This window comes from Lagenorhynchus albirostris, chromosome 14 (genome assembly GCF_949774975.1).
Source record: "Lagenorhynchus albirostris chromosome 14, mLagAlb1.1, whole genome shotgun sequence".
Lineage (NCBI taxonomy): Eukaryota > Metazoa > Chordata > Mammalia > Artiodactyla > Delphinidae > Lagenorhynchus > Lagenorhynchus albirostris.
In genome coordinates, this window is record NC_083108.1 from 49,852,750 (window position 1) to 49,924,838 (window position 72,089).

At 45.1% G+C, this 72,089-nt stretch overlaps 1 protein-coding gene across 2 annotated transcripts; it reads right to left on the reverse strand.

Moving 5' to 3' along the window:
* Positions 1 to 27,589: 27,589 nt before the first annotated feature.
* GATA6 (GATA binding protein 6) lies at positions 27,590 to 57,873 on the reverse strand. Of its 2 annotated transcripts, XM_060170694.1 has the most exons (7): positions 57,678 to 57,873; positions 55,113 to 56,274; positions 50,664 to 50,830; positions 46,469 to 46,594; positions 45,254 to 45,341; positions 45,058 to 45,161; positions 27,590 to 28,977 (listed from the first exon to the last, which is right to left on the reverse strand). In XM_060170694.1, the coding sequence occupies exons 2-7, from the start codon at positions 56,236 to 56,238 to the stop codon at positions 28,810 to 28,812; spliced, it is 1,779 nt and encodes a 592-aa protein (XP_060026677.1). In that variant the 5' UTR covers positions 56,239 to 56,274; positions 57,678 to 57,873; the 3' UTR covers positions 27,590 to 28,809. The 2 variants fall into 2 exon arrangements, with proteins under 2 accessions (XP_060026677.1, XP_060026678.1); XM_060170695.1 differs by lacking the exon at positions 57,678 to 57,873 and having other exon boundaries at positions 55,113 to 57,039.
* Positions 57,874 to 72,089: the final 14,216 nt, after the last annotated feature.

The following is a 72,089-nucleotide window of genomic DNA, read 5'->3' on the forward strand; positions in this document are numbered from 1 at the left end:
ATTGCTTGCTGCTAATTGAAAACAACAAGAAAGGTAAATGTTATTTCAGATCCTCTTGCCAAGGTAGATGATTAAAGTGGTCATGGGGAACCCGCTCAATATTTTTAAATCGATGACACCTCCCCAAACAGTCTAAATGATTGAGCCACCCCCAGATTCCCAGGTTCCGCCCTTCATTCTTTCCAGGGACTGCTAATAGCCTTGACTTGCCTGTCTCTCTGACGATCTTTCCTGCAAGAATGGAAGCACGAAAGGCAGCCTTTTGGAGGCTTTGGCAAGTGGACCCAAAGGCAGGGCCATCTCAGAGGGCCTCCCTGCATCCACGGCTCTGGACGCCTTTGAGTCCATGGCCAGACTTCTTGAAAGAACAAAAAAGTTTGAAGCTCAGAACGTTCTCTCCTATCCACAGAAGCCATCCTGTAGATATGAAACATGTCACTTAACTGATCATTAATCACCAGGAACAGGTTTTGTGGGCAGTACAAACACCCACCTGCCATTAACTTGGATGGCAGATGTCGGTAGGTGAGAACGCTGGGCTCTGAGTACCAGGAATGCGTTTCTCCAGGACTGGAGGACGGTGAGGTGAAAAGAGAGATTAAGGCGATGCAAGCTCTTTCTCTCTTTTCTTTCTTCCTTGGATTTTTCTCTATCTTGGGTAAAGTTCGGTTTTTAGAAGATCAAGCCAGGTTGTAAACACAGTCTCTAAAACCTTTGCACTGCTTTACTGCAGAATTTATGACTTGTTTACATTTGAGGCGAGGAGAGGTAATCCTGGGGCCTTCGGGAGACTACTCAAAAGAAAAAAGGGAATGCAGGACACACGAATAAAAATACTTCCTTGTTCCATCCATGATTTGTAGGTGCAGAATTCTCCCAGAGAGAAAGGTCATGCCCTAAGGAAATTGACCCAACCAGCCCTTTGTAACCATTAGAATAAGCCCCTGAGTTCTTAACAGAAACTTCCAGAAAGCCACAGATTTCAGGATTTGGAAAGCGCACGTGAGAAAAAATGAGACAGGTGCCTCCAGTGTTCTCTTCTGGGAACTAAAGGACCCTCACCAGCTTGGCCTGGGATCCTCCCTAAGTGGAAACGCAGTGCAGTCGAGTCCAGGGCCACAGAGCAGACACTTGGAACAAGAACCTTCCAAACAGAAACCCAGGCATGAAGTAGCCTTTTGGTGAGGATTTTGCAAAAGTCAGAAGCCAAAGAGAGTGACTTAGCAGGAATCAAATAATCCAATTTATGTTTTTCAACATAAATCAAAGATTTAAATTCCTCCCTCAGAGTTACACAAGGGTTTGTCGTCTCAGTAACAGAAGGTTTAATATAAGTGAACAGACAAAGGAGAGGAATGAAAAGATCTGGGCTCTAGTGAGAGCTTGTACCTACTACCTACTCATACCTACTGGTTATGTGACCTCCAGCAAATGACATACTCAGCCCCAAGCCTCACCAGCAATATGGGAACACTAGCACCTGCCACTCAAAGGTATAATGAGGATAAGAGGGCATGTGAAAGTACGGGAAAATGTTAATCCTATAAAATGCAAAATATAATAATGGTGATAATGGCTATGATAAATACTTTAGAAATAAACTATCAGCCCCTACTCTAGAACGAACAGGTTTTAGAAAAAGAGAAATGTTCCTCTTTTCTTAACAGGCCAGCCAGGAGGACAGCTGCAGCTTCTGCTGGTCAGCCTCACCTGTATGGGTTCCCAGCTCAAGGTGAGTCTGAGACTTCTTTCTTCAGAGGGAGTGTTGAGGTCACGGCTGGGAGTGGGCATTGCCGTGAATCACTGGTGTCAGTCAGGAGAACTGGGTCCCATTCCTGGGTCGTCACTAACTATCTCTGAAACTTCAGGGAAGTTATTTGATCGCTTTGGACCTCCAGTGTTTAGGTCCGAGATAAACCATAGGTTTCCTAAGTCTTTTCCAGTTCTCAATTCCTGTGACTCTCTATCAGGTAAAAATAATAAATTGTTGACTTCAGGATATGTTTTTTTTCAGTATAAGTCCCGTGTTAAGTAACAGAAGGGATTAAGCTAAGATGGATTGTGAATTGACATCAAGCAAGAATTAACTTGGATTTTGTTGGAAAGATGTTTTTAGTTACTGTACAACTCATATCTACACTAGGCTTGTCAGCCATTCTTACTGTTTGAAAGACAAGATTAAAAATCTTTAATCATTGATTTAAGGAATTTCAGTAATACTGTTTGCCTTTTTCCCAAGCATCGTCAATGTTTAAGAGAGAATGTGTCAATATTTGGGTTAAACAAAAGCAAGATGCAAGAACATATGCACCCTGTTGGTTACTGAGATAGTCCCCATTTCAGAAACGAGGTAGATTTTGTGGCCAGCATAAAGCTGCCCTGGTGTCAAGCTGGAAGAAATAGAGCAGGGAACAATTTGAATTCATGCAGATTCCATACTCTTTAAGGCTTCTTTGAACCAAAATATGTTACCTAAAGTACATTGGATTACGTCACATAAGTATGGAGGGAGCCAGTTATTCAGAGGTTTAGATTGTACCATGTAATTCCACAACATAAAGAAGATAATGTGAGTGAGAAACTGTCAACAATAAAGCTATGTAATAACAGAGCACTCTCGGGACTTCCCTGGTGGCGCAGTGGTTAAGAATCTGCCTGCCAATGCAGGGGACTTGGGTTCGAGCCCTGGTTTGGGAAGATACCACATCCCGCGGAACAGCTAATCCCGTGCACCACAACTACTGACCCTGTGCTCTAGAGCCCACGGGCTGCAACTACTGAGCCCACATGTCACAACTACTGAAGCCCGTGCACCTAGGGCCCATGCTCTGCAACAAGAGAAGCCACCGCAATCAGAAGCCCGTGCACTGCAACAAAGAGGAGCCCCCTCTCGCAGCAACTAGAAAGCCTGCGCACAGCAACAAAGACCCAACGCAGCCAAAAATAAATAAATAAATAAGAAACAGAGCTTTCATTTAAAAACAGCAAATGGGGCTTCCCTGGTGACGCAGTGGTTGAGAGTCTGCCTGCCGATGCAGGGTACACGGGTTCGTGCCCCGGTCTGGGAAGATCCCACATGCCGCGGAGTGGCTAGGCCCGTGAGCCATGGCTGCTGAGCCTGCGCGTCCGGAGCCTGTGCTCTGCAACGGGAGAGGCCACAACAGTGAGAGGCCCGTGTACCACAAAAACAACAAAACAAAACAAAAAACAAAAAACTTCTCTCTTAGAACTAATTTTGCTCCATCCCATAGGTTTTACGTTGTCATGTTTTCATTGTCATTTGTTTCTAGGTATTTTTTGATTTCCTCTTTGATTTCTTCAGTGATCTATTGGTTATTTAGTAGTGTATTGTTTAGCCTCCATGTGTTTGTATTTTTTACATATTTTTTCCTGTAATTGATATCAAGCCTCATAGCGTTATGGTCAGAAAAGATACTTGATACGATTTCAATTTTCTTAAATTTACCAAGGCTTGATTTGTGACCCAAGATATGATCTATCCTGGAGGATGTTCCATAAGCACTTGAGAAGAAAGTGTATTCTGTTGTTTTTGGATGGAATGTCCTATAAATATCAATTAAGTCCATCTTGTTTAATGTGTCATTTAAAGCTTGTGTTTCCTTATTTATTTTCATTTTGGATGATCTGTCCATTGGTGAAAGTGGGGTGTTAAAGTCCCCTACTATGGCTGTCGATTTCCCCTTTTATGGCTATTAGCATTTGCCTTATGTATTGAGGTGCTCCTATGTTTGGTGCATAAATATTTACAACTGTTATATCTCCTCCTTGGATTCATCCCTTGATCATTATGTAGTGTCCTCCTTTGTCTCTTGTAATAGTCTTTATTTTTAAGTCTATTTTGTCTGATATGAGAATTGCTACTTCAGCTTTTTCTTTGATTTCCATTTGCATGGAATATCGTTTTCCATCCCCTCACTTTCAGTCTGCATGTGTCCCTAGGTCTGAAGTGGGTCTCTTGTAGACAGCATATACATGGGTCTCATTTTTGTATCCATTCAGCTAGTCTATATCTTTTGGTTGGAGCATTTAATCCATTTACATTTAAGGTAACTATTGATATGTATGTTCCTATTACCATTTTCTTAATTGTTTCGGGTTTGTTTTTGTAGGTCTTTTCCTTCTTTTGTGTTTCCTGCCTAGAAGGAAATGTATGTTTCCTGTGCAGCTAACATACACGCAGGACAAATGATGTGAATTTGAGGTAACACAACACGGAGAGATATTTTGACCCTAGGAGCCTCCGGAGATCCATCAAGTGGGTATTCACATGGTTTAAGCATTAAAAGCCAGCCTTAGACAAGCCACCCCACAAAAAGCAGAGCTTTAATAGGTGGCATTTGTAACAGGGCGAGAACAACAAGAATCACTTCCTATACATACTTCTTTTACTGTTTACAGAGCACTTCCACATAAATTGTCTTATTTTGATAAAGATGATACTGACACATGTACTTGTGTGAAACTAAAAGCTTACACCCAAGTGTCTCTTTAAACACGCCACTCATCATGTTATCACACAGGACAATGAAGCCATTTGTATTTTTGAAGGCGATTTTTATGAACTTAGGAAAACAACTATTTTTGTTTGTAGGTTCACTCTTCTACTTCCTCCAGGTAGGCAGGAAGGGACTTGAAGCCATTTTCATCTTCTTTTCTATTACATATCTCTGTAGTGTGACCATCTCCACACCTTGGAATATTCGTGGGCGGGAAGGAGAACCCATGTCTTCCTGCTAAGAAACCTAATAGCAAGGCAAGCAACGTGTCAGGAAACACTGTTCTTCAGCCAAGGAAGCAGTTACGACTTCTTGACCCTTAAATACGTAAAGGGAGATATCCTTCCTCATCCTCTCCCCCACATCCCCACCACCCTATCCACGGTGGGATGAGACAGGAGACTTCAGGGAGAGGGTGGAAGCTGGGGACCCCAGGAAATTGGGGGATGGATTTCCCAGGGCATCACCAGCATGTTAGACCCAACCCAAGACATGAGTTTCCAGCCAGGACCTCTGCACCTTCACACAAACGTAAACACCACAGGGGTATGCCTGCTGAACCTCCAGGTGGTGGAACAATTCTTGCTTCTACCCAAACACACATTCACAACTCCCGGATTCCAATTAGGAGTAGGAGGCAGAGAGTGGAAAGGCAGGTCAACCAGATACTTCAAGATGAAACATCCCAGGTGTGAGGCCAGAGGCCAGGTGGCTCTGCATGAAAGAAAGGTGGCAGTTTTTGTTTATCTAGAAAATGCAGGAGGGGAGGCCTGGCACACTCAGATACCCATGTCTCTATTCTCTTCATCCAAACTGAAAGTTGAGCACCACAGGTCACTGGGAGAAGAAGAGATGTCACAGCATCTTAGGATATAACAAAGTCTAGCTGCCGCTTTCCAAAAATCTTACTCTTCGAAAAATACCCAGATAGATATAAAGCCTAGTCAAGTTAGGTTTTATAGGAGAGGCACTAAAGCAAGTGCAAGAGTATTGCACACTTCACTTTTTAGTGTCTCTAAAACTCTGTTCCACAGAATACCTGGGTTTCCATAGTCAGACTCGACGGGGAAATGCTACGTATGATTCCCTGCTCATGAAAATTCCTAATGCCTGAGAGCATATGCAATGCTTTCTAGATGGATGGATGGACAGATGGATAGATGGCTAAATAAAAATCTTTATATCAAAAAGAAAAGAGATAACAATTGTTGGTGAGGGTGTGGAGAAAAGGGAACCCCTGTACACTGTTGGTAAGAATGTAAATTGGTGCAGTGGAAACGGCATGGAGGCTCCTGAAGAAATTTAAAATAGAACTTCCATATGACCTGGCAATAATTCCACTTCTGAGTATTTATTGGAAGGAAGTGAAATCACCATCTCAAAAGGTATCTGCACCCCTATGTTCATTGCAACATTATTTACAGTAAAGAAAATGTGACATATATGAGATGGAATATTACTCAGCCATAAAAAGGGAAAATCCTGCCATTTGTGACTACACAGATGAACCTTGAGGGCATTATGCTAAGTGAAATAAGAGAAAGACAAAAACTGTATGACCTCATTTGTATGTGGTATCTAAAAAAAACACACTCTGAGGGAAATAGGGAGAGGTTGGTAAAAGGGTACAAAAAAGTTGAATAAAATCTGAGGATCTGGGCTTCCCTGGTGGCGCAGTGGTTAAGAATCTGCCTGCCAATGCAGGAGACACGGGTTCGAGCCCTGGTCCGGGAAGGTCCCACATGCAAGTGGAGCCCTTGCTTAGTTAATTATAATAAATTTTAAAAACTTAGAAACCACACTTATAGAAAGGAAGAACAGATTGTTGGTTGCCAGGGGCAGGGGATAGAGATGGAGGAAATGGGTGAAGATGGTCAAAGGGTACAAACTTCCAGCTATAAGATGAATAGGTCCTGGGGATGTAATGTACAACACGGTGATTAGAGTTAACGATACTGTGTTGTATACTTAAAAGTTGCTAAGAGAGTAGATTTTAAAAGTCCTCAACATAAAAAAAATATTGTAACTACGTAAGGTGATGAATGTGTTAACCAATCTTACTGTGGCAATCATTTTAGGGTATACACACATATAAAATCAGTACATTGTTCACCTTAAAATGCACAATGTTATATGTCAATTATATCTCAATAAAGCTAGAAAAAATTAAACTAAAAACTCTAGCCCCTAGGTGATTGCATCTGGGTGTGCCCACCTGGACCCTTTAGTTTGCCAATAGTTCACTTTCTGAGCTCTAAGAAACTGCTAGAACAGCCACCTTGGAGACAGCTGATGCTCTTGGATGTTTAACAGTCTGCCAGCCTAGGATCTCTCACGTATATTAAAAAGCTTGTGTCTGTTTGACACCTGTAAACTAAACAGGTCCAGAAGAGTTAAATAACAAAGTTAACACTGGGGATAAAAGGCATTTGCCTGAAAAGTTACATTTTAGAAACTTCTTGCAATAAACCCTCTCTGAGGGAGACAAGATCCTTTTAAAAGGCAGAATTCCAGTGACCACTACAATTTCTAGCACATACTCAGAACACGTTTGTTGAAGGGATACATGGAAGAATAAATGCATTTCAAACCATCTCTCTGAGACTGAATTTGCAGACACATGTGCCAAGCATCAGATCAGTCACTTTTCCAGCTGTTCTCATGCTCACCAGCTACGGGATGATGGAACCAGCAACTTGAAGAAATAATCTGAGAGATAGGCGTTTTGGCTTCCCATTTTATGAAAGTCTGCTTGTTCCCACAACCTTATGATTTTCAGAAACTGACCTTCTAAACTTCTGGCCTGGTCAATTTCAAGGAATGCAGTAAAATCACTGAGTTCCACTCCAGGCTTAATCCAGATGCCCTGCAAGACCGGAGTCATGAACCTCTGATCGTGGAACATAGATCTTCTAAACGGTTCTCTCTGCTACTGATTTGCCAACCTTTCAAACAAATGATATCCGCAAAATGGATCTGAACCCAGGTTCAAAAAGTGATTGAGCAAAAGAAGCCAGTGAAATGAAGAAAAACAAAGTGGAGAGATGACACGACGTAAACGTCAGGCTCAGCCTCTCAGTGGCTCACAGAACTTCCAGACAACGGTCACCCAGCTCTCTGTGCAGGGCCCGATAACCTGCTGGCGCCTGCGCTGTACTATGCTCGGAAAGGCAGGCACAGAAGGGGCCAAGACCCTCACTCTGGATGCTGCACGTACAGCACCCACACCCATCCCTCCCCTGGTCCACTCCCCACTTAAAATAACCTGTTCTGTACTTAATGCCGCAGATCCATATGCTAAAAAATGGTTAAGATGGTAAATTTTATGTTACGTATATGTTACCACAATTTTTTTAAATGAAAAAAGAAATGTACTCATTACCAGTGGAAGAGCAAACCTAGCATTGATAATATGTGTGAGGACAAGTTAGCCTTTATAATAGCAATAATAGTTAACATTTATTGACTAGGGGACTAACTTAAACACAATCCATCCACCTAATAACCATATGTGGTAGAGACTAATATTACTGCCTTTTCATAAATGAGGAAACTGAGGCACAGAGAGGTGAAGTAACTTGCCCAAAGTCACACAGTAATGATATTGGATGTACCAAGAGACCCTAAGGACAAGATGAGCAATTTATGTAATTCAATTAAAATGCAATTTGAACACTTATGCTTCTCTATTAGCAGAGGGCAAAAATGTTCACTTCTGGTAGGGCCACAATTTACTGGAGATCAAATCAGCATTATCACGGCAGCTCTGCAGCATTTCTGGAGCAGTTACAGCATTCCAGAAACACCTTAGAAGTGACAACTCTCCTTCAACCCACACGTCAGAACATTTCTGTTTAAATGCCTCATGTGGGCTTCACATGGTGTCTAATGGGTTCTTCAGCTGACCGGGCTTTCCTTTCCTCCCCGCTTCCAATTCTGTTTCCTGAAAATACCTGAGGCTGTCATTTCTGGGCCTCCTGTTATTGACCATTTCACCAATACAAAGTCCAATGGGGTCTCTGGTATTTTAACAACACAAGAATGATACCCATGAGACAGACAGAAAGACTGTAAGAAGAGACAGTGGGAGCAAATCACGGAATACTCACAAAGACAAAAAAGGATGAGATTACACTAGAAGTTACCATCACTTTCCATGTCAGAGAGACAGCACACTAGACAAATACATAACACTGCGTTCAAACTCTGACTTAACAACTGAGCGCCTGAATCCCTTACCTTCTTCTGCCTCACCGTCCACTTCTATAAGTGGAAGCAGACCTATATCTACTTCACAAGTTGTTATAAGAATAAAGAGAAAATGTATATTAAAATGCTTGTTGAGCTATAGAACAATATGTAAATAGAAGTATAGGTACCCCTCCTATGCAAGTTATATAAACATAACAGCAAATTCATAACCACCAACACATTTCAAACACGAAAACAGATTCTGCATTAGAAAGAACCCTTTTGTAGAAGCATCCTACTCAGCTAAGTTGTTGTAAAACCTGAAGTGAAGGGCCCTTACCAGATAGGGTTTTTTTTTTTTTTCCCAGATAGGGTTTTGATTTCTCTCCTACTTGATGTAATTTCTGTTCAACTCATGAAGGACCTTAGCTAAAATTATCTAGAAAGGTTAAGTATATATCACTAATATCTTAGGATAAAGTCAAAAAGGATAACAGAGAATGGATGTCAACAGAGGATGGATGGTCCCGCTGGCTTGATCCAACAAGGGATTTTTATACCTGAAAAAATCCTCTCTCAAGTTCACCCTCCATTCTGAAACTTCGAGTATTAAAATATAGAAACTGTCAAGGAGTTCCAGTCCTACTGTTCAACGTCATTGAAGGATTATCCCAAAGCTATTTGCTTGTCATTCCCCTGAATTCAACTTGGCAGGACTCAACATGCTCCATGGAGCTATATCTGAGTGGCCAGCACCCCATCCAAGCACCTTCTCGAGTGGCAATATCCCCCGGTAGCAGAAGCCCCAGACATCGCATTTTCTGAAAACACAGATGACAGCTCAGAACTGCCCCCTTCCTGTGAAGCCTCTTCCCTTAGTGGTCCTCCCAGGAAGCCCCATTCATTTCTAGCACAGGTCCAACCTCCCTGAACATTTCTGCACATCTTCCGATCACTGACACCTTATAACGACAACATTGCCCGTTGGCCAGGTGCCAGCAGGGCTCTCTGTTCTCCATGGTGCATGTAGAGGCAAGGCCCTTGCCTTGAGGGCTCCTGATGTAAGTGGGATAAGAAATAATATTGAGCTAAGACATCAGATCCAGAGACTGATACAATTCAAATGCATGTAGTTCCCCTACCCTCTCCATCCCTCCGAGAACAGATCTTCAGAAAGGAGCCAGGAGCGAAAAGATGGATCGGTCAGACGAGACCCTTCCGGGGATGGGGAGACGGATGTTTGCGAGGAGTCCAAGAGGCAGATCTGGGTTGAGGAATGACAACGAGAGAGGGAGTAGGAGAGAATGAAGGCAGAAGCGTAAGTAGGAACCTAGGACAGATATTTTAAAGCAACTGAAAAAGCACTTCAAAGAGCAGTCTCGTTAGACGGTTTGAAAGCACTGAGCATCTCCCTCCAGTGTGGACAGAAGCAGAAGAGTGACGCCATCTGCCCAGCTGCCTTGCTTTCAGTTGTCACTGCCGGTATCTCCTTAAGAAAGAAGACAAAGAATCTACACACCAAAATGTTGCTGACCAGCTCAATAACAGAAAATCTAGAAAGAATCAAAATGTTCATCAAAGGAATTGGCTAGTACATTCAAAGTGTCAACGTGATAAATATGGCGCAGACACTGAAAATTATCATGATTAAGGCAACGCATATGTATGATATCATATTAAGAGAGAAAAGTACAGTACTAAATGGTTATGTTACAGTGAGGCTGTCACAATACCAAATGCCCCGTGTGGGCAAAGACTAAATGCTACAGTCACATTAGGATGGGAGTGTTATGAATGTTCTCATTTTTTCCAAACTTTCTTAGCATTCTTTTGACATCCATCTTTTCAGTTTTAAAAGTCTTGACTACTATGGTGGTTTCATTGGTGGAGGCATACTTCCATTGTTAATCCAAGTAGCTCAGAAGGGAAGAGAACAGGAGTCGGTCTTCTTTTTAAACACTCACCTATAACCTCCACTGCTGTAATTCGGTAGAGGGGTGCTAATTAGTAATTTCTCACATTTGCTAATGAATAAGCCACCTCCAGGAAAACTGGTCCGAGGTGTGGAACACAGGTCACCGGGGGGCCCAGCTGAGTGACTGGCTTGGAATGGAAGCTGTAAATTCGAAGACGCTAAACAGCCACCTGGACCATTTGCCTCAAATCCAGATAATCGGGCTTCCCTGAGGGCCTCGTGGTTTCACCCAGTTTCCTCTCTGTTCAGATGAGACCTTAGCTTGGCATCCCTGAGCCCCGCCTAAACATTTCACTCAGCCTTGTTTTCCCGGGTAGTTTGTATCTTAAAACTTAGCTCCGTGGATAAAAATGAGGCTTATTTAAGCGCTTGGCAAAAACAGCATAGCCAAATGAAAAAAAAAAAAAAGTCCTTTTAAAGAATTGCTTTGTTATATTGTTTTCCACCCTGATCCTAAATCTCTTTGAAAGTTCTGTCTTTGGAAAAATCCCGCAAACGCAAACACACACAGGGTTAATTTTCTCCCTCGATGGCTAACCAGTAAAGCGTCACCTATTTCGCTGACCTAGTTAGTTTTTAAGCAGCGTAAGTGAGACCCCAGGGCTTAGACCACAAACCTTGGGATGCCCGAGGAAGAGTCCTGGGAACGGTGGTTCATGTCGTCCACAGCACACACGTCACCCACGTTGCCCACGTCGCCCACGTCACACACGTCACACACGTCACGCACGTCACACACGTCACACACGTCGCCCACGTCACGCACGTCGCCCACGTCGCCCGCGTCACACACGTCACCCACGTCACGCACGTCGCCCACCGGCATGCAGCTGGGGCTAGTCATTTCCCTCGCAGGTTGCCTGCTTCTTCATTATCTGCAGGACAAGCAGCAGCCGCCCTGATGCTATCATTCACCCCTCCGTTTACCAGACACTGTCATGAGAATCAAATGAGATACAGGAATAAAACGTTTTATACATATGTTAGTAATATTATTAAATAAACCAAAAAACTGAGCAAAACTCATAAAAGGGCGTGTTTCAGGCATGCTAACTGCCCCAGGAATTGACGGTGAGGGCACAGCGTGGGAACTGGGCTGGAACGTCTATAAACTAAGGTCCGGGCTGCCTGGTGTTAGCAGAGCCCTTGAAAGAGCTACCACGGGTCACAACCATCCATTGAAGAACAAAGAGGAAACGCAGCCCAGAACAGTGGAGAGAAGCCGAGGCCAGCGCCCGGCACTTGCGGGCGGGCAGGAGCCCACGGCTAGAGTCCCAGGCCTCAGTACCGTCCGCATGGCCCCCTCCCACCAACTCCAAGCCTGGGCTGCTCACCGCCAGCGGTGCGGGCCCTGAGTCACCCACATGTCAACACCCTGGGTTTCCCTTGGATCCTCTCCCACTGGTGTTGCCAGATGATGAGATCATGGCACTTGACAAAATCCTCTCTTTCAAAAGCACCTTTTATCCAAATGGATAAAAAAAGAATTTAACAGGCTTTATCTTACTGGCTGCCCCATCTTTGGCAAAGCTCAGGGCTCACATATTCAATTGTAGTTGTTGTTTTTAACATATATCTTTAGAGCAGTTTTGGGCAAAACTGACTGGAAAGTACAGAAAGTTCCCATGTACCCTCGTCCCCATACACGCACAGCCCCCCACTGCAGACGTCTGCACCCGGGTGTCACAACAGTAACAACCCCTGAACCCCTTCATCACCACAGCCCAAAGTTGACATTAGGTTCACTCCTGGTGTCGTGCATTCTGTGACAGATTCCGTTTTCAAGGAAGGAAGCCTGCAGAAGGGGATAGGAAATTCACAAACCAGTCAGTAAGCAAGGACTCCGCTCTCCACAACCAGAACACCCTTCTGTCATTCTTAGTGTGATGCATTTCTTCTTCAAGCATCAAGCCAGGAAACACTTGATGTTTATTAACACGTGGGACGAGTTTTTTTGGTTTTTTTTTAAGTCATTTAAACCAGTTTCATGTGAATATGTATCCCCTGAGAATCTTATTAAATCCAGATTTTGCTTGAATAGGTCTCAGGGGAGCACCAAGATGCTCCTACAAGCCCCTAGGTGACACCCATTCTGCCAGACCACACCTTGAGAAGCAAAACTCTGGCTTCAAGCTGTGTTTGCAGGGCGGGGAGCTTTCCAGCTAAGTGGGTTTGGGTTAAAATCATAGCTCAGCTCTGAAGGGAGAGGAAGAGAAGGGAAGGGAAGGGAGAAAGAAAAAAGAAAGTGTAATTTGGGGTGTTATCGACTTCATACTTTATTGAGAAAGAACTGTTTTCTACAGTTACTATTCACGATTATCATTATCCCGTAAAAAGGAAAGAATATTTTAATGCCAAATAAAAAAATATATAGAACGGACATAATCCTAGAATAAAGGGCATTCTTAAAATTTTTAGGTTTATGAAAAACTCAATGGTATCTCCTTATTTTTCTCATTTTATTGCAAACCAGCAATCAGAAGTGATCACTGGTTCTTAATCTACGTTGAGTCACAAGTGCCTTTGAAAATCTGATGAATGCACCTTTCCCCAGAAAAATGCACATAACTATATTCATATAAAATTTCACATCACCTGCTCTTAGCTGACAATTTAGCCTCTACCTGACTCACTAATGACTTTATCCTCCGGTCATCACTAATGGCTCTGAGGTCCTCTGTAAGCTGTAGTAGTCTCAGGACAAGATCCCACACTCAGGCCCTGAGGCTGTCAGGACTAGCCTTCTGCACAGTGGCACATATTTTGATGAGAGGAATAACAAAGATGAAGCTTCTTATTCTGTTACCTGGACCCTGCCCATCAATGATACTGCCAAACCCAAAAAGATCTCCCCAGAAAAGCCCCAAGCCCAGAAGTTCATCTGAGCCCGGGACCAAAAAGCTCCACCTGGTAGTTTAAGGTCTTTGGAATCTGGGAGGTAGACCAGGGAGAGGGAGGGTCCCTCCAAAACAAGATCAAGGAACACAGATTTAGGTCCATCTGGGTCTCACATCCAGATCATTCTCAAAGTCCTATGGAAGAGGCAGCAAAACGTAAGAGAGCTAAAAGTCAGTCCAGATTCAGCCCGGCAGGCAAGGGTGTAGGAGTCGGGTGAGGGGCACCTAAAAATCCTAGAAACCATGTCTGGTGACATGGGAAATGAGGGATTGCCAGGTACACTCATAAAGAGATGTGTGTGGGTGACATCATCACTGCTCTTGAGTGATGAGCAATGGAAGATGCTTCTTGACCTTGAGTGGCAGGTAGACATCAATGCTGCTCAGAATGGCCTCTCAGCCACCTGTCTGAAGATGACCTAACCTACCTGCACCATCCAAACCCCCAGCTTGTAGTTCCCAAGGTCACCCATGCAGAATAGATGAAACCATTTACAACATCCCTCTGGAAAATGCCGGACAAGGAAGAAGAGAATGCTTGGTTGAGAGCCTCAATTCTGCATTTTAAAGAAAGGAAAATCGTATTTGCCACTTACCCTTCCATCCCTCTTCCTTGAAAGGCCTGAAAAGGTCAAGTCCCTCGTCTGTGCTGCCAAGGGGGTATTGCTGCTTCCTCCAGTCTGTAAGGGTTCCTTGCTCCAGCATCACAGAACTCAGGAAGGATCGGGTAGCTAAATGGATGTTATTCTTGGAAATAGGTCTCCCTATATGATCAACCCACTTTTTGGCAAACAGAAATTGGGGGAAATCCTTAATAGTGGCAGGGGTCAGAGAGAGGCTAATGAATAGGTTTGGGGAAGTAGGGAATCTTTCAAGCCACTAAAGCCATCTCTTACCTGGAGAATGTCAAAAGAGGTGATAATTTTACATATTTAAATGTAAATGTCTGGTGGATTCAGACATCTGGCTGTGGGTTAAGTTAGCCACAGGTAACTGAAAACTGCCCCTCTGCCCCACAAGGGGTTCAAAACTACTGGTAATGCTCTATTTCTTAAGCTGGGTGGTGGGTACCTGGGTATCTCATTATTTTTATAATTATTCTTTAAATAGATTATATGCAACATATATGCTCTTTTGATTGTATATTTCATTAAAGTAAAAAATTTCATCTGAACAGTCTTCTCTGTTTCCATTGTCCTCTCTACCTGAAGTTAGCTGAATGCCAATTACTAGACCAGATTTGAGAGAGTATCTTTTCTGTGTCTTTAGGTCTCTCCCTCTGTACTTCTTTCCTTTGTTTGGCTTCCTGTTTCCTGACCCTGCTGGAATGTGAGCAGTGAACCTTCAAGAATTTGTGAACAGGACTTGGGCCAGTCCCAGCCTTTGTGTGTTCAGGACAGAGGCTGGGCCACCGGGACCCCTGCCCTCCATGACCAAAGGGAGAGACAGACCAGGTGAGCAGAACGGAGGACTCCCTCCTGGGGGCCCGCCTACCGTGGCCTCCACCCAGGTGAGAGTCAAGAAGCTGTCGGACAGGTGACAAACTACATGGGGGGGTAACGTGGGGCAAGGGCTCTACAGAAACACCCACTCAAGGCCTCTTTAGCGCTCTTTTTCTCCCTTTTCTCACCATATAAATGCCAGCCATCCACTGTAGGGAAAGATCCAGAGTCTGGTGAAGGAGGAGCTTGCCTTTCCACTTCGGAAAAGAAGAGAAAGAACCCAAAACCCTTAGCCCTTGGTTACAATCAGCTCTGTTGGAAACGTCTTCATTTACTCCACGTAAAATTGGACTTGAGACTGGTGTTGGTTAGTAACCAACCTGAAGAAGATGTGCATCTAAGGGTACACGTGACACCAAGTCCCCACTGCAGCTATCTGTGGAGTGTCCATTACAATCACATTTAATGAGGTGACTTTTGGTTTTTTTTTTGGTCCTGCCGCGCGGCTTGTGGGATCTTAGTTCCCCAACCAGGGATCGAACCCAGGCCTCCTACAGTGGAAGCACAGGGTCCTAACCACAAGACCGTCAGGGAAGTCCCCATTACAATTACATGTAGGATGCAGTGATGGGACCCCCAGCCACAATCAAAGGAAAGAATAACTGAGAACCTATCTTCTCCGAAGAGCAGAAAGGTTGAAAGAAAGTGATTAATGGTAACTAACAATAATTTAGGGCTCGAATGAAACCAGGTGGAGAGAGAGAGTGAGCCCATCCTGGTCCAGCACAAATGATGCTGTAAAAAGGGTTGTAAGGGGGCTTCCCTGGTGGCGCAGTGGTTGGGAGTCCGCCTGTCGATGCAGGGGACGCGGGTTCGTGCCCCGGTCCAGGAAGATCCCACATGCCGCTGAGCGGCTGGGCCCGTGAGCCATGGCCGCTGAGCCTGTGCGTCTGGAGCCTGTGCTCCGCAGCGGGAGAGGCCACAACAGTGAGAGGCCCGCGTACCGAGAAAAAAAAAAAAAAAGGTTGTCAGCCCTTGTGCTCAGTCTGCCAGAGGGCGGTGTGGGCTGGCCTCAGGGCCCCAGCACCGTGGCACTTTCCAGGCAAGTCGGGGCTTTTCTCCAGTACCCAGAGTCCTGTTTCTAGTTAGTTAGTTAGAACACTATTTACCGTTATTTCTTTCACTGATGGTATTCTAAGTCTTTTGATGTAAAGTTGTATATATATATATTTTTTTCCCAGTGATTAGTTTTGTTTTCTTTTTAACTTTTTATTTTATATTGGAGTATAGCCGATTAACAATGTTGTGATAATTTCAGGTGCACAGCAAAGGGATTCAGCCGTACATATACATGTATCCATTCTCCCCCATAAAGTTGTATTTTAAGTAATTTTTTTTCTATATACGCACCTTTCGAGGCCTTGGGGAGAGAGTGACAGTGATTAAAAGCCAGGATTAACTAACTCAAAGATGTTGACTCCAACCCTGGGATGGCAATCTCCACTCTGATGCCTCCCAAAATTGTTCTCAACTGAAGGTTCTATTTTTAATTACTTACATTGATAAGGTACTTGAGAAAGAAAAAAGTATTTCTTGTAATGATTCATCACTTCTTCCTAGAATGGAAGAACGGCCAGTTCCTAGAAGACAGACCGTCTGTTGTAAAAGTAAAGCAACATGACTTAACCCTCCTTTTTCACATTTGACAAGCGCAGAAGGTGACCACATCCTGATGTGGGGTTCTTTTTTTTTTTAAGAGAAGGCAAACATTGACATCTCTGAAAGTGAGCGTCTTGCCTCAGACCTACTAGTGGCACTGCAGGGTTCCAGAACATCAGAAAAAATCCAAGGGAAGAGAAAGGAACGCACTTTTATTTCAAGTTTACCCTGTGCCAAGTGTTATGCTTGGCAGTTCACACACAGCATTTCATTTAATTTCATGACAACCCTGTCGTGACATCCCATTACTCCCATTTTATAGGTGAGTAAACTGAGGCTCAGGGAAGTTAAATTCTATGACCAAGTTCACACAGGTGGTAAGTGGAAAAGCTTAGGTTTAAGTCCAGTTCAGTCTTCTTCCAAAGCCTTGGTTCTTTCCAATATACTTTACATATTGCTAAACTTCAAGAAAATGAATGCAAAGGGTGTGTCTACCTATAATTACCCTGGAGTCTACCTATCCCTTACCCTGGAGCTTCCACTATGAACATGTCTTTTTTTTTTTTTTTTTTTTTTTGCAGTACGCAGGCCTCTCACCGCTGTGGCCCCCCCCCCCGTCGCGGAGCACAGGCTCCGGACGCGCAGGCTCAGCGGCCATGGCTCACGGGCCCAGCCGCTCCGCGGCACGTGGGATCCTCCCGGACCGGGGCACGAACCCGTGTCCCCTGCATCGGCAGGCGGACTCTCAACCACTGCGCCACCAGGGAAGCCCGAACATGTCTTTTTAATGAGACATACTTTTTAAAATATTTTTAATCGAAAAAATACCTATGGGGACTTCCCTGGTGGCTCAGTGCTTAAGAATCCACCTGCCAATGCAGGGGACACAGGTTCGAGCCCTGGTCCAGGAAGATCCCACATGCCGCGGAGCAACTAAGCCCGTGTGCCATAACTACTGAGCCTGCGCTCTAGAGCCCGCGAGCCACAACTACCGAGCCCCTGTGCCACAACTACTGAAGTCCACGTACCTAGAGCTCCGCAACAAGAAAAGCCACTGCAATGAGAAGCCTGCGCACCACAACGAAGAGTAGCCTCCACTCGCCACAACTAGAGAAAGCCTGTGCACAGCAACGAAGACCTAATGCAGCCAAAATAAATACATAAAATAAGTAAATTTATTTTTAAAAATTGCCTTAAAAAAAGAAAACAAACTTATCGTTACCAAAGGGGAAAGGAGAGGGAGAGATTAAGAGTTTGGGATTAACAGATACACACTACTATATATAAAATAGATAAACAAGGACCTACTGTATAGGACAGGGAATTGTATTCAGTATCTTTTTTTTTAATTGTCATTTATTTGCAAATAATATAATTGTCACCATAGAAAATACAAGACAACCTAAGGATTTTTTTTTTTTTTTCTGGCTGTGTAGCATGTGGGATCTTAGTTCCCCAACCAGGGATCAAACCCATGCCCCCTGCATTGGAAGCACAACATCTTAACCACTGGACCGCCAGGGAAGTCCCTCAATATCTTGTAATAACCTATAGTGGAAAAGAATCTGAAAAAGTATATATATAGGTTATAAATATACGTATATATATGTATGTTTTATATATATATATATATAACTGAATCACTTTGCTGTACACCTGAAACTAATACAATACTGTAAATAGACTATACTTTAATAAAAAAAAAGAATGCAACATAGTTATCTTGCCTGAGTTTCTAGCAATAATTCAGACTCAAGGCTCCAACATCAACTCAACCTTCAGACTCGGCAGCCCCCAAAATAATCGAGTGAGCCAATTTTTTTAAAATAAATATCTTTAGATAAGAAGAAAGGAAAGAGAGAAAAAAAGAAAGAGAGAGATATCCACACACAGAGAAAGAGACGCATATGTATATATATATATATATAAACGTACACATATGGTTATGTTTCTCTGGAGAATCCTGAAAGATGGAGAATGAATGAATGATGTTGTTCTAGGCTGCACACAGGAAGCAGAAAGCAATGAGTGTCTGTCTTGTGAAGGCACCACGCTAGCGCCATGCCTGGAGTTGCAAACGTTGCTCCTCCCCTCACAAAGCTGAAGTTGAGTGAGGCTTCAAGGCTGATGCCATCAGCCTTGCCATCAGGTGGTAACATTGCTCATCCTGAAGTAAGGATACTGAAGCCTGGAGTGGTTAAGTAACCAGGTCAAGCCACAGAGCTGGTATGTAGAGCCAGGATCTTAACCCAGGTTTTCACGGCTCCAAAGTCCACAGTGTCCCCATTTCATCAAGCCTCTGATTTATCTATAACATCATGAAAGTCAAAAGGGGAGGCTTCGGGAAGAACAGAGTGGGCCACAATGTCAAATGCTTGAAAGAGGTCAAGGAAGGAAGGCTGAACCGGGAGTAGCTCCTTCCACAGCCCCGATCCAAGATATAACCAGCAACCAAAGGCTTCCTACCGTCAGTTCCAAAATAAAAGAATCTCTCGCCCATTTGTAAATGAGGGGAGGCACCTTTGGGAATTTCTCTTAGAAGGACCCAACTGGAAAGTCCATCACTGAATCTAGTTGTATCAAAGAGCCAGAAATGTTCATTGTAGACTCAAGTCATTAACAAAATGTAAATGGAAGAATAGAATTTTTTTTTTTAAAAAAAGGAAGTCCTGGTAAAAGTACAAAGAATAATAAATGCGTAAGAAAGAGTAAATAGGATAAGAGTTATAGAAATGTTAAATATCGTGTAATCTAGCAGTGTGTTCCACAGGGACCAGTTAGTATTTGGCTTTATAAGTGATGGGAAATATACAGGAGGCGCTCCCAGCATGATTTTCCATGAAAAAGATGCCTTTTGTTCTCAAAATACAGGGTGCTCTGAATTAAGTAGAGTGGGTTTACAAAGTTCATTCAACTGGAGTCATCTCTCTCTCCCAGCCAGCCCAGCTACTGGTCATTGCCCAGCTGATTGGAGCCAGAGATCTCCCCTCTGCCAGATTCAACACGAGGGGAGAATGAAGAATGCAGTCTCTTATTTACAAGCTGTGAGGCCTGCAAAAACTTCGCAGAGTCTATCTCTCCATTTGGTGATAACTGATCTCCAGGGGCTCAGAAGGGGAAGCTGTTTGGGTTAGCAAGTGTAGGTGTTTGTCCCGATTTCCTGCTCTCACAATGCTTTCACTTATTCCAGCAGATGCAGCCTGATGATTCACTGGAGACCAATGGTCATTTGTGCTGCTCCCTGGAGATAACTCAGAGCTGGTGTTTGGGGATGTACGCAATCTTTGAAAAACCAGACTGGCCCAAGTCTCAGTAGCTTGTTAATTCCTAAACTGATGAATGAAGCAATGCTCAGAGTAGTAAGAAGTTGCCAGGCTCTGCCAAAGGCCAAGCTTTTGCTCACAGTGGTTGGTTCTCAAGTTTCACTCAGTGATCTCTCAGCCTAGCCCAGAGCCAAGACCATTGAGCAAGGACTCTGGAAACCCAGGTTCCATACTGATACACAGGACTTAACCTCTCAAGACTCAGTTTCCTCAGCAGGACCTCAGCAAGCTCCCTTCTATCTCTAAAGGTATACGAATCCATGATTTAAGTGAACAAGTGCACTTATGTATTTCCTTAATCAGACAACACCAAGAGCAGGGGTTTCCCACCAACATCCAATACACCGGCCGTGCAAGTAGAAACTGCATATTGCCCCAGAAAATGCAAGAGAATCAACTGAAGAAAAGATATCAAAATTCAGAATGATTCTGGGAAACAAGCTTAATATACTCAGCATACCTAACAACCAATGAGAAGAGTTATACTAACATCAAAAAGTGTAAAACACCTAGGAATAAACTTCCCTGGAAACATGCACAAGATCTACATGAAAAAAAGTTTAAAATGTTAATGAGGGACACAGAAAAATATTTAAACAAATGAAAACACACACTTCATCTTGGACAGGAAAACTTAACAAAATAAAGATATTAATTCTCCCTAAGTTAATTTAAATTTTTAATATTATCCTAATAAAAATACCAATGGGACATTTTTTTAACTGAACAATGGTTCTAAATTTTGTATGGAAAAATAAATAAACAAAAATCGTGATCAAACTCTTATTTTTAAAAAGATTAATAAGAAGGCGCTAGCCCTCTCAATACATTGCAAAGTATGGTAGTCAAAGCAATTTGATATCAAAGCTTGAATAAACAGATTATTGATACAGAAGAGAAAAATCCAGAAATAAACCCAAATATATATAAAAATTTATATTAAATATATATCCACATAAGAATTTATACAAGAATACATAGACATATGAGAATCTACATTTTTTTAATTCCCATTTTGAATTAGTGGGAGGTAAATAGATTATTCAGGAAATGACGCTGGGACAATCAGGTTGCCATTTGGAAAAACATAAGGTTGAATATATGTACACTCTACATATTACAAACGACCAAAAACAAAAATTCCAGGTGAAAACAAAATGTAAACCTTGAAAGCAAAACCACAGAAGTCCTAGAAGAAAACACGGGATTTTTAAAAATAATCTTAACAGTGGAGAAGGTTTTCCGAAATATTATACAAAATTCCAAAATCATAAAAGAAAAGATCGATAAACTGAATTACCTTTAAAAAAAGAAAAGATCATCATGATTTTTTTAAAAACATAAACAAAGTCAAATGAAAAACCAGGAATAAATATCTTTAAAGTATATTTCAGACAAAGGGCTAATTTCCTTCATGCAAAGAACTTCTCAAATCAATGAGATAAATAACCCAATAGAAAACGGAAGTGAAAATATGAACAGAAATGGGCAAAGAGTTCACATAAAAGGAACTACACATGGCTCTTATCATAAGAAAAGATGTTCGATCTCAGTCACAATAAGATAAATGCAAAACAACTCTCAGAGATACAGAACTGACAAAAACCAGAATGTTGGATAACAGGCTCATTTGACTAAGGAAAAAAAGGCACTCAAAATTGCCTGTGAGAGTGCAAATAGGAAAATCCTCTAAGAGCAATTTGACAATTTCTATCAAAATTTAAAAAGTAGAGATACCCCTTGACTCAATAATGCCACTTCTAGAAACTCATCTTATAGGTATATTTGTATATGAGTGAAATGACACAGATATGGGATAATAATTGCAGCATTGCTTGAATAGCAAAAGATTGGAAACAAATGTTCTTCAGTAGGGCGCTGATTAAATAATGAACTACTCAGATATACTAAGCGAAAAAAGCAAAATGCAAAGCAATGTGTACTGTACACTACCACATGTGTTTAAAAAATATTGAATATTACTTACATATGCTTGTATATGCATGATAATCAATGCATATAATCAATACAAAAACTAAGAAGTTTTATCTGGGACAGGAACTGAGTAGCTAGGAAACAGGCATGAGAAGGGCAATTGTTTTTCACTGTACTCGCATTTATAACTTTTAAATTTTGTGCTATTCAAGAAATTTCAATTAACGCAAAGGCCCACAAACTGCAGATTCTTCAGCCTTACACAGGACCTGCAGGATCAAATTCTCTGGGGAAGGAGCCAGGGGCTGCAATTCTAACAAGCACTGTGTGTGATTCTCATGCAGAGAAGTTTGAGAAGCCCCAACAGAGAGCATCATTGGTAATGCAACTGGTAATGCAACTTATCAAAATAATAATAGCAACAGTGATGTAAGCAGTAATGAACACGTATTTAAAAAGATAAAGCCTAAGACACCACTGCCAAAATCTTGCACAAGTTTTCCTGAAAAAAAATGCTCTGGCGCAGCCTAGCATAGAAAGAGTTTACACCACGACGAAGTATTCCTTGTTCTCGCTGGTGTTTGGCTTCAACCACTGTTCATCATTTCACTAGCTTTTTATACTTTGCAAAATGCTTTACCCTAATCCTTTGAAATAGGTAAGAGCATAACAAGCCTTACTTGAAGTTACAGGAAAAAGAGATAAGTGAAATGTTCAAAAACAGCTCACCTCCAAATTCACTACTTTCCAGCTAACAACTATGAACCCAGCTTCCGTGTTCTAAAGAAACTTACGTCTAGAAGAAACGTATACATTTACTAGGTTCCTTCAATCTAGGCATGGCTTGTGTTACAAATCACAGTTGTGTATTTCTGAGATGCTAGGGGAGAGAGAAAGGGCATAGCCCCAAGTCTCAGACAGCTCTGGCCTCCCCTCTGTGTTCTTCAATTTATTCCCCTGTAAATCAAGGTGAAAAAACAATATGGTGGAGTGATTAAGAGCATGTGCTCTGGAGCTAGAATGCCTGGGCTCAAATCCCAGCTCTGCCACTGTGTAACCCTGAGCAAGTTACTTAATTTCTCTGTGCCTCCACAGACACATCTGTAAAATGGGGATGGTACCACCTCACTCACTTGGTATGGGGATTAGATAAATCAATACATGTGCAGCACTTTGTATAGAAACTGGCACATAGTAAGTGCTAGATAAATATTTGCTATTATTATTTCAGACCAGTCTTGGCGTACTAAAGGAAAAGAATTCACAAAAATAACGGTAAACCCAGGGAAGGGGTGGAGAGACAGGGAGGAAAACTCTGTAATGGCTAAAGAGAAGACACAGAAGGCAAACAACAATGAAAAGTTGGTTGTTTCCAAGAAATAAAAAACCAACTACAAGATATTGAAGCAATGGGCCAAGCAAAGCAAAGCTGTTTTTTCCTAGTTCTGTGGACTGCTCGGCAGCCAGACGTTTCCATTTTCCTGTCTGGGTCTGTATCGCTGTATAAGTTTTATGTCAGGAGCCCCAAACCAAGCAGGTTTGGCGTTGGGGGTGGCAGCACCTCTTACCAAGCCCCTGTGCTCATAAGTATGACCAGGACTCTCACCCTCACTGTCCCCTAAGGCAACAGAAGGGCTTTGCCTCCACAGAAAAACCCGAGGTGGTGAAGGGACTGGAAGCGCTCAAAGGGAATCCCAAACCCACCAGCTTCCTTGGTCATGGACTCAGGGAGCCCAGAGCAGACCACAGACCCACCATCACTTCGTTGTATACAATCTGCACTTGGGACTCTGGGCAGCAAATGCAGATGGAAGGGACCCCTGAGACCACACTGCCTGATTTCTCCATTTTACGGTTGCTGTGGGGACTGAGGTGCAGAAAGAGGAAATGACCTGCCCCAAAGTTCAGTGATACCTAGATAATTATCTTACCACAGGGACCACTGATAACTGAAATAGAAGCCCTTCTACTAATTATGCATTATTTCATCTTTAATTGCCATATTTTAGCCATTCTTAAAATGTTCATTCTTTAAAAACAAGAAAAAGCCCACTACGTAAAATAAGTATCTCGTGAAAACAGTGACTTCAACTGTGGAACCATCTCTTCCCTGTAACAGCTGCTGAGCAGGAAAAACGGTGAAGTAGCAGCTGTCCCCCTAGTTCTCCAGGGCAGATTTGGGAGATGCTATACAGTGCTTGGAAGTGTTGTCCACTCTGACCTGAATCTCAGAGCTGCACCTCCATCATCCTAGTTTCCATTTCGAAGCTGTTTGGAACTACCAACCATAATTTATTTATCCAAAGTTCCTATGAACTTACTTAGGCTCTTAGCCTAATATCTTAACCAACCGAAAACACCACATGATTCCTTTCCTCTGCAGGTCCTCACAGCCATCACTCTGTCCCTGACACACCCTTCCTCAGAGGCCACCGTAGAGAGGTCTGCTCAGAACCAACCCCAGCTAAAGAGTCAGCCACACAGAATCCATCCTGGGGTCTCAACTGGACAGAGCTGCAGGTACCAAATTTTTGCCCATGGACTGTGTTTTGAAAGATCTGGCCTAGCAAATTTATTTATTTATTTATTTATTTATTTATTTATTTATTTTTAACCTCTTTATTGGAGTATAACTGCTTTACAATGGTGTGTTAGTTTCTGCTTTATAACAAAGTGAATCAGTTATACATATACATATGTTCCCATATCTCTTCCCTCCTGCGTCTCCCTCCCTCCCACCCTCCCTATCCCACCCCTCTAGGTGGTCACAAACCACCTAGCTGATCTCCCTGTGCTATGCGGCTGCTTCCCACTAGCTAGCTATTTTACGTTTGGTAGTGTGTATATGTCCATGCCACTCTCTCACTTTGTCACAGCTTACCCTTCCCCCTTCCCATATCCTCAAGTCCATGCTCTAGTAGGTCTGTGTCTTTATTCCCGTCTTACCCTTAGGTTCTTCATGACCTTTTTTTTTTTTTTCCTTAGATTCCATATATATGTATTAGCATATGGTATTTGTTTTACTCTTTCTGACTTACTTCACTCTGTATGACAGACTCTAGGTCCATCCACCTCACTACAAATAACTCAATTTCATTTCTTTTTAGCAAATTTATTAATATTTGTTTCTCCTTTTAGATAATCAAACATATCTGACGGCCCATCAGAGCTTCCAAACAACAGAAGGTAACTCGTTTTGTCACCAAACTGACCTGCTATTTCAACCCAGAAACAAAATGCATTTTAATGAGCCTGAGCTGCCTTATTCTGAATAAATGTTTGATTCCCTGCTCTGCCCTCCCGCCCTCTCTCCACACACCTTCTGAGTCACGGGGATCCGAAGACCCCGTGGACAATGCCGGTATATATACTGAAGCCACCACACTGCCTCGAACTGAAAGCAGCCTGGAATCCGGCAGAGCCAAAGACTTGCTGTATTGCCCTCCCAGCAGCAAAATTTATCTACAATCTGAAATTACATCAAATTTCCAAGGACTGGCGAAAACATTTCCCATGAGCAAGAAGTTAATTTATTTGCAGGGGAAAATGAATGGTTCCTCTGCTTTCCTGACCCTCCCATAGGCACCGGGAAACAACACGAAGTGACCCTGAGGAGAGACCCCAGACAGAGCCCTCACTTATGTAAGATGACCTAAACTCAACCAGGGCTGACAGAGGACATAAATTCTGCAACACACAGTAATGGGTCTGAGGAGTCTTGAAGCCAAGATCCAGACTGGACCTCTATTTAAATGTACTCCCTAGGGCTTGCCTGGTGGCGCAGTGGTTGAGAGTCCGCCTGCCGATGCAGGGAACGCGGGTTCATGCCCCAGTCCGGGAGGATCCCACGTGCCGCAGAGCGGCTGGGCCCGTGAGCCATGGCCGCTGAGCCTGCGCGTCCGGAGCCTGTGCTCCGCAACGGGAGAGGCCACAACAGTGAGAGGCCCACGTACCACCAAAAAAAAAAAAAAAAAAAAAATGTACTCCCTAGTGAGAAATAACTTGTTTTTTTGTATGTTATACTTTGGGGGAGGAGTGCTGAAATTGTGTATTTGGAAAAAATTATCAAACTTATGCCTTATACAATTACAGGTAAACAAGTTATTGAAAAGGCCCAGGTTAGTGGAGTTCATTGTGTTAGGACAGGCCACAAGAAGCCCTCTGCCCCTCTTTCTGCCCCTTGTAATTTATTTCACAAATTCCTTCCACTTTGTGTTCAAAAAAAAAAAAAGAAGAGGCACTTTAGAACCTAATGGCATCTTAGGATTAGAAGAAGCACTGTTTGCAACCATCCCCAGAAAAAAAAAAAAAGATCCTTTGGAAGACCCAATAAGAAAAATTCATTTTCCAATCAAAACATATTAACTCTAACATCTCCCAACCCACCAGAAAGCACTCAAAGTAATGAGAACTGTAAGAAGAGGAAGGGGGGGAAAAGAATGAGTCAGTCGCGGTAATTTCCTTCTGCTGTTGACCATCCCTGTTCTGTAAAACAATCTGCCAAACTCAGACTAATATCTCTGAAGCAACCATCTCTACCACCACCTGGGCTGGTGGGGATCCCTCATTTCATTCTCCCCAGCTTTGTTCAAAAGTGCAGGTAAGCCAAGGGACATCAGACTCTCACAGGCCATAAACTTCAGATACTCCACATGGAGTAAGACATCCAAACACCCATGTGCTAAGAGCTCACGCCACCCTCCTTCAAAGTCAAGTCAACACTTAGTGCTGGCTATGTGCCAGGCACCATGCTAGGCACTTCACGTGGATTACCTCACTTAATCTCCTGAGTTATATGCCTTATTTTACAGATGAGGAAAATGAGAGCTGGGTAACTTGCCCAAGGTCACAGAGAGCACAGGCTTGAAACCTCGTGGTCTGACTCCAGACCCTGCTTTCTTAACCACTGTCCCAGCCCACCATAGGGTGTCAGGGTACAAGCGAGCTTCACCGACTTCCCCAGACGCACACGCACACACACACACATCCCAGGCCTGAGTCCGGCTTCCAGCACCACCCCACCACAAAGGAAGACGTCCCTTCTCCTGATTCAGACTGGACGCCATAGACCGCTGTAATCAGTACATGAAAAATGAGCCACAGTTAGGGAGCCAAAATGAAATGCCATCATTTTGTGTTGTGAAACAGCCTCCCGATTTCCTGAAATCCATGCAGCAACATAGAAAAAACAAAGGGGCTGTTCAAATCATTTTATATCTTAGGCTGAATGTAAAGACTTAACTTCAGATGAGCTTTGAGATATCACAGCACTTTGTAAAAGGGAGGAACTAGAAAGGAAATCATTCTGTTTCTGGGTCACAGAGTATTTTTCATTCAGAGGAAAAGAAACTCTGGCCTTTTTAAATGTTTTTAAGGATTGATCCTAAACAGAATGCTTATAATCACAGAAATGTCTTATAATACTGGGTCCTTTTCACTTATAAAGTTGTCCCCAATGCAAGTTGCAAGTTGATAACTTGACTCCATGTGCCAACTTCAAATGAACCAAGGTATAAAACAGCTCCAAAAGGACAATTCATTAAAAAGAAGGCCGTAAGGCAATTTGCAAACATCACATGCACTTGCTTTATATGAATAGCTATAGCCACATACAGTGTCAAAATGAAACTATAAGGGAAGGAATTCACTGTACAGAAGACAAAACAATACCCTTTTTATTTTTAAAACTCTGGTGAAATAGGTTTCCATATGACATCCCATTTTTTAAAAAATTAACGTAAACCAACCTGCCTGTGGGTTAGTCACGCTACAGAGACCTCATCATAGTGTGTACAGATGCCTAGAGTATTTACAAATGTTATCTGTTAGGTAGTAAAGTTTTGTTGCCATTTTTCCAGCACATATTCCACAGTAAAATAAAGGGGAGATATTGGTGTTCTTGTACAAAAATTCTTAACAAATGGATAAGGCAATTTACCTGAGAGAAGATTTGTTCTTGAAATATTTCTCTTTTCACAATTGGAAATATAGAAATGGGATGTAGTTGTAAAAGAAGCATAAGAATGTCTAAGTTTACATTTTTTCTTTTAAATTATTTAAGTACCATTAAGTTAAAATGTTTACATTCATTATAAAAAATGTTGTTAAATCTTATGCAAATGATTTAACACTGATTGCTGCAACGCAAATTGCACTTTTAAAAAAAATTATTGTATACATGGAAGAAAAATATCTTTTGTTTGCTACCCTGTTTACAAATTCAGACTGACTTCAGGTCAGTCACACAATATGAACTTTGAGAAACGTCAGTCACAGTGTATGTTACAGTTACGATGCAGTCCTGCAAACCGAGTGATATTTTTGACAGGAGACCTCAAGAACCGACTCAGTCTCCAGAGGCGTGTACCAAACGAATGGTCTTCTCCACGAACGCATGTGAAATCTGGGGGCGGAAAAGGTATGAAGAAATTCTGGAATAACCAAAACCGATCAGAAGACGCACAGGAATTGGGGCAATACACATAAAACTTTTGTTTAAAAATCTCTCTCAATATTCCTTAGCAGGCAAGGCCCCGGTTCCTAGTCCAGGTTTCTGGAAGTGGCACACTGGACATCAAATCCCCTGGCCGACCCCGGAAGTGGCCGTGGCTGGGGAGGCTGTGGGCTGCTCTGGCCCTTCTCCCGAGCCGGTCCATCTTCTCCCTGGGTCTTCAAGACAGGGCCAGGGTGCTAAAGGCTGAGCAAGCCTCACGGGAGATAACATCTCTTTCAAATAAAGGCACGGAAATCCTGTGTCAGAGGAAGATGTCCAGTCGGCATCCTCAGCCCAGTCCGGACTGCTTGCCAAGAAGATCACGAAGGCGGTCCCACGGGCCCCGGCTGTGTCCTCCTCCTGTTACCCGTGGCCGCTCAGGCCAGGGCCAGGGCACACCAGGAATCCTGTCTCACCGACGACGTGACTTCGGCCGGCGAGGCCAGGCTGACGCCGATGTACAGCCCATCTTGACCTGAGTACTTGAGCTCGCTGTTCTCGGGATTAGCGCTCTCCCCTGCTCCAGACATCACTGAGGCGCCTGCCTGATGGAAGAGGGGGACGGAGAGGAGAGAGAGAAGGGGAGAGACAGTTACCAATAAATTGTCAGGCAGCTGGTCCCTGCTAGGTAAACATTCGGGGACAAGTGAGACGGTAGCACAGCTGGCAGAGCTGCTCCCTGGGCGGTACGGTGCCATTGACCTAACTCGGGCGATTTCTGCTCTTAGAAACAGCGTCCTATTCACGCCATTAACTCGTGGCAGGAACCACCAGGCAAGATGCGCAGCTGGACGCAGGTAGGAAAGGGGAACTGGAGGTGGCCTATTTGTAAAAAGTGCCAAACGCTCGGCTCTCCGACAGTGAAACAAACCACACCACGTAGGTCAACAGGCCTTAAGGATGCCCACACAATCTAATCACTGCAAAAGAGAAAAGGCAGAGCACGGCGCGTACACACACGCGCGCGCACACACACACACACACACACACACACACAGCGGAACCACGAGGCTTAGCAGTTCTATCAAAGTCTGAGAAGGAAAGATACACAGTTCAGCAAGACCTGATAAATGAAATTTTTGAGCCCTGACTTCATGGAAAATTAACCCATGCATACACAGGATTTAATTCTTCCCTAAAGCACAGGCCATGTTTGAAGCAGACCATGTGATAAAGAAAATGCTAACATCCTATATCTGTCATGATCGTGGCAATCATTTCTTGAAGCAAAAGGTCACCTTTCTCTTGTTTCATTCCTTCTTTCCTTCCATCCAAATAAGAAAAGCCAAATAGCAAACATGATATAATTTAGTAAAATCAAACCAAAATAACTAAAATCATGTTTAGACTATGGTCTGAGAAAACAGTTGCATTTGACTTTTTTTTCTTTTAAATCCAGCCATAAGCACATACTTGTGAATCATGCTTTCTTTCCTTCTCAAAGCTCTGAAGCCCATTATTTCTTCTGAGCTTTCAGGGTTCCATTCCATAAACTACTGGATACTTGTTTTTTAACACAGGTAGAACATCTTGCACTTTTCAAAGCATTCCTTTTCTACATTCACAATCCCATTAAATCCTAAAACATCGATCTGTCTGGCCAAGTTGACGGTACATCCACTTCAGAGAAATACAGGGCACCAGACACTGAGGGAACTGAACGGAAGGGCCCCAGACCCTCCGTGGCTCCACTCAGGAGCCTAGTAGCCAGCGTGGTCCTACCCTCTCCCAGAAAAGATCTGGTTTTCTCTCTGACCCTCACAATAGCTGTATGGGACTGAGAGGTAGGATTTTGGGAAGTGTGACCATGGAACTTCCTGTCCACCCATCCCAATTCCCTCCCAGCTGGACAGACCAAGTGTGGCCCCACCACAGGTAACGAATCCTTCCCTTTCCTAGCAAAAATGAATGTTTGTGCAAATCCAGCAACAGTCCCTACCCCTGCCCCCAAACTTCTTTCTAAATAATACAAACTTAAAGATGTAAACCAAGGGCTTTGGGTGCCTAAAAAAGCAAATTTCACAAACTCACTGAGATGTCTAAAATTTAAAATAGATTCTTGTGAAATAGATGAAATAATCCTGTCAAACAAACTAAAGCTATGGATTTAGTTACACGTACAAATACGGTGATTACTTTTAGCTCAGAATCTCGGCTATAAGCAAACTCAACATAGATCCAGATTTAACCCCCAAAGAAATACACAAAAGGATGCTATTCAATTACAAAAAGAGTCTTCATTTTAGAAAAGAGCTATCATACAACTAGTAGAAAGAGTGAGCTCCCTTATAAATGACTAATGTCATACCCAGCTTGGTATTATCTACCTATTCCCCAAAAAGGCACATTTGCATTTATCTGACTAAGTCTGACTTCACCACAGCAAGTGCTATTTTCTGAAATGGAGGGGGTGCCTGGACTGACCCAGGAAGCAGCCCACCTCAAATGGCCAGAAATGCTGAGACAGCAGAGGGGTCTGCCGTCACCACAAGTCGCAACAAGAAACATGAGCAGGGCACCTCGGCCCCGGGGCCAAGTCATTCCCAGGTTGTGTGGGGAACTAGGACACGCACGCACTCGAAAGTAAGGCCACTCAACAGTTATCATGAGTTTATGAGTGTCTGAGACAGGGAGGTAGAACAAGAGGTCAGAGAAGGAATCACAGAGGGGAAAGGATGCCCGGGGACAGCCACAGGCAGCCTGCACGGTAGGACCAGCATGGACTTTCAAATTCTACCCTGGTTCAGCCACCCACCTCCTGAGCTTCCTCCTTGGGAAACTGGCCCTACCTCAAGCATGTTTGTGATGATTAAGTGAGCTAATGTGTACAGGCACGTCAGAACGCCTTGCCACGTTAAATATTCCATGAAGGGAAGCTATTGCTGTGGGTGAAGAAAGGGTGCTCAAAATTGGAAGCATGCAGGATGTGGAGAGGTCTGTTCACAAGACAAGACAGCTGAAAGGGAAGGATATTAAGCAATGAGTCAGAAAAGATTCTGTGGGAGAGAGAAACTAGAGAGTCTGACCTAGAACTTTCTGTGCCTCAGTTTCCTCACCTAGAAAATGGAAATAAAGAGGCACATATGTCAGAAGGTTGCTGCAAAAGAATTAAATTAGTGTATGTAAAGCCCTCGTGAAAGTGTCTGACAATAGTCAAGACTACACACGTATGTGCTATTGACACTATGAGAATTTTGTTATTGTAGTGAAGGAGCGTGGACCTCACTCAATCTCCCCAATGTCAGCCTTCACCAGGCAAGGTGCCGCCATCACTGGGTGGGAGCAGCCCTACGAACTCAGCCAGAGCTAAGTGAAAACCACCACAGCCATGACCTTATTCTAATCATCACTGACGGCTCTGCGCAGAGAGAAAGCAAGGTGCTCCTGCAGCCCTTCAAAAGGCTCATCGCCCTTTTTCAAATAAGCCGCATTAAAGAGACCTTAATACCCTGAACATTAGTCTTACACCTGAACAACAGTCCCGAAAGCTACTGTTGAAATACCTATTTACTGTCTTCTTTGTTCAGACAAAAACGTTAAGCTATATGGCAGGCAAACCCCAAATTACATGAGTGATGAGCTCCTGAAAAAAATATCAGCTCATTGGAAATCAAAAGCAACATCTGAGTTTGTCAGAAAAAAATACAACAAGTACTTGTGCCCAAGGTTTGAGAACCTTATTTTTAAATGGGGATATACTATTTAAACACGGAATGCTGCGATGCACAGCGTTTTTTTCTATGTCAGTCATACCTCAGTAAAAAATAACTTGAAATTTCATGTCACAATACATAATGAGATCATCATGATGAGATCAGATGGGATGGATAACGCCAGCCCCCTCATCCCTGGCTGGCGGGGTTATACCCTGGCGCACACCTTAGAAGGTAGTTAGCAAAGCCATCAAGAACTTTATACCCTACTTAGCTCTGTAATTTCACTTCTGGAAATGGATTACAAGGAAAAAATTCAAAGGGACGGAAAGGCTCCCCACAGGAAGACATCCATTGCGGGGTTACTTATAATAGTGGAAACCATGGAAATAATCTAATGTCTCATAATATAAGGATGGTTTGGGAACGAAGGGATATCTGCTTAATGAACTATTATGCAAGTATTAAAAATAATAAGATCATGTAACAAAATGGAAAAAATCCTGTAATGCAATGTTAAGTGAAAAACAGCAGGATAGAAATTCTAGGTCATAATTACAACTTACCCATGTGCATGCAAATGTATTTCAAGAGAACCCAGTGTGGGGTGGGAGACTGGGGACCACCTGGGAGGGCCCAACCAGTTAGCCATGTATGCCTTCCTTCTGAATATTTTAAGTGAGTGGCTTACTGCAGTCTAACTCTGGGGGAGAGGAACAGAAACATGAGGCACCAGTACTTGAGGGACAGCCTGGACAGTCATAAAGCAGCATGAAAAACAGGGGGGAATCAGAGTGGAGGGAGGATCAGATGGGCCCCCATGTACCCCTGAGGTCACCTCTGAGCCACCTGGCATAGGCTGGAACCCAGCCAGCCATGCACGTGTTCAACACAGTTCCAGGTACGTGAAAACCCCAGACACAGTACACAGATGGGTGCAACAGTATAACCTGAGGTCTTGAAATGGGCATTCTAACAGCAGAAGACTAGAATTAGCACAACTCTCCTTAAGAAACCTGGCTTGTCACATTGTCATCTTAAGTGCCTTCCCTTCACTGGGGATATTCAAGAGCTACCTCTCAAGACTCAGTTCAATCTGGGGGGAAAAAAAATCAGAGATAACTTATTAGGACCCTGGACCCAGTACACACACACACACACACACACACACACACACACACACACACACACACACACACACACACACACACACACACACACACACACACACACACACACACACACACACACCAATATAAATGCCAATTGGTTAAGGTTTTCCCACGTCTACTTAAATCCCTGAAAGGATCAGATCGCAGACATCTCAACAAGGCCAGAGCAGGCACGTCACTAACCCCAAACCAGCCTAATCCCCCGAAAGTTCCTGAACAACAGTAGAGGAGAGTGCGCCGGACGCCACAGCCGAGCCATCCTTCCTTCTTTGGGAGGCAGCTCCGCCGGGCGAGGTCCTGGCTCTTTCTCTGATCAAAGTGCAAGACGAGGGTGGAGCAGAAATCTGTTCTGTGTTATCACTCCCAGCTTATCGGCCTCCACCCTCCCACTGACGACTGAAAATCGGGGCACTTCCTGTTGAAAGAATGTGTTATCAGCCCCGACCCAGGCCGGGCTTAGCACTGCAAGCAGGCCCGGTCAGGTGGGGGACCCACAGCCACTGGCCGGACGCCCCCCTCCTAAAGGAATAAATGACTTCAGGGACAAGTCGCGGCTGCAGACCTGGACGTGGAAAATCTCCACTGGCCCGTGAGGCAGCACAGTGATCTTTGGATCACCCAGATGGTTTTGCTGTGAAAATAAGCCTTCGCTCATTTTCGGACACGTATCTAGATGTCAAGGGTTTCTGACTTGCTGAGCTCCTCTAGCCGATGCCCAGCAGTGTCTGGCTCACAGTGGGCTCGCCAGCCATGAGCCTTGTCACGTCCCATTACAGGCAGGCCCAGAGACAGCCTCCCACAATACCCACGAAACAGCTCTGGAAAGTGACATGTCAGAGCAAAGGGAACCCTTAAAGGACACAGCCTTTCCAGAAGAATTACAGAGGTTCTCTGGCTTGTGAATTATAAACAGGAATTTCATTTTTGAGGAAGAAAACCAAAAAGGAGTCCGCTGGGGTGTGCTCTGTCTGCCTGCCATGCTATAATCTCTCCTAACGCTGCCTCACAATCTGGAGAGACAAACCTGGCACCCCCCGACAGGCTGGGGGGTGCGCGATCATTCCCAGAGCACAGGATTTTGAAGATGATCACACTGCCTCCTCAGTTTGGATTCGGGCTGTCAGCTTCCACGGCCTCTGGTCTGTCCTTCCTACACATCTAAGCAAGTTGTGGTTACAGCTCTTCCTTGTGTGAGGGGAAGCCAGCCACCCCTCACTGCCAAAGCTCTCTTCTCTGCTTTCGTCACCTCTAGGTTAGACTCTGTGGTGTTTGATAGCATCCTTCCTCAAAAGAAAAATTAAAAACTCTGTCTAAGTTCCTAACAAAGGAGAAACACTTTCAGATAAACCTTAACTTCCACTCTAAAAACCAAGGTCATTTCAGTTTGGATGGAGGGAACAGGACCAGACACAAAAGTGACCCAATAGTTGAGGAGGTAACGCTAGGAAGATACACAAACACACACGGGTTCTGTCTCCACCAGGACACGTGAAAACCATCAATCACAACAAAAGCCTCTAAGTCTCCCACAAGGGCTCAAGAAAGCTCAAGAAGGGAGAGTCACGGTCACCTCAGCCGATGACCCAACTCAGTGTTTAGCAGAATCGTTTATTTTTTTGTAATTTAGCAAACAAATTCCTTACTGAGGAGAGCTCACTGGCTGTCCCCTTGACCCCTTGTGCCCCTTCTGGGCCTGAGCTGGCAGGGTTATATCCATAGCCAGGATGCTTCTCTTTTCAAGGAGGGAAAGAATTATTCTACACACACTCTACTCCGGACAAAGGAGCAAACTGTTTTATGCATCTGTACATACACACAGCAAGCATGTTGTGATAAAGAAAGGCATGGCCCCAAGTTTATAAGTACTCTGGGATTATCAGCAAAACACTGATGTACAAATATAAATTGCAAGAAGAAGGGTTTGTCCCGCAACTTGAAGTCACTGGCCTACTAAAGAAAAAGTTTATCTTTGGAAATGAATCAACATGGACGGCTTTATTCTAGTCAAATTCAGTGGTGAAAGATCCAGAGGTGAGATTTAAAACCTGATGGATTAGGATCTTATGAAAGACGGGCTTTTGAGGAGCTCAGATGAGCGTCTTCCTCTGGCCATATCTACTAGACAAAGCAGACCTCGGTCCGAGCACCAAGCAGCATTCACAAGAAGGCATTATGAAAGTGCTAAGAATCGTAACGAGTGAAAAATTGTTGCTATCAGGGAGATAAAAGTATTTAAACATGGTTCCTTTGTGAACACAATAGCTTTACATCTCTAAATTCACCCCATGAAGAAAGGGAATGACATTTATGTCTAATGTCTTGGGATGGAAAAAATTCCATGAAAATAAAGCACATCGCTATTAACTTCCAAGGTCATATTTAAATAGTGCTATTCTTCTTGAGCTTCAAAGTGGTCTGCAGGCATCTCCCACTTATGCTACACTACACTCCTAAGGACCAGATGGTAGGAATTACTCTTCCCCTTTAGGAGAAGGAGGAAAACCTTGGCAGTTTGCTATAGTCACACACACAGAGCTGGAGCTAGCGCTTGGTTGCCTGACTGCTTCCTTCCAGCTGCTAATCTGTGAACCCCCAGGATAAACTTCAGACCATATTCAGGCTTCATCATGAATCAAGCGACTAAACATAAGGAGGGCTTTAAATTAAAAGTATTTCGCGTTTAATAGGATAAAAATATGATTCTGGAGCGTGTGCACCAGCTCTGGTGAAACCATGCCATGCTAACAACTACCAAAAGGGGCAGTACACCAAGTAAATTATCATTTAAATATCATCAGAGGGCTTCCCTGGTGGTGCAGTGGTTGAGAGTCTGCCTGCCGATGCCGGGGACACGGGTTCATGTCCCGGTCCGGGAAGATCCCACATGCCGTGGACAGGCTGGGCCCGTGAGCCATGGACGCTGAACCTGCGCGTCCGGAGCCTGTGCTCCGCAACGGGAGAGGCCACAACAGTGAGAGGCCCGCGTACCGCAAAAAATAAAAATAAATAAATATCATCAGATAATGACTTGGAATTGTTCACTCAAAAGACTCCAACATGACGTTGAAATCAATACCTGTTATTTGTTCAAAGCTTTCTTAAAATCTGAGATCAATAAAATAATTTCTTTTTGCTCTGGCTCACAAACTCTTCTGAGTACTGGCCCTGATATGATAGGTAGCTGAACCACGAATGATCACATATGTCAACACCTATTTTTGGAGGTACTTTTTTTAATTATTAAAGTTTCAGAGAAAATTAACAAATAGGTCTAAACACAGAGTTAACAGATTGTATTTAATTCATATCCATTAGATCTTCATATTGCTAGTAACTCTTTTGGCAGACACCCATGAAATGCATAATAAATTACTTTTTGTTCCAGTAAAGGAATTCATTTTCTTCGAAGATTCATTTAGCAATAACATTTCAGAGTATCCTAAGCCAGCTTTCTTAAATTTGGCCGTGTTTTCCGTAACATTATTTCATGTTTTGTGACAATTTTTGTATATTCTTATAGAGGCAGGGAGGAAAAAGAAACTACAAGGCATCTGTAATCCGCAAAGAAAAGTTGTGCTCTGAGATGAAGCCTTCTAACTTGAGGCCATATGAAAAGGCAGCCCACACTTATTCTTTACCTAGTATTCTGGCTTTCAGATTGTGATATTGAGTCAGTTATTAAACAAACCACAGTCCTGTGATAAATTGGGTGGTCATATATGTTATAAACTATTTAAAGAGCAATACAGTTTTACTGTTTCCTAATATACATACAGGGACATTGTCATATTAATGTAGTAAGTGTATTTCTAATCACCATCCTCCCCATGACACGCACACGCGCACACGCACACAAGAAGAAAAAAAAAAAAGAGGGAAGTCTAGAAAAGGCCTTCAGATCAAAGTGAAAGTATGCAAACTCCACATGCTTTCACATTCCCTGCCAGGGTGACGTGTGACTTTCACGGCGAAGGCCAATGTGGTCAGACAGGAACGTGAGTGAATTATTAGAAGGGTCTGTGAAAGAAGAAAAGAAAGGGAGCCTGGCACGTAAGGAGCGTGAAGATAAAATGCCAACAAAATATTTATGTTCATGGCTACCAGCAAGTGGCGAGTGGGATATTAATAACTGTGATGACTGCCAACTCCCTGGGAGAGGTGGGAGACATCGGCTCCAGCCCCGGCTGCAACGCGGGCTTGTCTTATGACCTTACGGAGTCACTCCGGATCCTGGTTTATAAATGAGGCAATAATAATACCTAAGTGCAACTCTCTCGCCGACCCTCGTGGGAGATTAATGCCTTTTTAACTCTTTTTATTCATTTAGAAAAAAGTATCTTGGACTATAAACTCTGGGGGGAAAATGGACACTTGCCTCTTAAGAAATGCTTTTTTAATGATTTTGTAAAAATTAAATTGAAGGCAATTTGGACATTCTAAAAGTTCCAACTCACTTGGCACTCACTGTGTATGGGTTTAAATCACACCATCAGAAGGATTTTAATACCGCGATCTTCAAGTATTTCATATTTTAAGGGAGACTTTTTACCATCACATGCACGTCAACAACAGTAAATTTTACTACTTATTATTTTTCCTATTACCCAACTAACAAAGTCTTAGAATTATAGTACATTTTATTGATAAGTATAATGTTTCACAAGAAAATGTATACAATGTGCCTTGTGTATTTGGTCATGAGAAAATCACTTCTCCAGTGCTATTTTCCTAGCTGTACTTGATGCTGAAGTTATAACCAGAATTAGTCAGCTTTCTTTAAGAACATGTTACTTCTTCTCTCTAAAGGCTTCAGCCTATCGCATATTAATCCAGCATGCCACAGGAGTAAGAACACTGACTCTGCCTCGGCCAGACCTGCATCCAGACCCAAGCCCTGCCTCTTAACCTGATACATAACCTTGGGGCTATTACTGGGTCTCACTCCCCCACATGGAAAATGTAAATAAAAACACTTCATTTGTACAGTGATAATTGGGAATAAAAGAGAAAGGGTACATAAAACATCTGGCACTTAAAAGGTACTTGACAGAAGCTAGTTTCCTGCCTTCCTACATCCACAATCTTATGAGAAAGTACAAGAGAGGAAACTCCCCCAAAGCAACCGTACAGTAATTAATCCGCTAAGCCCTGGCTCTCAAGTACCCTAAAGGCAAGCGTGGAACATTCAAGGTAAGAGTTAAGCAGGGGGACTTCCCTGGTAGCGCGGTGGTTAGGAATCCGCCTGCCAATGCAGGGGACACAGGTTTGAGCCCTGGTCCGGGAAGATCTCACATGCCGCGGAGCAACTGGGCCCCGTGTGCCACAACTACTGATCCTGCGCTCTAGAGCCCGTGAGCCACAACTTCTGAGCCCACGTGCCCCAACTACTGAAGCCCATGCACCTAGAGCCCGTGCTCCACAAGAGAAGCCCGCGCACCGCAACGAAGAGTAGCCCCCACTCGCCGCAACTAGAGAAAACCCGCATTCAGCAACGAAGACCCAATACAGCCAAAAATAAATAAATAAATAAATAAATAAATGTATTTAAAAAAAAAAAAGAGTTAAGCAAGAACTTTGGTCCCCACTCCAGCAGCCTCTTGAATCTTCTCTTCTTCACACTCAAGTTACCCTGCGTGAAAGCAACTCATACTGTATGCAGGTCCTTCATGAACGTTCCTTTCAAGTATTTAACTACTACAGAAATAGTTAATAACAATAGAAGCTATTATTTTGTGACCAATCATAGTGCCAAGTAAATCCAAAGTGATTCAGCTACTCAAAGAAAAAGACAGTGGAATATAAACTTGCTAATAAAGAAATTAACCTACGTGACTCAAGCAATGTTTTCCAATTTTCATCACAGTATGCAAATATTAACATATAAAATAAAATCTATAAAAAGAATATAAAATATTAACCTGCCAAGTACCTAACCTTTCTTCAGAAGGCCTTATAAAGACATCCAGATATCCCAACAAATGTCAGTCCCTAAATCACTGCCCCTCAGCTACGGAGCACTTAAGCACTTAACTCTTTCAAACCACTTCTAGCGTGAGATTTAGCACCATGCAGCTCAGAGGTATTACTTCTGACAAGGTCATCGAATAAAGCTATTACTTAGGACTGACTGCAGTAGGGAAATGGGTCCCACTAGGCATAATGCATCCCAGAAGGATAAATGAGGCAGGAATGAAGATACCTATTCAACACTGAGAAACTGACCAAACATGGGCAAGGCCCATCCAAAGGCAGAGAATCAGCCAGAGAGGAATCTGAGATGTGGTCCTTGTCTGAGTGTAAGGATGCCTGCCTCTCTCTCTGTGGAAGCTGTCACCAACAACAAACCACAAAGTGAGGAAATGAATTACACTTAGACACACCATCCTTAACACATCTCCATTTGGAAGGGTCACCTGGCAGCTACCCTGAAACCATCTTGCCCCAAGCAGTCCCTCAGGTCAGGACACGTCACCACCTCCAAGGAGGTAGTTTTCCTTATTAACTGTGAAAGGAAAAGCTGCTTGTAAAATGTACAAACAGGCATGCTAACATCTGTTTACATCAATTATCAAAATGCGCCCAGTTAAGGATGTTTTAATTGTTGGAGTGTAACAACACATTTTTGGACAGAAACACCACAGTGGGTGTTAGAGAAAGTCCATCATTTAGAAATGAACATAGTGCGGACCCTACTTAAGGCTGACTTAAAATTGACTTGAAACAGTTTTAAATATCTGCCTTCCACCTAATTTATCCACCTCAGCTCCTGCCTTTGGCTTTTTCTAACCTACACTCCAGCCACACTGAATTCCTAAAACTATGTCCCTGAAGCATCATACTTACCATGTTCTTCTCCCTGGAAACCTCTATCCCGATTTTTCCCCCACAAAAATCCTACACAACTCATTCAAATTTCCTTTCCTCTGAGAAGCCATTTCCAACCCTGCGGTTAGAATTCATGGCTCCCTACTTTCGACTCCCAACTTTGTTGCTCATTTAAAACACTTTCAAATCTGACCAGCAGGAAGATCTGTCTATACACACGTGTCCCCACCACGACCACCACGTTACCAACAATCTGATATCCAGGACCTTGTTTTGCTACACTGAAAACAGGGCAGCCCGTAGCACAATGCTTCTTAAATGGAACAATGACCGTAAGGCAAGGGCTAGTCAGATAGAGTTCATCTCCATTTATTTCCACATTATATGTTTGATGATGACTTCAACATTATATTTGCAGTTTTAATATAAACTTAAGTAGGCTTTAATTTTTGTTAAATAATTATCTACAGAACTACTTGTAGGCAGACAAAATATATTCAGTGATTTTTTTATCCTCAGCCATTGTCTTATTACTCACTTTATCAAATTAATCCTTCCTGTCCCAAAGAAAATTAAGAGATAACTTTATATAAACTGGGGGAGGATTTATAAAGTTTTTGTATATTATAGTTACATACATATATACAATATACATATGCATTTTATATATGTGTGTATATATGTAACGTATCCTCCAGTTTTACAAATTTTTAGTTACAAGTCCTAAGAGGGATAGAATATATAGAGACTACTTATTAAATCTTATTTGGGAATTGCTGAAATAGAATGTTACCATATTTGCCTCCTAATAACAACAAACGTAAAACATAACTCAGTCAATAAATGGAATTCAATGAAAAATTTAAGTATTCTTACAATCCACAGAGACTCTAAATGCCAAAGAAAATCTGATGTCTGTTTAGGTCACTAAATAAACATTTTTCAGTAAATCTAGAATATTTAGATAAAGAAGATTTCAGACTGAATAAAAAAAAACATTTGGAGGAAATTTATCTTTAAGTTCAAAACTCACAAAATTAATCAACTGCATCAAAAATTAAGTTCAACACATTTCTTAGCAAACACAAAGAATTCCATACAAGAAACTGATTATAAAATTCTGATAGGACTTCCCTGGTGGGTCCAGTGGTTAGGACTCTGCACTCTGAACGCAGGGGATCACGGGTTCGACCCCTGGTCGGGGAAGATCCCACATGCCACATGGTAAGGCCCCCGAAAAATAAATAATTTTAAAAAATTTTTAAATACAGAGAAAATAAGGAAAAGAAAAATGAAAAATAATAAGGTCTAATGAATAATAAATATCATATAAATGAAAGCAAATAAATCATTTATTGCAATAATTTAAAAAAAGAACTCCAAAGGAACAAGACAGGGGCTATTTTAATACCAGGCTGCCCGGCAGCAGCAACGAGTCTTCCTGTTCTCATACAGGAGACAAACTGCCCTCCCTTCACCTCCAAAACTTACACACCACACCTGCACAGCCTGCAACAGAGAAACTGAGTCATAAGGGAGCAGGTCAGCAGCCTGATGACTATCAGAAGAAACGAGACAGAGGTCTAGTTAAAACACAAAGGAGCAACACGTACATAAAGCTAAGACATGCCACAAAGTCAACAAAATGAGGCTTCAGAGCAGTGCAAAAATGATTTTCGTGTGCTCCAGCGAGGCTTGCTCAGGTGCCGGGTCACGATAGCACCACCACTGAATATGCCCACATGCAGGGACATCAGAACTTAAAAGAAGTCCTCTAGGAATGCCTCCCGGTGATCTCCTGCAGCTGACTTCTCAGAGGGGAGTTAAAACAGCAAGTCTGATACGGTCTCTGCAACGGTCTCTGTGCTTTAAATCACAGTCATTAAGGAAAGGTGGAGGAGCGGGTATGTTGCCACTTGTATCTCTAAGTAGAGCGTGTGGCCCCTTTCCTTGTTCCACTGGGAGTATGCCTACGATTGTCCTTTGTTTTGTAGCTTGGCTGTCCCTATTAAATGAGGACAACCCTGCAGGACTGATTTCCACCCCGTCAGTCACAGGGGCCGCTGGAGATCCACGGGGCAGACCCATCATCACTGGAGGTTTTAAACGCCAAGCCGAAGAAGGACCCAACCTTGCTGTGTGGATATAATAACATCCCCCTCACCTACAGCGCTCACAAAATCCTATAAAGCAGTCATTCACAACGCCAGCTGCCCTCCAACGTGATAAACTGGGACCAAAATGGGAAAATGTCACTTCTTTGTCAACACAGACGCCTTTCACAAATGCTTCTGCCAGTTGCTCACAGATAACGGCTCCAGCAGGCTCTTCACGGCACCGCCGCTGCCACGCTAGCCACGCGCACGAAGAACCAGCCGGCCCAGGAGGGTCTGAAAGTGTCCAGGGACCAACGGACACACACTGGCACTCCTGGGGAAACCACTGAGTCTGCTACAATTATCCTTGGAGGGGACAGTTTCCCAAGGCAGCCAGTCTACTGGCTTTTGCCGGGTAGTCAACACCCACATCAGGAAGGCACCGATGCTGGGAGACTCCGTGATGGGCCGGCCATCCGGAGAAAACCCACGAGCCCAGTGCCAGCCCAGGCCAGGAAGGGCGGGTCCCTGGAGGGAGGAGGGGATGATGGGCAATCCTCCCCACCAACGCCCCCCACCCTCCCCTCCCCCGCCAAGCCCTGACCTCACCCCACCAGCTTCGGGAAAAGCTGTCAGGAAGCACTTCTGAGGCCACCTGGGCTCAGAGAACTGCCCACCCCCGGGTCTGCAACTCGCACCGCTGGTTCCCACAGAGGCTGCCCGGGCTCCGGGAGTGATGGGGAGAGTGCAGCAAAAGACCTTGTAAGGAACTGCTCTCCAACTCCCCCAATCTCTAAAGTACTTTTTAAAATATTTTTTTTAATACTAAAATTGCTTTGCCTCCTGGCCTCTGGTAGAAGACTGAGGCTTTCATCCGACGGCGCTGGCCGACGAGCCGCCCCTGGCATGCTGGGTCCCAAGTGAGAGACAGATGCAGGGACACCAAAGCTGCCATGGGACTAGCTGCTGGACTCCCGAGGTCCTTCTTCCAGACAAGTCCGGGCCTGACCCTGTCACTGCCTTTGCACTGTTCCTCCCCTGGAGGGCAAAATTGATTGGACTTGCAAATAGCCAATTTTGAAATTTTACATCACAAAACCACAAGGGCAAAACAGACTCCGCCCACTAAGGTTCCAAAGCCCATTGTTGGGCAAAAATCTCTATTTCTGTGCCATTTATCATTCAAATTTAGCTTTTGCCATGCTAAGCTTGGACTGTAGCACCAACAAAAGTGAGTTGGAGCTGGCAGCAATCCACTTTTTAGCCAGGAGAGACAGATACTGAGGCTGAAACCCTAGCTGATCCCTCAACGCTTCAGAAAATCAGAACATCTTTTCTCCTGATTTAAGCCGCATACTTGCTTCTGAGGACTTAGGGCACAATAAAGGATATTTTAAAATAATATTGACCTTTTCATTTCCTCACAACTTCTATTTACCACTTTAGACCCTTGAAGTTACATCTTACCCTCCTGTAAAAAAAAGTCATTCACCAGAGTTCACCTTTATAAAGGCTAGAAACGTTCTTTGAGAATATGTGTCTGCAACAAACAAAAACAGCAGAAAGGCTTTTTCCCTTTGGAAACTCTGAACAAACTTCTTGTTCATTAACGAAAAAGAGTCCAAAAGAGTTTGAATTGGAGGAGTCAAAGAAAAATATCAAATATACCTTTAAGCAGTTAACAACTTTTTTAAAATTTTTGTTTGTTTAAGCCAGTAAAAATACCAGCTCAGTGGTTCCTGGTTCAAAGACAACTCAAGGGCAGTAGTTTCAATTTCACCTGTGGCGACTGTTCAAAAACACAAATTTCCAAGCCCCACCCCCAGAGACGCTGACTCAGAAAATCCAGGGTGGAGCCCAGGAATCTGTAGTATTTCAAAGTACCCCAAATAAAGCAAAATTAAATGTAGAAAAGAATCACTAAGTAGGAATTTTAATGCTAATGTTTCGTCCTAAACCAGTCTCAGTGTAATCCTCACCCGGGGCTGTGAAATGCTGCCGCACAGGTCGGGCCCTGGATCTCTGAGGACCAGGGTGCGGCCCGGTCATTTTTAAAGGGCATTCCAGGTAAATTTGGGAAACACTACGGTGGGAAAGTGCTCTTCATTTGAGAAAAACTGAGTTTCAATTACAGCTTTACTGAAACGAAGTCTGTGATCTTCACAAAGACCCAGGCACCCTTGTCCTCAGGGGCGCGAGATCACACACAAACCGAACTGCTCACAGGCTGATCACCAGGCTGAAATAAGCCTGGGTACAATCAAGGTGCATTAGAAGACGGCGAGGCTGCCCAGCCCAGCAGAGGACTGTTAGGTGAAGATCGGCGAATACAGCAGCACATCACATGACTCACTGTGATGAGCTTTGCTCTGGGTAGATGTTGTTTTTTTTTTTATTGTAAAGAAGGAAGAAAAGAAAGAAGGCTGGAGTTGATAAGACAAGCAAAAGCAATTTAAATGCCATGGGCACTGGGATATATAAAACCACTGAGCTGGTACTTTTCCTGATCTACATTAGAAATACATAATACATGTATATACATTTCTACTGTACACACATGTACATATATATATAAACTCAGATAAAAACCTGGAAATAAAACAATTTAAAGCACTTCAAAACTTCTTGCCTTTACTTGGGTTAATTTAACCATAAAAAAATGATGTGGATCTTAATTAAGAGGTTTGTAAAGTACTTAAGTTTGTCATTTTGTTGACATTTAAATGTAATTTCCTCTAAAAACTATTCTTAGGTATCAGCTAACAAAACTGAACTGTTGGTTTAGATTATTGTACTACCAGATAAGATAAAATTTGAGATAATATACCGGGAGAGCAACCCACTAGCTTAGAAGGAGTCTATACTGTTTTAACACTTACCCCTGAGGCTGTCGGTTGTGTCGTAGGGGAAGTATTTTTGCTGCAGTCATCTGAGTTAGAAGAGGTGGAAGTTGGAGTCATGGGAACAGAAGTATTGCTATTACCTGCAACAGTCAAAATTAACCTCATAAATATACATATACTCTGCTAAGTTTGGCAAATACCTGACAGTCAAACAGTATTTTGTTATATTTACCAGAGCAAGCTTTTGACTTATTTATGTTCTTAGGTTTTCGTTTCCTCGTTTGAATTCCCTCTTTTTTCATAGCAAGCGGTCGAGGCACCTAAAAATTGTTCACATAGGCCATGAGTTTAATAAATATTATATTGAAGAAAAACCAAACTAACTAAAGACCCAACCTCAGTACTGAAAGCCCTCATTTAAAAGAACTTGGCATAAATGCCAATCCAATTTTTACATACACTTCGAACTGCATAAAGACTACACTTTCCCCATCAAATGCAGAGATTCCTCCAGAAAAAAAAATAGGGAGGGTGATTTGCCAGGGAGAACTTACTCCTTCAACTTAATGTTTATTGTTTTAAACAACTTCAATTACAGAGTAAAACCACTGAATACATTCAGCGTAAAAACACTGAATACATACAAGAAAAATAAATATTTTTATTTCAAAGAGATCATGTATTCTTCTCCCTACATATACCAAGGAAAATTTTCTTTTTAAAATTGACACATATCTTGCGCTATCCTTAAAATGTAGAATCTAACTATAGCTATCAAATATAGCTATTTCTCTTTTGTATAAATGTATTTGATTGCATTCACATTTTTTAAGCTATAAACTAGTTAGTGTGAATTTCTAGTTGGTTCCATGCTTTTTTTTCTTTTTAAGTGTACAGTTTTTTAACATATACACACTAGTATATACAAAATAGATAACCAACAAGGACCTACTGTATAGCACAGGGAACTATACTCAATATTTTGTAATAACATATGAGGGAAAAGAATCTGAAAAAGAATACATATATTATACGTATATAATATATATATTATACACACACATATGTATCACTGAATCACTGTGCTGTACACCTGAAACTAACAAGAACATTATAAATCAACTATACTTTGACTTTACAGCTTTTTTTTTAAAGTTTACTACCATCTTATCAATTCTAAACTGCACTTTCCCACTTTTTAGTATTTCTAAAATTGGGATGTCTTACTATGGATTTGTGTGACAGTTTAATTGGCAGTATTTTTTGTTTCTTACTAGTAAGATAAAAGTTTCTATTATAATTAACAGGACCCTCGAGTCACAGAAGTACATATAGAAAATCAGATTTTTCACTTTTATGCCCTCTCCTTTGCTGATTTTTTTTAACTGAAACTATGTACAAACAAGACACTGAACGTGTAGACACATGAGCAGAGTAGGTGGCGCACCCCATGGAGTTTCATGTAGAGTCCACAAGCATTGCACACAGGTTCACCCTCGGCGTTTCTGCGCCACAAAGTGGTGGTTGTGGTGTGACAGTTGGCACAGGACAATCCAAGCCGGCGGGAGGAAGGCTAAAAAGCAGCACAAGAATGTAAGTGTACAGATATGTGATTTTTATGCATACGTTACATACATCAATGTATCACGTCCCTGCCATCAACAAGCATGTACCTGGTTATTATAAATAAGAGGTCCCTTGAGAAAAAAACCTTGACGTGTAATTAGGTTGACCTTCCTGGACCAAAGTGTGCTCCATCCAATACATAAGATTGATTTGCTCCAGCCCATTAGCATAGATTAAAGCAGTCACAATGCTGGCCAATGCCTGCACTCACTGTTGTCAGACGGCTGAGACACAAGAGTAAAGAAATGAGTTCTTCTGTGCCCACTCCTCTGGAATTCTGCTCGCACAAGGGAAACCAAGCTTCCTGGACAAGAAATGTCTTCTATCTGTGTGTATTGTCAGAGGCTCTGGCAGACCTGGTCCCAAATGAGGAAATTGTTCATTGAGGAGAAACTTCTAGATTTTTTTCTCTTTTTAAAAGATGTTCTAGGGGACTTCCCTGGTGGCACGGTGGTTAAGAATCCGCCTGCCAGTGCAGGGGACACGGGTTCAAGCCCTGGTCCGGGAAGATCTCACATGCCGTGGAGCAACTAAGCCCGTGTGCCACAGCTACTGAGCCTGCGCTCTAGAGCCCACGAGCCACAGCTACTGAAACCTGCATGGCTAGAGCCCGTGCTCCGCAACAAGAGAAGCCGTTGCAATGAGAAGCCCGTGCTCCGCAACGAAGAGTAGCCCCCACTCACCACAACTAGAGAAAGCCCGACTGCAGCAACAAAGACCCAATGCAGCCAAAAATAAATAAAATAAATAAATTTATTTTAAAAAAAAAAAAGAAATGCAGTCACAAACCACCTGCCAACATGTTAAGTGGCTTTGGGGAGTCTCTGCTTCACCTGAAAACTGAGATATCGATCTACTTCTCAGATATGTGCAGAGGAATAAACCAGAAACTGCAGAAGGGCCTATATATATTCACAGAAATGGATTTTCGAAAATGTACACAAATTTTGGAAAAAAATATATTTTAATACATCTCATTAATTATCATCATGATTGCCTATTGCGTGAATTTTTGTATTAACCATTTTACAAAGGATTAGCAAATTTTACAACATTGTGTTAGTGCTGGCATTGTCTTATATATGGTGATGCTGCTATATTTTATTTAGCCTGTCAATATAGTACTCAACTTTTGTTCATACAAAGGGTTAAATTTATCAGAAGAGGGCAACAGTCTGTCACTCTGATTTCTATGTTCCCTTTATACCCATAACATCCTTACATGGAATTTATTTCCTCTAAATTATTATGTGTGAATTATAAAGAGGGACTATTTAAGCTAGTATAAGTTCCTGCCTAGAATGACAAAAATCTAAGTTTGTTTTTAAATTACCTAGATAGGCAACTAAAACCCTGCTGTGATTTCGGTTAAACAAACAAAAAAAAACTATGGGGAAAATCCAGGGACCAAAGCAAGCTGAAAGACACAGAATTAGGGAAGTTGGTAACGATGATTAATTTAAGAAAAGAAGTTATAAAGAATGGACAACAAAAACACAGACTGAGCATTCACTGAATATTCAGACTAAAAGGACAGAGAGTTCCAAAATCTTCATTGGCAAATTTAAAAGTTAAAATTGTATTTTGCTTTTATAACTCACATCCTGTTGTATTGCTGTAGCATACTCTTTACAGACAAGTTGTAAAACCAAAGAGACACTGGGAAGCCTTTTAGTACTGCCACCTTTTTAAGAAATCAGTGCTAAGAAAGAATCAATTTGACTTTTGGTTGAAATGAATATGTTTGGCTAACAGAACTGTTTGGGAAATTGCTTTTAAAATTGAAAACATAAAATCTTACACATCAGGGCTTTTTTTTTTCTTTATGGTTAAAATAAAATAATTTCCCAGAAGAGCACTCCTTTCTCTTCATAAATGTGAAATCAGTAAACTAGGGACAGGAAGTTTCATTTTATAAACAGGTCATTTATGACAGTTTCCAGTGGAATTTGGAGCCAATGTGAGGCGAACTTGTTATCAGAATTTGCCATTATAACAAAGAACTTTATGACTGTCAACTGCAGATCATAAGTGAAGCCAGTCCCCATAAACATGTGAAATGAAGGTGAGTGGGTTATAAAAGTTCCTGTAACAAGTGATCTCAGCTATAGTCATCACTGACAAGGAATTCAAGTTACACCATAAATCTCTTATTTTGCAACGTATTACAAGTTCAAATTCAGTGATTGGTTCTGTACTGCTAGCTAAACAAACTTGGGTTCAACATTCTGAGAACTAACTAGATCCAGCAAAACAATAAATAAGAAGCCCACAAGGAGAACTAATTGATAGACACACCCTTCAATTGGTATCATTTATAACACATTTACCAAGCACATTGGCTGACCTTGGTCACTGCCAAGACACCTGCTACACAGAAGGAAAACTCATAGATTCAGAGATGTTAAAAATTGGGGTTTTTTCCTGTTAACAGTTATTTTTACTGGTAAGTGCACAAAACTAATGCCGCCATCTAAATATGGATGTTACTAGATCAAATTTAAAATGCCACTAGAACCTAAATTCTGCCAGTTTTTTTGCTCAATCTTGAGAAAATGTTACCTTCTGGACTCAGCTCAATGCGCCTTTCCAAAAAAATAATAATCAGTTTCATTGTTCATACATTGGCTAATACATGAAAACAAGGAACTTCCTTGGAATATTTTCCGGCAGTACTTTTTCTTTTTAAATATGATGCATATAAGAAAAATGAAAACCACAGGGAGTCAGGCACTGAAGTTAAGGATGCCCTTTGAAGAAAAGTTTAAGCTGTGGGAGACTGTAACAAGTTTAAGGCACATACACTCATTAAATTAACCTCAGCCACTTTATTTTAAATGCATTAAAAACAAAACAACCATAAAACTAATTGCTTCTCTTTAAGGTGTCAGACTTACATTGTGATGCAATTTCACTCTAATCTATTTAACACAAACAACATGTGTAGCATTTGTTCCTGCTAATTAGAGTATAACAATTAAATAAATTACTTGGATACTTAAGATGTCTGGCATCTAACTGTAAAATATTTTACTTTAAAAGGTATTAGAGTATGAGTGCTTGGCTAAACAAATGTTAGCCTTACGGTGGGGCTTGTGAAAGCTTTCGTTTATTTTCTCCAATCACTACAGCAATAAATACCCTTTCCTTCTTAACAACACGCAAGACAATAAGAGATTAATCCCTGAAGAAAATCAGAATTCCCACACTTTAATAAAACATAGTGAAATGTGTCGGGATGGTGAAAATCCTCTACTTGCAAAAAACATGCAGACTGCATTTTCTTCTCAAGTTCTATGTAGTTCTCTGAACAGCCACATTTCAAAATAACAAAGGTTAGAGTAAATAAATTTTTCACCCGACTCAAGGACAGTCCAAAAGACGGATGGAATTTGGAGCTAAAACTAGTCTGGCTCTGAGAAGAGGTGGAAGGGGCCCAGAGGTAGAAGGGACAGAGTCAAAGGGGTCCAGGAGGATGAGGCTGTGGGGAGAAAGGGACTGCGGGTTCCCTGTTGTCATATCCATTTGAGGGGGATGTTACAAAGAAGCATGCTTTTTTTCAAGAATAAACTCCAAACCAGACCAAAGAGTCCACAGTGAAAATAAAAATCTCCTTCCTTCACCTGACCTGGGGCTGTAGCCTCAGTTTTTCTCCCTGAAGGTTACTAACATTACTCATTCCTTGTATCTCCTTCCAAAACTATTTCACTGCATTTACAAGTACATCTAGAGATTTGTAAATATAGGGAGTTTGGGTACTTTTAAAAGATGGTAGCACACTACACCATTATTTTTTTTTTTCCATTTAAGGACGTCACTCTCCTTTCAGGACCTGCGCTCGTGGGCGCTCAAACGACCGGAGAACCGGGCGTACCGCTGGGGCTGGCACTCGGCCCGCCCCGGGTGCCCCCGCGGGGACAGGTGCGGTCGGGCGGGGCCGGGCGGGGAGACCCCGGCCCCAGGGGAAGAGCGCCGCTTGGGGCCGGGCTGCAGGGGAGGGCGGCGCTCGCACTCACCACGCGCTTCTGCGGCTTGATGAGGGGCCGGCTGAGGCCGTTCATCTTGCTGTAGAGGCCGCAGGCGTTGCACAAGTAGTGGCCGGTGCCGTCCCGCCGCCACAGTGGCGTCTGGATGGAGCCGCAGTTCACGCACTCGCGGCTCTCAGGCAGGTCCTCCAGCAGGTCTGCGGGGACGAGAAGCCGGTGAGGTCCCGCCCGCCCGCCGGTCCGTCCGTCCGTCTCCGCGGGCCTCCCCGACACCCCAGCACCCCGATCCGCAGTGCCGGCCTTCCCCACCGGGCTTTCTGCTCGGCGGCCCGGCCGGGAGCCGGCTGTTGATGTCATCGCGATCGACCTGTTGACCAACACTTTGTCCAATACTTCTGCACCCCTGGGCGCACCCAGTGCAAACCCCAGGGCAGTTGGAGACAGAGCTGGAAGCCCGGCCCGAATCATCTGCCTCCTGTCTCCAAGGACCTCAGAGTTGAGCCGTGGGGAGGTTGGTTTGGGTCCTCTGACCCCTTCTTTCCGGCTGTTCCCAAGCTTTTCAAAACTGAAATCCATCATAATTACAATATACCACTTGCCAAACCCCAGCAAGCCTTGCAATATTAACAATGATCACTGACCCCTGCCCTAACCCACAAACATCCCCGGACAAAGTGAGGCTGTCTTCTTTACTTCTATCTCAAGTTAACTTTTTGAAGGTATTTGCTGTATCTACTACTCTTCCTTTTCCTCAGTAAAAAATAGACAAGTGAAATTAGAAATACTGTTCTTGGGCACTTTTGTCAATTAATTAGAAATTACTCAGGTCTCCTCAGGGGGCGGGGAAAGCACTAAAAGATTAATAAACACAGAGATAAATGTTAAGCTCGATTTTCATGCCACAAAGACCAAATACTAAAATATTATGATTTCAAAGTGGGTCTTATTGCTTCAATCTACAAAACGTCTACAAATGGTTGATGCTTTACCAATTCAGAAAATTACTCGGACTGTCCCAATGCTAAATAAATTTTTTCCTATTTTCCTGCACTAAAATTTCAACTTATGTCATCGATTTAAATTATATTTGTCATTTGGCTACTTGGTTAGTTTTCCGGAGTTCACAATTAACCTAAACCTGCTAATTTACTCTAAAGAAGCCTTTAGAGTAAATGGTTTTAACATTTATTACTTCCCCCTGAATCAGTTAAATATGAATAATTATCTAAAATGAGGTTCTTATCAAGCACTTTTCAAATAGACTTTAAAATATCTCCAGTCTAGAGTTACTTATATTATAGAAAATTTAAATGTTACCATTTGGCTTTCTTTAAGGAGCATTTTTGAATCAATTTTTAAAGTAAATAAACATTACACTTTACAGTTTATTTGAAGAGTATGCTAGCAAGCCTTTCTATTCACGAGCAGTCTACAGCTTGTGTCTACCATCACCTTTTGTACAGATATTTAAACGGGATTTGGACATACAGAAATCTTTCATTCCATTAATATTATTTACCCTGCAAAACAAGTCTCCTTCCTCCTCAAGAAATACGTTTAAAAGAAACTAGCCTCCCACATAACTCGAGTTCAAAGTTGTCATGGGGATACTGCAACTTAGAACACATCACAAAGATTTATTCTTCTCCGCCCTAAAAGCTACTATTGACTACGGTAATCAGTAAAATGCTCAGGACTTCAAGGACACTGAAGTTAAACAAGGTATTTGTCTTTGTTGTTGACTTTAAAATGTTACCTATCAGAGCCCCTCTCCGTGGAGAATTGGGGCATTCCCTGGAGAACCCAGCCCTACGCCTGGCCTCCTTCTCCCGGGCTGGGAACAATAAAGACTCCCCGGAGAAGACAGTGTGAACGCCCCAGGTAAATCTCTTTAGTCAGCTGAAAACTCAGAGACAAAACTTAAAGTCTACTTTGGATAAATAAAATTTAGGAAGTTTGCTTATTTTTAATTAAGTAAAATCTACAGCTCCCATTGCCTCCACACTTTTCCCCACTCCTCATTCAGCAGCTGCAATCCTATAACTAAAATAAGAAAAAGCTACTTTTTATAAATCACGAAATCTGATTGTGCTGGAAGCTCTCTCACCATTTCCCCCCAATTCATCCTCTGTCTCCTAACCTGGCTGCTTTGGGTGGCCCTGGGCAGTGACAGACTCAGGGGAGAAGGGCAAGGCCAGCGAATGTCATCCCGGGACCGAGAATGGAACCCAATTCAGCGGCAGCTTGTGAGGGCCCTGGCCTCTGGAGACAGAACTCACCCCAAAACTCCCCACCAGCACCAGCACCAGCACCAGGGAGAGGTGAATGGAGCAGGTTCCCAGAGAACAGCCCCCTACTCCACCCCGCACTGTGCAGGTTGAGAAAGCTCAGTGCTCAGGTTTTAGCCCTGCCCATTTGCTCGAAAAAGAGTGCCTCCAAAAATGGTTTGTTTAAAAAAAAAAATCAAAGTGGAGAAGCAGAGAATCAGTTAGGAAGCTGGCAGGAGATGCTCTCTAGCATGGGAACACCTGTAATGGACAAGCAAAATTAGGGTCATTCATCTCCCCCACCCCCAGACTGGCTTATTCTCAGCAGCTTCCTGCCTTCTTTAAAGACTCTTTATGCAAAAGCTGGGTGTTCCCAAACCCCTTTCCTTTTTTTTTTTTTTTTTGAAACATGCTCTGAGTCTACACAAGATTTTTCTAACTTTGCAGTGTTCTACCCGGAAAGGGAAAAAATTAGTGAAAGGATAGGCTAAGTTTAGATTGAAAAACTTACAACCTGTCTGTAATTGCACCCTACCACCTCTAAAAGGATTTTTCTCACAAAACCAATTACTTTAAACATCCAAAGACTCCGATTATGTCTTTTGGACTGCTTCTCTGTCCTGTGTAATGCTGGAAGAGGGCAAAGGGAAACGGAGGTCACACTAAGGTGCGTCGCCAAGCAGGCAGAGCTGCCCCCTACCCAGCTCACACAACCTTTCGGATTCCCTGCTGGATTCTTGACTGACAGAAACCTCACAGCCTAACCACCACCCCCTTCCATCCTTTGAAGATCCTTCTCCCTGTCTCTCTGCTCCCGGGAGCCAGATGTGGGTCCCTAATGCAGCAGGAAGGGTGACAGGGCTCTGTGGTCTCAAGTCTCCAAACTTCAACAGGGCCCTCCCCACCGCCCCACTCTACACACAGACCATAAAGATGGTCTCCAGGACCAGCTTTGCAAGGAGAGGAGAGGGGATTTTCAGCCCAATGTTACTGAGAGAGCGCAATTCAAATAAGATCCTTCACACCTTCAGGCCACTAGCATTCCCAGGCTGTCTCTGAACACAAGGCTGGCAGTGCCTCACTTGACCCTCGCTAATTAGGGTCCCTAAAAGACTTGCTGTCCCTAAGTGAAGGGCTCTCCCGCGAAGCCCAGACCTGGGGCCTGAGAGCACCAGGTAGGGTACCTTAGGCTGATGTGCCTCCTTGTCTTTGCCACTTCTTGACTCCCACAGCTCCCCTCAAAGAAACAACGGCCAAAACAAGCCCATTTTTTTGTCTTAGGAGACTGTCAGGTTATATCAAACAGGTTAAATACAAAGAGAGACCTCTGAAAGCACGAAAAAGGACCCTGAAGCTGAGGAAAAAAGCCAACGTGCCTCTGTCAGGCCAGACAACAGTTCACACCCTCCCTTGTCCTTGAAGAGCAGGACAAACACTCTTCAAGATGTGGGGCATTTGCAGGAATTTTGACAATTGTGTTTTCCCAGTTCACTCCAAACTGCCCCCAGACACTGGAATGGAAAGCATGAGTGGGATTGGAAACTGAAAAATTGTTGGCCTGGGTTCCGGAGGAAGAATAGGCGTGAGTGCTCCTGGATCCCTGGTCCCAGCCTGGGGGACGTAGGCAGGAGCAACAGCACGACACCCCGCCGGCCTGCTGATGCCAAGCAAAAGGGCCCCGGCACCAGCCTTCCCTCGGGACAGTCACAAGGCTGACCTCTCTTCTTGCCCTCTCACTGAGGGTCAGGGAGATGCCAACTAGGTCCTTTTCCACCATGGACCTCTTTAAACACTCTCGTTGAGGGAAACACACGCAGCTCCCGACCTTGGGAGAGTTGAATTGGGTGTGACTGTGTGTATTGGAGGAGAGGGTGAATCGTATGCCCAACACGCTCCTAAAGTTACCCTCCAAATGGACTCTGACGCTTCCACCCAGGCAAACTGGAGTCTGCGACCAAGTTCAGGCCCTGTCCGTTTCCTCCTGGGCTCATTTTTTTCCAACTGCCCACTCCAGTCGCTATCCATCAAGTCCCTGGACCTCCTCCCAGACCCTGAGGCATATCTGCGCATCTAGTCTCTCTCGTTCAAAACAGAAGCACCACAACAACGCGGTCAGACTCCGGGCACCCAGACAGGAATGCCCTGGAAACAGGGCCCAAGCTACTCCACACCCCCTCGCGCCCCGACTCCCATGCCGCGGCGCGACCCTTACCTGCGCTGGGGCCCCGCGGCACAGGGAGCGGGGCTCCGGCGCGGCTCTGCAGGCTGTGAAGCACCGGGGTCTCGAAGGGTCCGGCGGGCCAGGCGGGCGTCAACGGTGCACCCACGTAGGGCGAGTAGGCGCTCGGGTGGTGGTGGTGATGGTGGTGGTACGTCCCGTTCAGCGGCCGCGCGGCCGACAGCGAGCCATACTGGTGCTCGCGGCCGCCCATGGCCGCCAGACTGCCGCCTCCACCGCTCACGCCGCCCGCGCCCCCGCCGCCGGCCGCCGCGTAGCCCCCCGGGTCCCGAGCCGCGCCGTTGGCCATGGGCGGGCTGGGCGAGTAGGGGAAGCGCGCCGAAACGTGCGCCGCGGCGGAGCTGGCGCTGCCGGGCCCCGCCGCCCCGCCGGCCGCCGCGCCGCCTCCGCTGCCGTACGGGGGGCTGTCGGCGGAGGCCTGGGGCCAGCCGGGGTGCGCGCCCGCGCCGCCCGCGTGATTGGCGGGCCCGCCGCCCGCCCCCTGGAGGTACGGCAGGCCGGGCAGCATGGAGCCCACGCGCGTAGTGGGAACGTAGACTGGGGAGCTCGCCGCGGCCGCGGCCGCAGCCGCGGCGGCCGCCGAGTGCACGAAGCCGCCGGGCGCGCCGTCGTAAGCGGCGGGCCCCTGGCTGGAGAGGGCGGCGAGGGTCTGGTACATCTCCTCGGGCTGCTCGGGGGCGAAAGGGCTCAGCTTGGCGCCGCGGCTGGACCACAGCAACTTGCTGGCGGTCGCGGCCTGGTCGAGGTCAGTGAAGAGCAATAGGTCCTCCCAGCTCGACAGGGCGCCCCCGGGGCCAGAGATCCCCGGCGCCGAAGGTCCGTGGGGAGCCCCGAAGGGATGCGAGGCGTAGGGGCTAAGCAGCAGCGAGCGGGCCGTGGGTCCCGCCGCCGCCTCCGTGTCGAGCTGCGGTGTCCTGCAGTTGCTGGCGCCGCCGGGGCCGCGCTCCCCACCGCGAGAGCAGCAGGAGGAAGAAGAGGAGGAGATGGGGGAAGGCGGCGTAGAGGGCTCCCGCGCTGGAAAGGCTCCGGAGTCGCTGGCGTCCGCAGGCGCGGCCCCGAAGCGCTTCGGCAGGCACCAGCCGCCGTCAGTCAAGGCCATCCACGGTCCGGCGCCCTCCTAGCTGACTTCTAGCTCCTGAGACCGGATGGGGAGGGAGACAGGGTCGGGAGGAGAGATAAAAAAGGAGTTATCCAAAGCGCAGGCTGCACGACATCTTACCTCCACTCGCCTCCCTGGCTAATGAGATTCCTCAGAGATCCCGTTTCTGCCCCGGGCTCAAGGGGTGGGTAAGGAGAGGGGCATGGGGCCTGCGCAGCCGCCACAGGATCTTCCCAGGACCCGGATACAAGCTCTCCCTCACCCGCACGGCTCGGGTCCCTTCGCGCTCCCTTCCCACCCCCTCCGCAGCATCCTTCATCAGCGCGAGCGCCAGACCCCAAGGGTGACTGCGAGGCTGGCCGAGGTTTTCCTTCCGCCCCGAAGTGGCTCCCTCCTGGCTGATGGCACACAAAGGAACTTTTTAAGTAGCCGTGCGTGTCGGCGCTGCCTTATCTTTCCTCCGTATGGGGGTCGCTCGCCCGGAATGCCTCAATATGAGAGCTGCCCGCGTGAAAATCATTAGCACAGGGAAGGCAACCTGTTCCCGAAAACGAAACCGCCGCGTTCCCCCATACTGGCTTTCCCAGAGCTTCCCGGACTGCGCTGACGAGACAGAACGCGAGCCCCAGAGAGAAATGCAACCCAGCCCTGGAAGGTGGGGCCGCAGGGCGGAGATCGCAGTCTCGGACCTTCGGGACATAGGCAGTTCGGGGTGCGTGCGGGGCCGGAGTCTCCTGCCCAACCCGCGTCCCCGCGGCGCCGCACACCTTAAGACACCGCTCGCCTCTGCAGCCACCAGCGCGTGCGCTCACGCCGGCCGCGCCACGCCGGCCAGACCACCCCGGCCCACCCCGCGGTCATCCCCAGCCGCGGAAAGGCCAGACCGTTCCGGAATCGGACGTAGCGGGGTGGAGCGGAGCGCAGAGAAAAGGAGGGGGAAATGTAAGGGGGGACGCGAGACCGCCCCGGAGCCGAGGCCACCCCAAAGGGGAGAGCAGGAAGAATGACAGGGAGACAAGGAGGGGGTGGAGGAGGGAGGCGAAATACAGCCGGACTGGCCTTCTCGGGGCTGCTTTTCCAAATCGCCTGGGCTCATCGGAGATAACCATACTAAAATTAATACCCACACACAGACCGGGACTAGATAGCAGGAAAGAAGTCTCTGCCCGCCTGACTGCCGGCTCCCGCCCCTTTGCGCCAAGATAACTCGGAGATAAGGCTGCGCGCAGATAAGCGCTTCGGGGAGAGGAAAAGACACCATAAGTCGGTCCGCGGTGTCCCGGGAACCTGGGTGCCTGCTGGGAGTGGAGAAGGTAGAAACCCTCGGAGCCGATCGCGGCCCGCAGAGGGCCGGAGAGCCGAGGCCGACGGGCCAGCGACGGGTGGGGGGTGCAGAGGAGGAAAGAGGAGAGATCGTGCAAGAGAGGAAGCAGCCGAACCTCGGGTGGGCGCTGCGCATGGAGAACAGCCGTGGCGGAGGGGGCTCCAGAGCGCTGAGAGAGGCCGAGGGCGCCGGCAGGCGAGCGCGAGTCCGGGGTCTACGCGGTGTTGCTGGTGAATAAAAAGGAGAGAGGAGGCGCCTCTTACAGCTCTGCCGGAAAACTGCAGCCTGCGCTCCTGATTGGACTCACCGAGCCCTAAACAAACAGCGCTCGCCGAAGGGTGCCAGGCTGTGGGTCGGAACTGCGCTCTGCGAGCAGCTGGGCGCTGGAGGTGAAGAGGAGGAGGAAGAGGAGGAGGAGGGAGCTAGGGGAGGAGAGAAAAGAGGGTGGGGAGGAGACGGCGGGCGGCGGGGGGAGGGGAGCGCGCCGCGCGGGCAGACAATGAGCCCCGCGCAGCCTGCGGGTGTGGGCTAAGCCGCGAGCACCGTCCTGGGAGTAGGGGCGAGTCCATCCAGGGGGCGCCGATCCCGGGGACGCCGGGGGAGGGGCGGAGGTGGCAGAACGCCTGACCTGGCTGGCGACCCACACCCATTCCTCCTCCCCCAGTTACACGCGCGCTCAAGGGGGCGGGGGGGGGCGGCGGTGGCGCTGGAGGAGTAGTTGACTGTGCACAGCCCCACGCAGCCACCGCAGCGGGAGAGACGCGCCAGCTCCCTGGTCAGCGCGCCCCCCAGAATAAGGGGGGAAAGTGCTTTCCTCCGCTGGCCTTCCCCGCTCCTCCCTGCACATTAAATGAGCTTTTAGCTCCGCAGTTGTGTGTGACCGACCTTAAACTTTCCCAACCTCTTCTCGAGACCCTGAGGCTCAGGTCGTGGTGGCCGTCGGGGGTCTCGTCTCCTGTGATCTAGGAAAAAAGGAACTCGAGTGCCCAGCTCCCTACCTCTGCCCTGCTTTTTAGAAATGTACTAAATTCCTGGGAAGTTTCGGGAGGTTCACGTCAGCCCTCCCCAGCTAAACTACGGGAACTTTGGGGGTCATGGTGTACGTAAAGGTTAGTCCATGAAGTGTGCAGAATGGAAAAGGGTTTCCACGCCGGTCACCCCCGAAGGTGCTCTCCAAGTTTTGGTATCCCGTTTGCTCTGAGCTTTCCCTGGAGAACTTCAGGTAAGTATCAGATAAGTCGTTGGAAAGAGGAGGGGGTCACCTTCCCAGGTCCCAGCGCGAAATACCGCTTCCCCACCCCCATCCTCACATACACACCCCTTCTTCGCTCCCTCCAAATGGTTATCACAACTGTGTACAAACTGATACGGTCCTTAGCCAGCAAAGGGACTGGAAATGAACGTCGCGGGGTTATCAGCGCCGATCTGTCAGCGGGGAGTCGCGCGGCCGCAGGTTCGTCCGCGGCAGGAGCCGTGATATATGTCTCGCTCCCTTTCTCTCACAAAAAGGATTTCTTCCGACAGACGTGACCCCAGAAGACTGTCGAGAGAGAATTTTAACTAGGGCAGGAGCAGTTGTTTTGTGGCAATGGATTTTTACACTTTTTTTTTTAAGGTAAATCGAAGTAAATGATTTTCTAAAGGTCAGTCTCCCTGAAAGCGTTTGGGCTGTGTGTGTGTGTGTGTGTGTGTGTGTGTGTGTGTGTGTGTGTGTGTGTGTGTGTATGTTTCCAGTTGGGGAAGAGAGAGGAGCCTGAGCAGAGTTGAGCCGGGGTAGGTAGGGCCATAGTAAAATAGGGTTTCGAGAGATTGTGAGACCTCCTGGCTAAATGGATGTTTCCTCTCTATGTGACTGTGAGCTATGAACCTGTGAATCCTGGGGGACAAGGGGCCAGGGCCTGGCAGAGCGGGGGACGAAAGAGTGGAATCGAGGAAGTCGGCGATTCTTTTTTCATTCTTCGTAGTAAATTGCTGCTAAACACTTTTGAATTTTAAATTGCTACCGAAAAGGTCCATAAACCGTTCTCATCCAATTTAGTCACTTTTATTACATTCCTCTTTGCCTCCCCCAATCACTGCGGCGGCTCCCAGTTTCAGCGTGCCCGCAATTCCGAAAAGACTGAAGGTAGAAAACTCTGGAACGGAGACTGGCGACTGGAGCAGGATCCAGGGGCTTTAAAATTTAACCTGAGTTCGATCGAATGCGTCTACCAAAGTAGATAACCCGGCGTCCGCCGTCCACTTAACTCCTACCAGGGCTTCCAATGCCTTTCTTTTGTTTTTTACGTGAGTTCCGATCAAATTTTTATGTAGACTGAGTTTTGCAGAAGCTCCTTTGTAAGCCGTTACAGAAAGGTTGTGGGCATTTGATTTCCTTTGAGTCCAACTGTTCTTAAATATTTCTGAGGCTTGCTCTCAAAAGCAAAGTTTTTTTTTTTAATTCATATCTCAATGAGGTGATTTCTAACGAAGACAAGTTAACAAATAAATAAGTCCTTTGGCTGAGTTGGAGTCTGGGCTGTGAACGGCCTCCAAGCCTGAGCCCCGAGGAGAACGAGCCCCCGGCGCGAACCTGATTCCTGCTGTGTGTGTGTTTCTTATATTTGCAATTACGTGGGTGACCGTGTGAATTTCCTTGGACAATAGTTGACCCCCAGGGACCGGCTTTTCCCGCCAATCCGCAGCAGCGGGGAGAGGGTGCGCTGGCCCCGGCACGGCTGAGACAGAGGTGAGCGGCGGGACGCAGACCAACTCCACAACGTGCGAGTTCTCAGGCTCGAGAAAGGACAAGGCATTTTACCCTCCAGATTCCCAATCAGTTTTGAACATTGCTTAAAACAAAGGTGGGGGCAGGGAAGTCATTGTTTGCTCTTTTGCAGGGTCACAAGTTGTTTTCTGGTTTTTTAGACTGGTCTTGTTTCTCTTGTCAGTTAACAGAGAAATAAAACAAAACTGACCCGTGGAGTTTATTCAGACAGAATGCCAGGTTGCCTGACTGTTCCAGTTTGCAGTTTTCCCAACGCATCGCCTTTGGCCTTGGGGACAACACCCCCGGGGCCCCGGGGAGCGGCACATTTTCAAAGCCACCCCCCAGGGACCCGAGGCCCGGCGCTCTGAGCTTCCTCTGAGCGCCCCAGCTGGTCCGGGAAGGCCGGAGGGATTAGGGGGGCGCAGAGGAAGAAGTGCACCCCAAGAGCTGGCGATGGTCCCCACAGTGCTTCAGGTAGACGGTCATGCTCTTAGAAGTTTTCTTCGTGTTTCCTTTCCTTTCTTTTTTTCCATTTCTTTCCCTAACGCCTCTCTCTTTTTGGTGGATTTGCTAATCTGGAACGAAATTGTTTCTCTCGGGACTGTTGAGACCCAAGGAGTAGCCCCTCCGGAGCGATCCTGCCTCCGCGAGCGGCCCTCCTCACCCTCGGAGGGGGGCGGGGTGCCTCCCGGGCGAGGCCTGTCCCCAGGGCTGATTTATTTGGGCCGCGCGCGCCACCCCGCTCTTCGCGACTCGAATCCAGCCCGAACCCAGCCGCCAATAGGGCAGGGGGCGGGTGCCTGGCGGCCAAACTGTAAGGGTGTTTGGGAGCCCAGTTGTGCGCCGCTTCTGGACGAGCCGCGAGGCCCCGACGAGGACCCGCGTCTTCCGAGGATCCGCCTTTACGCCCGCAAACTTAAGCTCATCCTCTTATCATTTCACCAAGCTCCTGGGTGCTCCAGCGACGTTTCAGGAAGAAAAAGAATACATACGATTTCTGACTTTAAAGCATAGGTTTTAACTTGAGAGGGTTTTTTGTTGTTGTTGTTTTTAACCAGATTTATGGGCCTTCTCGCTTGTACCGTATTTCTTCCCGTCCCGGGGACGCTTTGGCCAAAGGACACTGGGTCACCTCGGCGTCCTCCACGCCCGCCAGCGCCCGGGCCCACTAGCCGGGTCGGGGCGGCGCGTTCTCCGATTCAACTCGGTGGCTGTCACTCCGACGCAGGCCATCGCCCAGGGCCCTGACAGTTGTTGGAGGGAAGGGGGGGGCGTTGTCGTTTTGTTTTTTAATTCTCGAAAATCCCAAAATACTCCTTAGAAATGTCAGGTGGTGACGGCGGAAGCGCGGGACGTGCGCAGCCTAGAGGTCGCCCCAACCGCGTGCCCCGGCTCCCCGCCCCCTGCCCGCCGCTGGTCCCCGGACTCAGGAAGGCGCAGCGCCCACGCCGGACCCCGGCCGGCCGCGATCGCGGCCCCGCGGCCCCGCATCCCCGCGCCGACCCCGCGCGCCGCCGGCGGCCGCCAGCGCGGCGCGGAGGTGGGCTCGCGGCGGCGGCGCGCGAAAGGTCACCGCGGTGGCATTCCTCTCCGCGCGCTGTTTACGTGACTTAATGTACTTCATCCGCTGCGGGTAAGTTAGGGCCGCGATAAGGGGGCGGCCGGAGGAGGGTCGCTGTAAAAGCCCCACGCTGGGCGCCTTCCAGCCCTCCCCTCATCCATTAACCTTTTTACTTTCTTCTTCCCTCTCTCTTTTAAAGCTTGTTATCTAGGCCACCCAATGACCGACGAAAGATTTTCCCTCCCTGCTTCTCCCAAGGCCGCTTTAAACCAAATAAATTTAGCTATTAAGGGCCAAGATGTCTGACAAAAGATCGAAAGGTGTCTTTCCGTGATCGCTTAAAGAAGCGAAGGGGAAGCTTGTGGCTCTCGGATCCCGATAAGACATTCCACACCGGCGCCGGCCTCCCTCCCCGAGGCCTGCTTGCGTCCCGACACGCTGAGAACCCCACTTGGTGGCCCCGATCTCGGATGGCCGCCAAGTGGGGAGTGCCAAGCCCTGGGGTCCCGGGAGCCGGGGACTCCAGGCCGGAGCTGGACTCCCCAAACAGCCCCCCTGCACTAGGCAGAAAAACTAAACCGAACTCAGTGGGACCCCAATTACTTCCCATTTGGATTATTTTCTGATACTGAATAATACTACAAAGCCAAACCACTCCTAACCTCGTGCCCTGCTCCCCGCGGTTTGCCGAGCTAGGGGCAGTGTCACTCCCCATCTCTGGTCGTCCGAAGCAGACCTTTTGAACCCCAGTCAGAACGTGGTGGGTGGAAGGAACCCGGCGTCGGGATCATACAGGCTAATGGGGAGGGTGTGGACCCGCAGAATAACAGTGTCCAGGTTGGAGGCAGCAGTCCAAATACTCAGCCATCCTCAGGCTGAGTTTGGTTATGAAGTGTGGTATTTACTATTAGTACTATTAATTACTACGGGCTTCACTACATAAAGCCTCGGGCTGCCAGCTGGGCTGACCCTGGAGTAATCCCTTCCCTCTCACCAAAGGTGAAGCAAAAAATAATCCAGTTTCCTGATCCAGGACTGAGAAGTGGGCTTGGGGAGTCAGATGCCATGTTTTCCGTTTCCTGCACAGAGCTGCTGCTTCTCCCCTTAAGGAGATGGAACATCCTCCATACTCCAGGCCCACTTAAGCCTTTTCTACCACTTTGAAATACGGCAGGATAAGAAACTGGGGGTAACAGATGAGACCACTCTCGGCTTCGCTGCTGTGGGGCTTCTGCCCACATCTTCTGCCTTTCCCATCTGTTCTTCTCTGGCAACATCAGAGACAGGACTCTGAATCCCAAAAGGCAATCCAGTATCTTCAACGTCTGTCTGTCCTCTCATGCTGGGCCCCAGAAGTTAAAAATGTCTTTCTTCTCACTTCTCCCTCCAAATAAGGTGAAGTCCCAAATCATTCACCTTATCTAATCCTAACCTCTTACCCAGCCTCTGGAGGTGAGAGAAATCAGAGCATCAGAGGGAAAGGGACCATTTACGCTCTCAAGAAGGTGAGAGAGATGCAGAAATTTCCATCCCACTAGACAGGCAAAACCTGGGCTTTCTCTGGGCTTTGCAGGTATCACTAAGTGTTTAGGCAATGCCCATTCCAGGGTCAGGGTGCAGATGCCACCGCCCCAGAGCTGTCTCAGCTCAGAGACCTTTGTGACTGGTTTCCTAGTGGGGCAGGGGGCATTGGGGAAGCAGAAAAAAATGAGATGATAGGCTTTAGCTGTTTGCTAAGGGACTAATGTCCTCCTTGAATCAATTAAAGAAAAAAAGTGCCCAAGAAATTAAAAAAAAAAAACTTACTGCGTTTGCCACCCAGAAATATGACCTCTCCAGCTGTGTTGCAAATATGCAGAGAATTAAGACCAAAAGGCTGTCTACTTACATGCAGTCCTCCAGTTCCCTGCACTTGCGCGACAGTACTGAGTATGCACTGCACAAAGAAGAACTAGAAGAGGTAGCTACTAGTTTTGAAGTGTTTACAGTCTGAAAGGTTTGCAGTTCTGTAGAGCCGGTTAGGCAAAGCACCACAGACAACTTTCAAGATGGAGGGAGATGTCTGAGTCTTTTTTCTTTCTCTAGAAAAGTACCCATGCTCGGATTTTCCTCTAGGCTTCACAATGAGCTTATTAAAACGGGAGGGTGGTGTTCTAGCTCAAACACTAGGGAATTCCTAGGAGCCCAGACTCTGGGCCAGCCTTCCTGGGTTTGAATCATGACCCCTCCCCTTCCTAGCTGAGTGACCAAGACAAATTGCCTAACCTCTCTGCTTCAGTTTCCTCATCTTTAAAATGGAGTTGATAAAAGTACCTCCCTTACAGGATCATTGAGAGGATTAAAAGATGTCTTATGTATCAAGGGCTAAGAGTAACCAGCATATGGTAAGCACTGTGTAAGCATGACCTGTTTTTACCAATATCTATATTGTAATAGACTTACACCTACTACATCAGATTTCAATTTTTGGGGAGACCCACCTATCCCCCAGAGTTAAATTAACTCCCAGGAAAGAACTTCTTTGAGCACTCATTCACCTTTGAGACCTGCCATTCACCAGAGGTCTTGGGCTTTTTCTATGTACCAGCAGTGAGGACTTTATTTATCACATTATGGTAGGAAAGGGTGATGGGGCAGACAATCGTAGATCTACTTTTTTTGGTTCCTTTGAAGAGGAAAAATTCCTTGTTCCCTTTGCAAATGCCAGCAGCAGACTACAGGACAAAGATAACAATCTTAAAGTTTGTCCTCTGCTCTGAGAAAAGAACTCCAGTCCTCAGAAGCACCCCCCTCCCTGGAAGCTTCTTTCTGGCAGGAGATAGGAGTGAATGAACAGATGGGGCCATGAAGGAGGGCAACCGTGAGGACTGGCATTAGATATAAGGGAGAAAAAAGAATTAACTAAATTGACCTGGTCATCTCACTACTCTCATGCTTTTTGCCTTTCAATTTGGCATTGCTGTTTATGCAGGAGACTTATTCTACATTAATCACATTTTGTTAAGGAATTTAAAAATAAATAAAAAAAGATCTGTGAGAAGCTAGGGGACCCAATATTGATAGAAGAAAATCTAGACCATTCCAGACTTTTTCCAATTGATTTTCTTTCTTTCTTTCTTTTTCTTATAGCATCCCATCTTCTAAAACAAGATCTAAACTGCAATAACGAAAACTTAAAAAAGAATCCATGGGACATAACAAAGAATACTGTTCTCTAGATAAAATGATGGGGAAAGAGCTTTGTTTTTCAGGAGGCAAAGTCTGGAGGGATCATAAAAGTCTCCCACACTGTGCAGGTTTCCAGCCACGTTTGTGCCCAGAGCCTGTTTTTCTCTTTCTCTGACAGTCGTGATCTTCTCTCCATTTGATTTACTGAGTGCTGTCATTTCTCTGCTCTTTACTTTCACAATCACACATTCAAACCTGATAAAGTTCAAGACCCTGAATACTTGCAGCTTTCCCAGATTTACAGTCCTGTTGCCCCCCACCCCAGCCAGTGGTCCCCCGGCTGATTGAATCCTCATGGACAAAAGCCATGGGGGATCAGCAAAAAGCCAGCAGGTCCACGAGGGCTGGATCTCCAGAGAACGATATCCCCCATGTCAACTCTGTTAGTCAAAGCGAACCTTGGTAGCTTCCTCCCCCTAAAAAGAGATGTCAACATTCTCTCATTTTAGTTCCAACTTCCAGTTTGTAACCTGCCTGTGGGCAGGGACAGGCACGGTAACTTGCAAATTTTACAGTTGGTGAGAATTGGATGTAAAATCCTGGTCAGCTTACATGATTTTCCTGGATCTACTAAACAGCCTTGTGATCGAGGGCAAGCCACGTAACCTCTCAGTGCCTCAGTTGCTCCATCCATAAAATGGTAGAAATATTACTTTCTATAAACATTAATCACAAACCAATGACTTGAGTCCTCCTCTCTGTGTGTAGCTCTGTCAGGGCCCCAGTAAGACCACGAACACCTGTCTGATCTGGCTGTTTGGATTCTCCCAGGTTAAATACAAACCTAGAAGTTAATCTAAATACTGTACCAATGGGCTAAACAAAAGGAATGGTTCATTTCCAAAGACTGATCAGTTAAATTAGGCTCAAGTTTTCAAACCGCTGAAATGTCTTATGATGGAAGATGCTATCTAAATAATCTATTCTTTGCCTATAAATATGTCATAAGTCAACTAAATCACAGAACAGTGACAAAAAGCCATCAGTGACCATGAATATCCTTATTTCCAGTATGGTGACTATATGGGGACTTCATATTTATGACATAAGTAATTATTTTACATGATTTAATGTTTTCATTTATCTTGAACTATCAGAATTTTCTGAGTAAGGTAAGCAGAGATTTAAGTAGGTTTTTTTTTTAAATCACTGTTCCAAATCCATGAATTAAAAAGGTGTGATTCCCCCCCCTTTTTTTTCATATTCTAGAAAGCTAAACTGTCATAATATCTAAGAGGAAAATTGTATTCACCTGTTAGGAAAGAAGGTGAATTATTGCCTACCTTCTCCAGAAGGCATATTTTTAACTTAACCAATCAGGAAACACCGATTGGAGTATATTACGATGTTGCTTTTTCTCCTGACCATAACAATGTTTACTTCTACAGAGGTGAATAAAAATAGAAACTTGACTTAGTGGATATCAAATAACTTTTTCTGGCTCCTCCTGAGCTAGGTGACTACTCTGTTTATAATCCCACGAATTAAAGACATGCAATTATCCAACAAAAACAGTGGGAATATTACACCATTTTTTAAAAGACTGACTACCACATAGCCGGTGCCCAGCCAGCTCTAGCCAAAAACCACAGTATGGACCCATAAATAAAGCTGTCAGCCTTTGCATTTCAAAGGCACCTTTCTGTAGAGAGCTCGGCTTGTGGTGAATAGAAAAGGGCCTACCCAGTGGTTGAGCTGGTGGGCCGGCAGCAGAATCCGTCCACACCTCAGCACTGTGGCTAGATTAAGCTCTTGCGTGGAGGTTGAGAGCTGGGGGTCTGGGTTCGAATCCCAGCTCTGCAGCTCACTCTCTGCGTCCTTATGCAAGCTACTTAATCCCTCTACTTGTCATTTTTGTCATCTGTAAAAAAAAAAAGGGGTGGTAAGAACAGTAGCCTCCTCAAAGAGTTTTTATGAAGTCTCAATGAGTTAATATTTATCAAATGCTTAGAAGAGTGTCTGGCTCAACATGAAGACTATTTGAACCATTTGATAAACAAGGAAAAACACAAACTTCTATTTCAGGCTGCCTTCCTAGAGGAAGAGAGATGAGGGGGGAAGGGAGGACGCCCCAAGTCCTCAAAAAAGTTAGGTAGGAAGGCAAAGGCATAAAGAAAAGATACGAGAAGAAGCCTTTAAGAATGTCAGATATTTCCTACTGGGGATTATTTAAGGTCATAAACTCACCCTTTCTGTGTATAAAACCTTCCAACGTGCTGTCTTTACAATGACAAATGTGCCAATACCTTGATCAGTGAATGGAGTCATAAGGTCTTGCCCAGCATATCGTGTTTATATCAGAGGCAAAAGTGAAGGTTGCAGAGGCAATAAAACTCTCAGGGTGCAAATATTTTAACACCTCACACATGTAAAGATTCTTCTTTCTGGCACATCGGTAAATTTTCTCACTTGAAGAAGCCCTGTGTGATGGCTAGAACTTGGCCCTGGGGTTGCAGCACCAATTCTGTCCTCGTGAGCTCCCCAAGTGTCCACAGTCACAACTGGTATGACTCTAATGGCCATGAGATCCATCCTAAAACCAACAAAGGCTAACACGTGTTTCTCCACCACACAGTGGCCCTCTTCTTTCTTCACTCACCCCACCACGTTCTCACGATTATGGCTGCCTTCCTGATGCTCAGGCAGCACTGTGGTCACTGGGACATGAGGTGGGTCATAGGTGGGTCATCTTTACTGCGTCCCTGTGCTCCCCTGGTCTGCGACACCTGGGGGCTCGGATCACGTCTTGCTCATCTTTGTATCCTCATGGACACACGCAGTGTCTGGCCAGACTCTTGAGTGTGATCATTTTGAAAGTTTTAAGGTACCACGCTCCAAGCCCAAACATGAGTTCCAACATTATTAGTATCAGACCTTTCTACACTAGAGATAATTATCTCTTTATTTGAAGTTTTAAAATTCACTCTTTTCTCCTACATCCTCCCAAATAGAATTCTCAGCCAGAAGGTTTGAACGTCGACTTTTGGCGGGATTCTATATTGAATAGTGTTGATTATCAAATGATATCTTTATAAGCCACTTTCTGATCCAATAATCCTAATACAAACGAAACCTGACTGTAGCCTGTGGAAAGTCACTAATCCCAAGTACTGTATAGTTGGTCCTTAAAGGAGCTATTGCGAGGCTATTATTGCAGCAGACGTGTTCCTTTACTTCCCAGACTCTGTCTCAGTTGTTATGGACTTTATATTTCACTACGTTCTACTACTTCTGACTTCAAAATACTTTCCACATTTTTCTCTCTTAATTCAGCCACTTGAGAACATTATATTGTCTGTGTTCAGAATTCTATATTGGCCAATAATTTATTAAGCCAATTAGAAAGTGCACTTTAAAAGAAGAATCAGGGCTTCCCTGGTAGCACAGTGGTTGAGAGTCCGCCTGCCGATGCAGGGGACGCGGGTTCGTGCCCCGGTCCGGGAAGATCCCACGTGCCGTGGAGCGGCTGGGCCCGTGAGCCATGGCCACTGAGCCTGCGCGTCCGGAGCCTGTGCTCCGCAACGGGAGAGGCCACAACAGTAAGAGGCCCGCGTACCGCAAAAAAAAAAAAAAAAAAAAAAAGAATCAATGGCAAACCGTCAACAGCATCGCCAGCACCATGAACGTGAAGCGGCGGTGCAAATTCCGTTTTGAGTCCTGGCCACATGCTCCTCTTTTGTTTCCATCATTCTAACGTTAAGGAACAGATGTCAGTCCTGAGAGCAACTGCCTTTTGCCAGTAGGTATAACAAAGGAACAGATTTATAACTGGCACCTACCAAAAATACAATAGGATAAGGTCGCACCAAAAAAAGTTAAACAGCACAAGAGAAACAAGGTCCCTTCTGAAGGATTCATTTGAATACAATGTCAAGTTCCTGTCACTTACGTTTTCCACTGTGTGGTCAGGGCAGTGCAGATTGCTTTTCAGCTGTGGAGACTTGCCTGGTGTGAGAGCAGGTGCCCTATCTGGAGAAAACCAGCCATCAACTGCACCACGGTCCTCCCTCCCTGGAAGCACCCAAATACATGGGAAACAGGGCAAGACATGCTAAGGACATGCAGTTCAAACATTCTCACACAACACCACAAAATATAGAGCACCTTACAAGAATACCGTCGATAAAGTTCCTGCCCTACAGAATCCTTTTTTAAAGAATTGTCACCATAAGATATCCTACCTAATTAGAAGCACCCCAGTGAGATTCATAGCACAGTCCCGGACCCACATCAGATCAACTCTACTTCTTCTGTAACCATCAAGAGCAAACATCAGTATCATATTTTCTCATATTTCCTCATCTCTCGCACTGATGCAGGGCTGGCCGTGATGAAGAGGCCAGAAACGAATTGTCTCTCTCTTCCTCCCTCCATGTATCAAACCAGGGGTTCACTGAATCCGTATTAGTTCTGGACATAAACCTAAGGAACTCATTCAAGAAGAGCAGCATCCAAACAGCTACTCTTTTGCCTACGGAGCAACTGCCAGGCGCACACAGGGGTCCTGTTGAGACTTCTTTGTAGGTGACCGAACAATGAGCAACAACAGGGCAGAGAATGGGGATTGATGTGGAGGGAAGAGCTGTTCCAGTCCACACCCTCTGAACCTCAAGAAGGAAAATGAGATCTATTAAATCGAGATAGATAGGGAAAGCCCAAGGCAAAGCTACGAAATACGTCAGATTGTCTTTCAAAGGTCTCTTGTTCCCCTACCCAGTGCTGTGTCGCCAACAGGGACAGTCATCAGTTACCTCACATTCAATCCTTCCATTCTTCCCTTTCCCAACAGCCCGCCCCAAACAGGTAGACACCAGGCTGATCTAAGTAAGGCTACTGGGATAACCAGGCCATCAGAGGTGATACACTCTTGTTTCAGCGGAGACTTTGTATAGTATGGTTTCTAAAAGGTGTGACTGGTGGAATTTCAGACTCCTTGGCAGTCTCGTGGGAGAGATTTGGGGGGACGAGTCTCTTAGTAACCTTTAATTCAGGTAGGCCGTCTCTTGCCACCCCTATATGCAAAGTAAGTTTTATCCAATCACGATTCCAAGCATGGATCCTTTCACTTCAAGGCACTCTCTCTGCTTACTTGACCAATTGTTTTTCAGTCTATAAGTTAAGTGTTGAGCCCAAAGTATTACAAACCGTTGCATTTCTGTGTTGAAACCATCTAAAGATGACAGATATCTCTGCTCTTAGAAAAAGTCCCTGCTTTGACTAACCCACGGGTAGAGAAGAAGAAAATTACTATTTGCTTTTGCTTAGAAATATGAGCCTGTTTGGATCTCTCAAGTTTCCATAAATCTGACAGCTCAAAAAATGAGTTTACTGGAGGAAATAAGGTTTATAAGTATTCGGAGGCAAGATACAAGCTCTGTGCTAGAATTTCAAAACTGGTTAAAATAATGACGGCAAATCCTCAACTGCTGTGAAAACAAACAAGATACAGCTTGCTGAACGGCAAATGAACAATTGGCAGATGTCATATTATTCAAGAATGCTGCCCTGTTACAAGAACTCACTTTTTTTTTTTTTTAATAAATTTATTTATTTATTTTTGGCTGTATTGGGTCTTCGTTTCTGTGCGAGGGCTTTCTCTAGTTGTGGCAAGCAGGGGCCACTCTTCATCGCGGTGCGCGGGCCTCTCACTGTCGCGGCCTCTCTTGTTGCGGAGCACAGGCTCCAGACACGCAGGCTCAGTCGTTGTGGCTCATGGGCCCAGTTGCTCCGCGACATGTGGGAATCTTCCCAGACCAGGGCTCGAACCCGTATCCCCTGCATTGGCAGGCAGATTCTCAACCACTCTGCCACCAGGGAAGCCCAAAAGCTCACTTTTACTTACTTTCTCAGCCTTGTGAGAAACCTGAGACCCAGATGATTCCCAAAAGTTCATTTGTAAGTTGCTTCCAAGAAGTTGGAGCAGATTTTCTTATAGAAATAATGTGATAAATGATGGTTAGAGCTCAAAATACCACCCCTCCCTTCATCATTATACAATATTGTAGACATGAGCATTGTTTTCTAGTATTGTTCACTGCAAGTATATACCATTTAATCTACATTCCTGGTTAATATGAGCAATTGGCTGCCATTCATAACATGTCAGAAGGAAGACACAGCCCCTAGAGATGGACCATATGATGCCTAGTTACGAGACACCCCCAACCCTCTGTAAAGGTCCCAAGATGCAGAAACTCTTCTCTAACTGGATTGAGCAGTGAGAACGGTCATGTGTTGATGTAACTGAAGTTCAGAGTCAGTTTAATCCAGGAGCTCCTGCCCCATTTCTCTGCCCCTCCCCCTGTATATGTCTCTCCCATTTGTTGACTTTATCTTGAGGTCACTCCTCTCAGGCGGCAAAAGGACTTCTTCTGGCATCCGGCAGAAGAGGAAGAAAGCCCTGGTCACAGGCTTCTAAGCAGGAGTCCTGAAATTCACTTTGATTGGTCCCTGTAAGTCATATGCAACCCTGAACCACTGACCTTAGCTGGGGAATGGAATGGGCTGATTGGGTTAAGACGATCAAGAGTTAAGGTTGAGATCATCTCCCCTCAAAGTACACGGGTGATGATGTAAACGAAAATGAAAACGTGGGCCCACTGAGCTGGATGAAGGGGAGAAATGGATAGATAACCAACAGTATCCACTAAACCATCTTCCCCTGTTGACCCCAGGCCCTGCCACTGAAGGAACGTGTTATATGGCATGGTGGAGCTAAGGAAGCTAGGTTAGCAGGGGCAGGCACACAAGTGTGGGGATCAGAGGAAGGAAATGGACATGTTCTGCTCTGTTCACTCCATCCTAGAGTACCCTCTACCCCCAACCTCCAGGAGCCCCATAGATGCCCACTCTGTCTCAGATCCCAGCTACTAGACCTTCACTCCACCTTAGAACTTTAGGACCTACCACCACCACGAAAAAAGAAAATATCAATAGAAAAATATATCTTTTCCTGCATCATTTCAAAGTGGCTACATGTCTTCCATCTT

What these genes read in the sequence shown, in the direction of transcription:
- GATA6 (XM_060170694.1), bottom strand. Translation starts at nt 56,238, where the DNA reads ATGGCCTTGACTGACGGCGGCTGGTGCCTGCCGAAGCGCTTCGGGGCC. An exon ending in GCCGCGGGGCCCCAGCGCAG is followed by an intron (nt 50,831 to 55,112) that starts GTAAGGGTCGCG and finishes TCGTCCCCGCAG; the next exon opens with ACCTGCTGGAGGACCTGCCT. An exon ending in TAAGTCAAAAGCTTGCTCTG is followed by an intron (nt 45,162 to 45,253) that starts GTAAATATAACA and finishes TGACTGTTGCAG; the next exon opens with GTAATAGCAATACTTCTGTT.